The sequence below is a fragment of the Panthera pardus genome, unplaced genomic scaffold (genome assembly GCF_024362965.1).
Source record: "Panthera pardus isolate Hobbes unplaced genomic scaffold, ASM2436296v1 HiC_scaffold_2, whole genome shotgun sequence".
NCBI classification, from domain to species: Eukaryota; Metazoa; Chordata; class Mammalia; order Carnivora; family Felidae; genus Panthera; species Panthera pardus.
The window spans coordinates 121,130,667-121,200,963 of record NW_026526765.1 but is presented as its reverse complement, the minus strand read 5'-3'; the positions used below and the strand labels follow the sequence as shown (position 1 = coordinate 121,200,963).

Genomic DNA, 70,297 nt, shown 5'->3' with positions numbered 1-70,297 from the left:
ATCAACTTAGGGAGCAAAGCATTCTGATTTCTGAAACCCTCCAAAGGCAGCGGGGAAGGCAAATGTCTGAGCAGGTTGTCACTCACTCAGGAGTAATGATGGGAAAATCCATCACAGTAACGTGATTGAGTTTGGTGAATTAGTAAGGATGTTTACACTGTGCGCTGGAAGCCCGAGTGGGGCCGGCTGGGCAGCCGGGGTTTTTGACATGTGTGGCAGCTTCACTCCTAATGAGGTTCTCGACTCACCGCTCACCCTGGCTGGACTCACTGTCGCTGACTTCAAGTTGGTCTGTCTCACTGTTGAGGCAAGTGGCTGAAGGCAGGGATGGGCTCTGGAGTCAGACAGGATGGCCTTTAAGTACTGGCTTTATTATCACCAGCCCTGTGACCTCAGGCAGAGCCCTCCACTTCTCCAAGCCTCAGCTTTCCCATCTGTGAAATCTGTGAGATCATAGCACCTAATTCATAATGCTACTGAAAGGGGAGAAATGAGATGAGCTATCTATTAACTTTTTTGTCCATCTCCCCAAGCTCAGCCTGGTCAGAGAGAAAGGAAAGTTGCTTTGATGTCCTCTCACCTAGACTATTCATTCCCCTGAGAAGCAAGAGGAGTCAAGGAAGATAGAGTCATGTGGGAGGACATAACGTGCTCTTCAAGTCCTGATGCTGCATCCCCACTGCTGTGTGATCTCAAACAAGTCACTTAACCTCTCTGAGCCTTGGTTTCCTCATCTGTAAAATGGAGCTAATAATACCACCTCTGTTACTGAACAGAATTTCTAAAAGTCCCAAGCAGATGTTGTCAGTATGCAAGGGAAGACAAAATATGGGGAGGGAGGGTGAGAACAGGTTGCCCTACCTGGTCACCATGGCTGCCTGATGGAGGAAGGAGATTCAGAGGATAACAGAGATTGGATACGGAGATTGTGAAACCCAGGATAGGAAGCAAAAGGGCCCAACTCAGGGAGCCTTGCTGGGAAGGGCCCCTGGAATTCATGGACCACGCTTGCTGAGAACCCACCGGAAGAAATGACACAGTACTGCAGTATGAAGGACTCAGGTCAGACTGTAAACAGACTTCCAGCCAGTCAGGCAACAACAAGGCCACTCCCTCCTGGGGTCTTTGGCTATGCCTGAGCAAAATCTCCCCGGTGGAGAGGCTAAGCCTGACTGCAGGAAGCAATGCAGAAGGATGGACAGGGCAACCCCAAAGATGCTTCTGCAGGGCCAGAGAAGGAGGCCAGAGTAGTCTGGCAGATCCTCCCCGGGGTTCTCTTTCAAGCCTTGTCCTCTGGAGGCCTTTCAGAACCTATCCTGACCTTGAAGGGAAGTCACTGGGCCTGTTCTGGAGCAGGGGCCACGTCCTCACAGACATGCCCAGGTCAGCATCAGGCCACAACTCTATTATTTAAAAGGATTCCATAAAAGAGCAAACCTCCGGGCCTGGAAGAATGGCCGGGATCCTGACTCTTCCTGCACAGGAAATGCAGCGGCTGTGCCGGAGCCCTGGTTTGACCTGCTGAGGACTCAGAGCCCCTGCAGATTCCCAGCCTGAAGAGGCTCCACTGTGGCTGAGATGATGACACCTGGGCCAGACTGGGCTCCTCCCTTCCACACTGAGCTGAGACCTACCACCAGACCAACTGCTTGTGGACTCTGCAGTGATTTTATTGTGATTTCCTAGTTGTCGCAGTTAGTAGCATTAGTTTGTTAATTACTGTATATTTTGAAAGTAAGAGAAAAGGGAATTCCCACCGGAGATTTGTTCTTGGCTGAAACAATGTGATGTGAGGGAAGGGAGAGTTTGCGCAGGGCGGGAAGGGGGGGTAGTAATGAGCTTGCTCTGCTGGTTTCTGCTCCTCTTGACAGGGCCTGGGGCCAGAGATGGGGCTGCTTGGAGAGGCAGGGGCCCTGGCAGAGCCAAGCCCCTCCCTCCTCTGCAGCACCACTTCTCAGTCCCCAAACCTCTGCAGCAGCCCCCTGCCACCCCCCCCCCCCCAACCCCTGCACTATTATCAGAGTGAGGCATCAGGCCTAAGGGGTTTGGAGCTGCAGGAAGGGCCCTGAGGCTGAAGGAACCAGACCTGAGTGAAATAAGACACTGAGGAAACCGGCCTGTGACAGGGGGCAGTTGATTGAATAGGATGGAGTTTTTCATTAGGAAACGAAGCTGGAATTTGGGGAGAGGCTCTTGCATTTAAATTCAGCAAGAGACTACATCCCTAGAGGGAGAATGGGGGAGTAGCAACTGAGGTTGTGCACAGAGACCTGGCTGGGGAGGCCACAGGGCCTGATTCTCGGCCCTCACTCTGCTGGCCATGTGGGAGTGTGGCAGGCCCTGGCCGCCCAGAGGAAAGGTGCCTTTTGATAATCTGTCCAACAGGAGGGGTTCACTGTGTGCTGTGCGGCCCTGCGTGTTCAAGCTCCCCTCATTCCCCAGAGTCATAGAAAACGGAAGCTGGGATGGGGCCAGGGACCCTGGAGGAGTTGGGGGCAGAGGTTGGAGAGAAGCCGTTAGGGGGAGAGAGAGAGAGAGAGAGAGAGAGAGAGAGAGGAAGGGAGGGAGGGAGGGAGACTGAAGACAGAGAAGGGTGGAGGATGAGAAAGAAGTTCATGCAATCTAGAGGAGGTGATTAAAATCCTGGAAGAAAATGTGATGGAGAGACTTTCTATCTTCCTATTGAGACATTTAACCTAAAAGAAATGAGTTAAATAATTTATACAGAGAACGGGTGAAATTTGCTTTGATCAAATTAAAAAATATGACTCTGGAAATAAAGTGTCCGCCGCGTCCTTTCCAGGCGGCAGAAAGAGCTGCCGAGAAACAAAATGACAAAGACATAAAAATAACTAACCCTAACCCGGCGAATATTAGTACCATATTTTTTGGGAGATTACATGGCGTCACTGTGGGCCACGCAGAGAAATCCTCTCTAAGCACCAACAGGAGAGGTTTTGCTCATTGAGGAAGCCCCATAAAAACAGAAAATGGATAAAATTTTCCTTTGCAAAAACTACCCTACTTCACTCAGGGGTTGGCCCAGAAACCACAAGGGATCAAGTTAAATTTCCCATTCGTGCATTTCAAAAAAGGAAGAAAGCTGCTCACCTCCCCCTCTCCAACTCGGTATTTCTTAAAGCCGATCCCTGTTCCTCTCTCATTTACGCTCTCCACACACACTACTGTAAAGAAGCATCACAGCCTGGGGCACCTGGATGGTTCATTCAGTACAGCATGTGACTCTTGATGTTGGGGTTGTGAGTTCGAGCCCCAAGTTGGATGTAGAGATCACTTAAAATAACAAAGCAATAGAGAGAGGAAGGAAGGAAGGAAGGAAGGAAGGAAGGAAGGAAGGAAGGAAGGAAGGAAGGAAGGAAGAGGAGGGAAGAAGGAAGGAGGAAGGGGCATCATAGTCAAGCTCCAAGACTCCTGAGCAAGGGGTTAGCATGAATACTATTATTGACTTACCAGCTCTGAGCCTCAGTTTGCCACTCTTTAAAATGGGGCCAACACCCTCTGTGCAGCATTGTAGTGAGGATTAAGGGGATGTTAGAGCCTGGTGCACACCGGAGCTGACAGTAAGTGTTAGGGACTATCTCTCCTACCTTGACCTGAAGAAATGTCCAACATGTACAAACAGAGCCTCCAGGAATCCTCCACCTGATCTCTGCCTCTACCTGGAAAGTCCACCATGGGACACTGTTAGTCGAATCCTGGACAGAGAGTTTAGGTTCGGGGACACCAGTCCCTCTGACTTTGGGGTTCCAGTGGACGAAGAAGACACTTTTAGTTCCAAATAGCTGGGGAGAACGTCTCAGGTTAACCCTCCAGGGCTGTAGTCTCCAGCTGAATTTAAACACTTCAGTATCGGGCTCAAATTCTGGCATCACCTCTTAGCTGTGTGATCGTGGCCAAGTTAACTTAATACCTCCAAGTCTGTCTCTTAATCTGCAAAATGGGGATAATTTAGAACGGACCTCGTAGGATTGAATGAGATAAGGGATATATACGGCATGCCTAGTGTGTAGTAAAATTAAGTAAATGATGACAGATCTTATTTTTTACAATGACCTTGGAGAGACATTCAAGATCAGAGTGAGTTTTCTTCCCATGCCCTCAGTTATGGGAGGAGGGAGGAGAATCAAACTGACCTCTGTTTTGGTTACAGCACAAAAAGGGCTGTGGCCAACTTTGGGGCCACCTTTTTTTCCCCTTAATTTATTTTTGAGAGACAGAGAGAGTGGGGGAGGGGCAGAGAGAGGGAGACAGAGGATCTGAAGCAGGCTCCGCCCTGACAGCAGAGAGCCCAATGCGGAGCTCCAAGTTGGGAACCGGCACCTTGAGATCATGACCTGAGCCAAAGTCGGAAGCCTAGCTGACTGAGCCACCCAGGCGCCCCTTTGGGGACACCTAGAATAGGTCTCTGACAGAGAAGGGGAACCAGGATGAAGAGGGAACTCAGCCCACTGGTACATGAGGGCTGGAGGAATGTTCAGCCAGTGAGATTGGGGGTGTCTGGGCACTGGAATGGCAGGCTTCAGATTCCTGAAGGCCTGTCACTTGCCAGAGGGGGATTGAGAGTGAAATGGGCTCTTCCTGAAGGCCCTCTTGAGTACTAGGAGCTTTGCAGCAATAAAAGAGGCTGCCTCCCAAGGAAGTGAGTTCCCTGTCTCTAAGGATAGTGTAAACAGAGCCTGGATGTAATAGAGGGGCAATGAACATCCCTGAGGACCACATTGGATGTCCCCTGTGCAGCTCTCAGGGTGTGTTAAGAGGTCTCAGGATCAGAACCTGCCTAGTCTGTGTTGAGGAGTCTGGCAGGGGGCGGGGGTGGGGGGGGGGGCGGGGTGGGCGTGTCTTGAGGGTTTCTGCCCCATCCTTTTTTTCTGTGCTCCTTCTTTTCCTTCTCTGAGTTCCGTTCCCCTCTCCCCCACCCCCATCTCTCAGAGGACCCCTGAGAAAGAAAACCAAAGACCATATGGGAATACACTCCTTGCATATTGTGGATCCGTTCAACTAAATGGTGTGAAGGTAAAGGAGGGAAAGGCAGGTGATGTATGTGAGAGAGAGAGAGGGAGTAGGAGAGGGAAAGAGGGAGAAGAGAAAGGAAGAGGATGAGACAGAGAAAACAGAGCAATACATAAAGAGAGGGAGAAGCAAGATAAACCAAAAAAGAAAAGTCAGAGAAAAATGCTGAGAGGGAGACAAAAAAAGGGAGACAGAGGAGATGCAGAGAGAGAAGGCAAGACAGAGAGTGGAGGCCGGGCCCCCACCTGCAGCTGAGCTCCTCTCTCCTGGCTATGACGCCTGCTGGTGGCTGGTGGTGGGTGCGTGGGCGGGCCCCGGGCACACGCGTGTGCGCACACGGGCCTGGCCGCTGAGCCACCCTGTGTCAGTGCAAGCGTGTCAGCCCCGGGATGGGGATGAGCCGGCTTTTATCTCCTCCGGCTGCACAGGATTTACAAGCTTTTGAAATGCAGGATTAATAAGAAGAGGCCGGTGTTTTAATCTATAATGGAACAGAAAGTATCATTATTGTTAAATAATGCACAGCCTGTCGTTTATTAAGAATTAATGGCTTATCGAGTGCTCAGGTTGCTGCAGCCGCCTCTGCCCTCCCAGGCCTGGGCTCCTAGCCGCTGGCCTCGCCGCACCTCCCAGAGTCCTACTGGCCACAAGCAGGCTGGAGGGGCAGCAGCCCGTCGACACAGGTCTGGAAGTCTGTATGCTCTCATCCCCAGACCTGGCCTCTCTCAGTGGCCTTCCCTCCCTTGGCTGTAGAGTAAGGGGAGATACGAGGGGCAGAGCCCTTCTCATGCCCTCCGCCTGGATACATCTCTCCCTTCTGAGGAGACATAAAAAAAAGTGTCCTGACCCATTCTACCTCTTCTTCTAGGCCTATGCAAAATTGGTTTCCCACTGTCACCCTGAGTCCTCTGGCAGTGGTGACCATGCAGACACTAGGGAGGCAGTGCCTCTCCTCTGGGCCCTGGAGCAAGGGATCACACATTTCCCAGGAGAAACAGAAGCACCTAGGGAGGCACCCTGGCTCCGGGCACAGGGAACAGCATTTCTGGATAACTTGATCTGTATCAGTTACCTCACAGACATCCTCTCCTTCTAATCTCCATCACCACCCTAGGTAGCATTGCTTTCTCCATTTTATAGATGGAACACTGAGGCTTGGGGAAGTTAAGTACTGAAAGCCACACCACAGATGGCAGAGTCATTTTCATGCCAGACCTCAGATACCAGCTGTGGGCTCCCCCCTTGTCTCGCAATGGGTGACCTCAGGGGTGACACCGAAAGAACCACTGCAGGGTCTGTGTGTCTGTCGCAGGGATGGAGCTGTGATACCAGTGATGCCCCAAGCAGCAGCAAACCCAGCATCTCCACCAGCTGGGAAAGCTGACTCAAGGAGCCAGTGAGTGCCTGGGTCAGGGATGGCAGCCAAGGAGAGCCTGACACCCAACCCGGCATCACAGCCAGACTCCATCCTGGAGCCCCTGTGACTGAGAGCTCCTTGTCCTCCCCTGCTACCCATCTGTATGGTTTGGGTCTCTGGCCCGAAATGCCCATGTCTGGACACCGAAGCTGACCAGGTCTTCACCATATCTGAGGCAATGATCAGAGCTGTGTGACCTTGGGCAAGTCACTCTACCTCTCTGAACCTTTGTCAAATGGTAATTGTGCCTGCCTCAAAGAATTATCCGAAGTAGTAAATGAGAAGCAGTCAGTGTTGATATGGGCAGCTGAGAGTGGCATTGGTACCAGGTCACGGATTCCAGTGCGAAGCACACTCCCAGCACCCACAGCCCACCAGTCCCTACTCCAGCCACTCATTCCACATGCAAGTTGTGAGCGTCAGCTGTGTAACAAGTTTCCACTTGCTGCACACCCACTCTGGCTAGGCTCTGTGTGGGACATAAGTGGTGAGCAAGCCAGAGGCAGTGCTTGTCCCCACACCTCCTGACCCTTCACACTCCATTCTTGGTCACCTAATTGTCAGCTCCCATCCCAGTCTCTGATGGCCACCTGTCATCAGCACCCCCACCTGCACCTTCCACCAGCTCCCCTCTGTCCCCATCCTGGCCTCCTCTCTGTCTTCAGGATCTGCCATACCCCATCCCCAACTCCATCCACCTTCTTCCTTCCTCCCCTGGTCTCATTCCTACCCCTTCCTCATTCTCTTCATCTTTTTCTCCCTTCCAGAGCCCGACTTCCCTCCCGCCTCATCCGCATCTCACCGGATCTCTTTCCTGATTCCCGTTCCAATCTTTCACTGCCATTTATCTCCTTCACCCCACCCCCATCTCTCCCCTTTCCCACCCCCAGCTCCAGGATTCCTCCCATTCCGTTTATGGGGTGCAGGTGTCCTGATGCTGTCAGGGACACTGCCCCCAGAGGCCTATGCAGGATGGTGCACTCCAGGGGCCACCCCCCCCCCCCCCCCCCCCCCCCCCCCCCCCGCCCCAGCCACGGCCAGTGCAGCCCCAGAACCTGCCACGGGTAGAGTTGCCTCCTTCGGCTGGAGTTGGGAGGGTGCTGACTGGGCAGCGGGCCAGCGCCTCGCTCCCCACCCCCACCCTTCCCTCCCTCCTCTGGGCAGGCCACCACGCTGGGACCTCGGCCCACAGCCCGGCTCCTCACGCGGCTCCTGTTTTATTAACCTGCCTGTCGCTGCTCTCGCCACTGAATAGGGCCTGTGGGGGGGGCCGGCAAGGGGGGCCTTGGGCTTTGCTGGGGATCACCATGGAAACAGCAGCCTCGGCCAATCAGTGGGCCGGCAGCGCCGAGTGCAGCAGGCAGCTCAGTCTCCGAAGCCTCGTGCAGCCCGCGGGCTGACTCCTGCCTGACAGGCCCTCGCAGCCCCTGCCGTGGGAGGGGATAAAAGGAGGGCACGACCCGGGTGGATGGGGCACAGGCCGCGGAGTGGTGGGAGTGGGAGGCCAGAGGGTGCAGAGGGCCGGACTCGGTAAAGGGGGGGAGATGAAGAAGGGAATCAGAGGCTGGGGATGGGGAGGAGATTTGCAGGTTTGACACCAGGAGCGTGGGGAAGAGGGCCGAGTCTCTCCCCAGCTGCAGTTCTTGGTACGAACCAGGCTTCTCAGCCTCAGCACTGTGGGCATTTGGGACAAGGCCATTCTTTGCTGTGGGGGCACATCCTGTGCATCACGGGATGTTTAGGAGCATCCCTGGCCTCTACCCATCCCTGGCCTCTACCCATGAGAAGCTAGTGGTACTGTCCTATCACCCGGTCTCCATAACCAGTCTCCAGACAGTGCCAAATGTCCCTTGGGGGGCAAAACCGCCCCCAGCTGAGCTAAGCCTTCCCAGGGCAGTGGTCACTATTCGTGCCACTTGCTTTCTCGGAGCCGGCTTTCTTAACGCGAAGAAGGTAGGAAGAGGAAGAGGCAAATAGTCCAAGTGAGACAGAAAGGAAGAGGAGGAGGGGCAGGAGGAGGGAGCCCAGGGCAGGGCTCCTGGTAGGTGGGAGAGCCTTTGGAAATAGGGATGTAGGAGACAGGTGCCCTGAGGGAGACCCAGGGCTGCCAATTTATTCTGCAAGGATTAAATAAAATAAAGTAAGAACTCTAAATGCCTTCCCTCATCGAGTTTCCTTCTGCCTGGTACACCCTCCCTGGTCTTCCCAGCAAAAGAAATCCTACCCTTCCTTCAGACTCACATTAGGCACCACATCCAAGAAGCCCTCCCTGATTCTCTCACCAGATTGATTTGTCTTTTTTCCAAGACTCCTTGCCACTTGGCCTCTAGCTCCACACTAGCACTCTGCATGGTTCACTTTAATAACTGTAACTGCCTTTACTGAGGGTTTCCCATGGGCCACCTGCTGCACTAAAGGCTTTATGCCCATTTTCTCATTTAGTCCTCCCCACAACTCCATGCGCTAGGCACTGTTATCCACGCCATTTTACAGATGAGGAGGTCAAGGCTCAAGTTCAGTAACTTGTCTGAGGTCACTCAGTTAGAAACAGCAAAGCGAGGACTCAAACGCAGGTTTTCACCACCCCATTGCCAGCATTTTTACTTGCCGCTTACACTGTGTAAGCGGCCGTCCCCACCTTCGCCTTCTGACTCCCTCACAAGGCCCAGCCTAGTGCTGGTGAGTAGTAGGTGCTTGAGAGCTGTTTTAAATTGGTTGGTGGTCTCTGGAAAGGTCTGAGTGGATGGTGGGGCCTCAAGCTTGAGAAGGCTGGGATTGAATTGGCAGCTGCAGGGTGCTGGGTGCCTCCCAAAGGCCCTGAATCAGCTGGGCCAACTCCGTGAAAAGCAACTGCCCTGAGCCTTCGTCTCAGTCACACTGCCTCACTGGGCCACTTTGGGTCTCAGAAGTGACCTGTTCCTATGGATGCTGGGCCATGGCCCCCCCTAGTGGCCAGAGGGTCACAGTGGTGGGTGGTGGGAGTGAGAGCACAGTCGGGAGAGCTCACGCACAGCCCAGGGGCTTCTCTCTAAGTTCTACCCCCCAGGTTTCTGAGGCCCCCTTGGGAAATTGGAGCCAGAGGTCTTAGGGAGCCTCGTCATTGTGGAGCCTGGCCCCTAACCCAGGCCTAGAGGACAAAATACTCCCTCCCTCCTTTCCCTCCAGCCCCATTTGAAGTGAGCAGGTAGTGTTGGCAGAGGACCTACATCACAGCCTCCCCCCCAGTGTAGATTCCACCCCCATCCCTGCCTTATACGCAGCAAGAGAGAGTTTGAGGCTGAGAGGTGTCTGCCAGGGAACATCTCGTGATGCCGCTTCCCTATCAGGTTAGGGTTTTGATCTGGAATCCAGGAGCTGAAGTCCCAGGGGGCTCACATCAGAACTGCTCCCCCACCCCAGACACGCACACATGCCATCAGCCTCCCCTAGGAACCTGCAACACCCGCACCTCAGCTTTGAAGGCTGGGATCCTGACAGGCTGCTGTTCCCATGGCAACCCCATCCCAGGCTGCCCTGCCCAGTGCTTCCTTCCCTCCCCTGCCTTCCCCCACCCCGAACCCATATCACCTTCATTCATAGAACAAGAACTGCTTAACCTGGCAAAGTGGACTGCTTCCTCCCAGCTTCCTCTCCCCCATTCCAGCCTTTTCTCCTCCCGTTCAGTGGAGATGCATGAATCAGAGAGAGAAATGCTGAGAGTGGGGGCGGGCACAGGGCTGGACTAGAGTGGATAGAGGGGTAAGATAGGGATGGGAAGCAGCCAGGGCTCAGTGCCCCCACCCCCATCTTTGCGCCCCCAAAGCTTGGGCCTCTGCACCTCCCACTCCCAGCTCTGTCTCAGCTCATGGACTTATGTCTCTCCTAGCTCTGAATCTGTGACCCTCCGGGGCCCAGACAGCCTCCCTGTTGAGCCCAAGATCCTAGAGCACAGGAAGGCCAGGTCTCACCCTCCAGGCTCAGGTATTTTTTCTCCAGGACCAGCCACACTGTAGCTCGGCCCTGGAACCCAACCCAGGAGCACCAAGGCTGCCCCTGACCCTGTATAAGACACGGTCTTGCAAATGCTAGGAAAGCCGGGGGATTCTAATTTATAGTGTGAGTATGAGAAGAGCTAGAGGGGTCTCCTAGCCCCCGGCCCCAGTTAAACGATGCATGTGCCCTGCCTGGGAGGAGGAAACTTGGCTCTCTGGCATTGACAGGTGCTGTGAGAAAGTCAGGAGAGACCTGCTTCTAGCAGACATCGGTCCCGTCCCTGCAGGAGGTCCAGCGCGTGGTCAGCAACTCTGCTTCAGAATCAACCAGCCTGGGTTTGAATCATAATGCCCTAATTTACTCACTGTGTGATACTTTCCTTCTCTGAGCCTTGATTTCCTTATCTGAAAAGCAGAGATAATAATTATATGCAGGTACAGGGCTGACATCTATGAGCCCTACATCCCTTCCAAATACAGTGCTTTAGATGTGATATCTCATTTAATTCTCAGAACAGCTGAGGTAGATGTCATTATTGCTGGGTCTCTTCTGCAGAAGGAAAACTGAGGCTCAGAGAGGTTAGGGTGAGTCTGCTAGTGCGAGAGCCAGGCTTTTCATCCAGGCAGCATGAGATAATGGATGCAGTAAGTGGAGATATTCTTGTTAGTAAGGTTCTATGACCGAATTTGGGGCTCCATCTCCCTACCCCTTTCAGTCTGAGGGTGCACAGTGTCCTCCAGCAACCAATACTGCATGCCACTGGGATACAGTCTGGAGATCAGGGAGGGACCCGGGCTTGGGGAGGTTGGAGATGTGGTGGATAGAGGAGGGAAACTAGCTTTGGTCCAAGGAATGTCTGAATTGGCAGTGCTGTGAGATCATCTCTGAGCCAACCGCTCAACCTTGGAAACAAGGCAAGAAGGCAGGGTTTCAAGGAGGAAATGACTTATCCAAGGTCACTTGGTAAATCGCCAGTTCTACCCTACCCCCCATCATATGCAGCCTTTGGACAACAGGTCGATATCAGAAGACTTAGAAAGTTAGAAACCCCTGGGAAGGGTGGGGAGGAGTGAAGGGGAAGCAATTTTTTTCTATTTGCCGGGGCTTCCCTAGAACTCAAACCTACTCAACTAAACTTGCAGCTTCCCCACCTCCGTTGTGGCCCACCTTCAGGTTCTCCAGGTTCTTCAGCTTTCTTCCTTCCCTGAGAGGGTCCCCCATTGCTGACTAGCCCACTCCCCCCAAGAACCTCAGAACTCCCAGGGATAAGTATTCCCCCCAACCCCCGCCAGCCCCACCTCCCACCTTGAGTGAATGTGCAGGACAAACAGCATTGTTCCCCATACAATGGACAAAAAGAACTTGGGAATTCACAGAATAGTCCTGAATTTCAGCTTCCTTCCCCTCCAAGCCCTAGAGAGATCCATTGTCTGTAAACTCCACTTAAAATATGCACAACTCCTCCAGCTGCAGAGCCACTTAAGGAGCCACTTAAGATGCACAGGAAGAGCCTCCCCTACCTCTACCCCCTTCCCCTCCTTCCCAGACCCTGTTAGAACAAAGCAGGGAGGAGGGGGGAGAGCAGCCACCAAGAACGAAGCTGGAAACAACACTGCTCCCCACTCTGTGTTGTACACCTTGGTGCCTTGGGCATTTATTTGCCTGGCAATGGGATTGAGGGACCTGACCCACTGGAGACCCCTAATTGCAGTACCTTGGCACATAAGTGAAGACTTCAGAGTCCCTCTCCTCTCCTGTCTGCTTACAGGGGCCTCCAAGGACAGAGATCTCACTACCTCCAAGGCACCTGTTCCACTCCTAAAAATTCTCACTATTATAAGACCTTCCTTAGAAGGATCCCCACCCACCTCCCCATAACCCAGTCCTTTACCTTCTGGCTCCCTATTAATGTCGTCTCCCTCTGGCATGTGACAGGCCTACTGGATTTGAAGGCTGCCATTGCAGCCCCCTGAGGCTTTGTTTCTCCTGGGCTGAGCAACCCTGCGCCCTGCCCCCCAGACCCCGCTAGTCTGTGGTTTTGAGTCCCTTCACCATCCTATTCTCCTCCTCTATGCTGCCTAGTGTGTCACTGAGGACTCTTAAGAGTGGGGCCCAGAGCTGACCCCAGTATCCATAAGTATTTATTTAATAAATATTTATTAAGTGCCTTCCAGGCACCAGGCACTGCGCTACTAGCTGGCGATACAGACAAGATCCCAGCTCTCCCAAGTTTTGTAATTCTGGTGGGGAAGTCAGATACTAATATCAGATAAGCACAAAAATTAATGCATAATTACCAAATGAGATAAGGGATCTGATTAAAGGAACATGGTAATATGAAAACATCTAACAAAGGAGCCTGATTTAGTGTGGAAGGGAGACAGGTGGACCACCCTAGGCTTCCTGACATCTAAAGGATATAAGCTTTAACTAGAGAACAAGGGTAAGGAACAGCATTTAAGGGTGGTGGTGGGGGAACCAACTCTGCAAAGGCACTGTGGCTGGAAGAAGTTTGTCTCATTCAAGGAACTGAAGAAGCCATGGGGGTCCAAACAGGGGGTTTGTAGACCCCAGTGAGGAGTTGGACTCGATTCTGGGAGCAATGGAAAGACACAAATATGTGTATGCAGTAAGAGCTGATTAAAATTTATCTCAAAAACTCATAGATCCCTAGAGTCCTTAAGCAGTTCTTCTAAGCTTCTCCATGTGCTGTTCCCTCTACCAGGGATGCTCTCTTCCTAGGTTTTTCTTTTTTTAATTATTTATTATTTTGAGGGGGTGGGGGAGAGAGAGAGAGAGAGAGAGAGAGCAGGGAAGGGTCAGAGAGCAGGAGAGAAAGCCCAAACAAGCCCTGCACTGTCAGCGTGGAACCCAATGCAGGGCTTGAATTTATGAACCATGAGATCATGACCCGAGCCGAAGAGTTAGACGCTTAACCAACTAAGCCACCCAGGTGCCCCTTCCTCGGTTTTTCTGAGGCAGACTTGTTTTCATCATTCAGGGCTTTGCCCAACCCACACAAGCCTAAAGGGGCTCCTGCTACGTGCCCTGTCACTCTCTATTCCTTTAGCCTGTCTTCTTCTTCTTATTTTTAATGTTTATTTATTTTTGAGAGAGAGACAGAGACAGAGACAGAGACAGAGAGTGAGTGGGGGAAGAGCAGAGAGAGAGGGAGACACAGAATCCGAAGCAGTCTCCAGACTCTGAGCTGTCAGCACAGAGCCAGAGGCAGGACTCTAACACAGGACCATGAGATCATGACCTGAGCCAAAGTCAGACGCTTAACCAACTAAGCTACCAAGGTGCCCCTGTCTTATTATTTTTAATAGCACTTTCACAATCTGAAAGTGACTTTTTTATTTCTTTGCATATTTACTCTTGTTCTCTCCTCTCACTAGAAAGTAAACTCTTCATGGGCAGGAATTTTCTGTCTTAGTGACTTCCACATTATAGCATCTGACATAGTGCTAGCACACAGTAGGACCTCAGTAAATAATAAATGAACAAGTGAACGAATCATTGAATGTACTCCAAGATGAAAGGGCCTGTGTTTACCCACAAATACACATATATAAATGTATAGATATTTAAGGGCAAGTGCATATGTGTCCAAAGTCACACAGAGACATCCTTTGCCTGCCTACATGGGCCACCTCTCAAGGGGCCTCTTAGAAAATTCAGAGTCATGGCCTGTACAGTTCATTGCACTACTTCAGCTAATCAATACCTACACTCTCTGGCTGGATGAGGACCTGTACAAACAGACATGTCTCAGGTCAGCTGTTGGTTAATCAAAGATGAGGGTGGAATTTTAAGTGCCCTGCGGGAGGGGCATTAGAAAAAGACTGACCATGTGGCCTGGAAGCAGTAAAGCACTTCATAGGCTCCATTTCCCGCCTCTTCCTAGGGCCCTAGCCCACTTCCCATTGCCCCCCATGTCCTATTCTATTGGGGGTGGCCAAACCAGGCATTGTATGGGAGCTAGAACAGAGAAAATCGAATTTAGTGGCATTTACAGAGCTTAGGAATTTGACTAGTTAGGCAATTTTTATTTATTTATTTATTTATTTATTTATTTATTTATTTATTATTTAAGTGTTTATTTATATTTGAGAGAGAAAGAAAGAGAGAGACAGTGTGTCAGTGGAGGGGGGGGCGGTGGTCAGAGAAAGACAGAACCAGAATCTGAAGCAGGCTCCAGGCTCTGAGCTGTCAACACAGGGCCCAGAGCAGGGCTCAAACTCATGAGTCATGAGATCATGACCTGAGCCAAAGTTGGACACTTAACCGACTGAAACACCCAGGTTCCCGGCAACTTTTAAGATAAACATTTTTTTATTTACTCAGTACCTACTAAGTGCAAAGCATGGCTAGGGACTACCACACTTATACACAATAGCTAATTCAGGGTAGATTGTGAAAGATAATTGAGGTAGAAATCTTAGAAGCTTTATCTGGGGCGCCTGGCTGGCTCGGTAGAACACATGACTTTTGATCTTGGAGTTGTGAGTTCAGGCCCCATGTTGGGAGTAGAGATTACTTTAAAAAAAGAAAAAGAAAAAGTAGAAGCTTTGTGTTCCCAGGGTACAAGTGAACTAGTGTGGGGTGGGGGGAGCAGGACATGGTTAATTCCCGGGTGGGGAGCTCTGGGATAGCTTATTCGAGTATTATGTAAAATGACAACCACATTGATTGAGCACTTATGATGTGTTAGGCATTTTTTACATGGATTCTCTCACTTAATCTTCACTATAAATGTATGTATGTGATTGTTCTTTTTTATGGGAAGACTAAGTCTCAGGAGGGTTAAACAACTTGCCCAAATTTTCAACAACTTTTAAGTGGCAGAGTGGACGTTCAAGCTCAAGATGAGAGTCCAGAACTCCTACTCTTAACCATAGGGTGGTCACGGCTATGCCTAAAGCAAAGGTAGGACTCAGCTACGGAGGTACAAACAGTCCATTCTAGGAAGAAGACACAGCTTGAGCAAAAGCTGGTAGGCATCGCTGCCAGGTCCGTCTGTTTTTTAAAATCTCTGGTAGCCTGAGATCCTGGGAGATAAAAAAAAAAAAAAAGCCAGATTTTGTTGATTTTTTTTTCTTCTCCCTGCTCTTTAGCGTATTAGCCCTATGATATATTCTTGCCCTAGGTGTGTCTTCCCCTAGTTCCCAAACAGAACTTGAGAGTGGATAAGGAGGTGGCAGGGATGGTCCTTCTGGTGAATTGGTCTTCTCCCTACCCAGGTTGGTGGGGGCCAGTTGGGGACATTCTCTGGGCCAAGCTTCTCCTCTGCCCATCTGCATCCCTGCCTCCTGACTCATTTCATTCCAGCCAATAGATTCATACCATGCAAATGTAATGAATAGGCAAAGAAATGATTGGCTCATTTTCCCCTGATGTAATAATGCCACTATTCAAGTAACCCCTATGTACCCTCCCCCCATCCCATTTCTGGGCATTTGATCATGTTTCTGGCAAGAAATTCCAACTCCTCTATTTCCCCTTTTCTTTTACCATTCCGAGTTAGTGAATCACTTAAAAATGCCCTACTCATTTCCTAAGGAATGGGGTGTGGAGGACCAGAAGCATCCTTAAGCCCAAACCAACACGGTCCTCCTGAGAGGCCCCATATGCCTCTGCTGGCTGTGAGTAGCATCAAATCCAGGACAACAGTGCCCATTTACTAAGAGATTTTGTGAGAATCCATGTCCAAAGGCTTCCTGAAACCAAACCCCAGCATATCGGCTGTTCCTTTCAGCCCCTAATTTAGTAATTCTATTGAGAAAAAGAGATTGTGGGTTTTTTTATTTGGTGTGATTTATTCTTTATCATATAAATAATAATAATTTACAAAGCTCTTCCCCAAACAGAAGAGAATCTGTACATAAAAATAAACAAAAATTAAACTGAGCTGGGCCTGGTGCCCAGAAAACCAGCCAATTCCAAACATAACCAGGGGGGAAAATTCCTCCAGGTCCTGGGAGCTCTGAGGACTTGGCTGGAATTCTGGGTGGAGGCTCTGGTCCGGGAAGCCATTGCCTCCTCTTCCCTTGATCTTGTGCAGGACGATGGCACCCCTGGCAGCCAACACTCATGGAGCGCCAACCAGCAGACTCTTTGGGCTGGGACGTGGGTGGAATTTGGACCCAAAGGCATAATCAATTTTTAAAACTCCTGGGCAGTGTGCTTGCTGCTGGCTCCCAGGGACTGCAAGAGCTATTGTGGCTGGGAAGATGGGGTATTTATTGGCCAACACCCAAAGTAGGTGGAAGCTGCCTATGATTCCATTTTTCCCTGTAGCTCATTAGATGATTGGGTTGGGCAGAAGATCCTCTGATCTTCTTTTCCCTTGGAGCTCCGACCCCCTCCCTGGAGGCTTGTTATTGCTATAGATATTGAAAGATGACAAGCAATCTCCTTGACCATTGATTAATTTCCCTCAACAGACACTCTCTGGCTGTTTGCAACTTCTCTCCCCCACCCCTCTTATTTCCAGAAAGCCTCTATGAACAAGCCTGCCTTTCCACATTTTGGCTTGTACCTTTACTTTAGAGACTATATATGCCTGGAGGAGATTGTAAGCACTCTCTTCCCATCCCAAGGCAGGAGTTATGTCTGCATTGGTCTCCAGGTTCACAGTCATTTGCGATTAAGAATTTTGTAGGTGGCAAAGGTGGTCCTGATAGCATGATAATGTTGAAGGTGATGATGGCAAAAATGATGGGGAAGAGCCAGACAAAAGGGAATGTGATCATGATGCTGAGCATGCCCTTGTGGCCGGGGTGATTGTCTGGCTTAGACTGAAATCAGAAAGTAGAAAATGACAGATTGTGAATGTGGTGGTGATGGCAACAATGATGGTGAAAGCAAGGAACCCAAGAAGAAGAAAGTGAAGGCAAGTGTGTGCAGGTGAGGAGATATAGAATAGAGGGGTTAAGAGCCCAGATTCTGGGGCTAGACTTTCTGGTTTGAAATTCCAGCTCTACCCCTAATTGCTAAGGTTAGTTACTTAACCTCTCTTCCTCCCATCTGTAAAGTGGAGATTGTAATAGTACCTGCCTCATACGGTTGCTGGGGATACATGTAAAGTGCCTGTTCATGGTAAACACTGTGTAAGGACATGTGCTATAAGGTGTAGATGGCAGTTATAGCTACATCTGGAGGAGTGGGGACCAAAAAGCATAGCAAGCAGTGGTGGAAGAATCAGGAAACCTTGGTCGGGCTCTAACCCTTACTCTATGTGACTCCTCCCACCCCCCACCTTAGTTACCTTATGAGTGAAAGGAGAACAGAAGTGAATAATACTCAGATTTCAGAAGTCCCCCTGAGCAATAAAGCTCTGCCTATGTGACGAATACATGGCCCTGTGGGAACATCCAGGCCCAGACAAGACCATGCAGGTCTGTAGGTCCAGGTGTAGATTCATCAGGCATTCTTGTACTAGGGGTCAAACAAAGGAAGATGCTCAGCAGGTTGGACCAGCATCCTACTACAGGTAATGGAAAGGTGAAGGGTGAGCTCCCGCCTAGGGGAGGGGGCCCCAGCTGCCTCTTACTCCAAGGCAGCTACCAGATTCCAAAGTGTAGCCCTGATGGTGTTGTGCTGGAAATCTCATTATACTGTGACCCTTGGCTATGTTGGTCTCTGTTCCTAAGCTGACCTGGCTATGTTGGTCTCTGTTCCTAAGCTGACCTGGCTATGTTGGTCTCTGTTCCTAAGCTGACCACATGTTGGTCTCTGTTCCTAAGCTGTAAGATTTCATAACAGAGCCAGACTTTTCCAATCCTGCCCCTTGTTCACATTATCCATCAGTCTCTTCCTCCCCCTGGGGTTAGAGGACCGAAATGGGAAGCAAAGTTCACTTATGCCCTGTGCCTAATTAAATCTTTACAGACCCCTCTCAAGTGGACCTTGTCTAATAAGGTCACAGCTCTCTTATGTCTTCATAACCAACAGGTGGCTCTCAGAGGCTGCAGGGAGCAGAAGGTTTCCAGCATTCCTGTCCCAGAGGGCCCTCCCCCTTCAGGCTCATTTGCCCCTGAAAGTCAGGGATGGGGCCATGGGGTTGGCCTTCAGTGTCCAAGGAGCCTTCATCAGTCCCTTACCTCTCCTCCTGACAAGGTTCTGTGGGCTTCCCACCATTAAACAATCCTTAAGCAGGGGAAGAGCCCTGGCATGTCCTGGGTTCCAGTCACACCACAGTCTATGGTCTTGGCATGATCTGCCTCCAGGAGCTGAGGGATGCCTGGTGGCGTCTGCCCTCTGACTTACCCCTTGGCTTAGATCCCAATCCATCTCGGCTCTATGTATGCATTTGGCTAATGCTTAGAAGACATAGTTTATATATTAACAATCCACTTATTGAGTTCTTACTACATGCCAGGCTTTATGCTAGATGCTCCACGTGTATCATCTCACTAAATCCTTATTTATAGATGAAGAAACAGATTCAGAGAGGTTAGGTCACTTGTTCAAGATCACACAATTAGAAAGCATCAGAGTCTAGATTCACAGACCTCCCTGATGCCAAAGGCTGTGCTCTTACCCACTAAGCTATGCACCACCCACCTGGATGGACAGGTCCCCCTCCTGACACACAGTGAACAAGTTGTGTGGAGGACAGTGTGAAGAGCCAAGGGATGGCCTGAGATCTACCTGCCCACCCATGATCGTGTCCACCTGAGACTGTCCAGGGAACCTCCCAGGAAAGCTGGAGTAGAGCCCAAGTCTGCCTAGACAGTTCAAGGAAGCTGCCAAGCCTCTGCTGAGTCAGCAGACACCCGTCTACAGGCCCCCACCATGAGCTCACCATGAGAACTCCCACAGTACCTCTCCCCAGCTTCTGGCTCCTCCATCAAAGTGACCCTCTGACTCCTCTCTTCCCTGTACCCTCTCCAACCTCTACAATGTTCCCTGTGGCACCCCTGGTCTCCCTTCCTCCCGAAGCCCCAGGCCTGTATGGTTTGACTGGTCCAGCCTGCAAATCTCCAAGTTGGGCTTCTCTTCAGGGTCACAGCTTCGGGTGCATCTGTGCATCTTGTCTGTACTTCTATAAATCAGATGAAGACCAGAGTCTTCTGGCCACTCCTCTGGACCCCCTCCTCCCTGCTCACCAGCTGCACGATGCAGTCAGGGCGAAGGGGGTGGACTGGCAGAAACCAGCTTCTTTCTGAGGATGGAAAACAGAACTGTAGGAAATTAACAGGCTGAGAAATGTCTGCCTGGCTCTGTGTTTGTTTTGTGCCCTCAGTCTTTCTCTCTGCAGCTCCCTCCTCCTGCCCCTGCCACCTCCATCCTGCTCCCCCCCCCAACCCCCACTACTCAGCGTGGGCGCCTGGGGCTGAAGGTTGTGCAGCTGGGGCTTTACAGGAAGGTGCATCTTGGTGTGTGTGTGTGTGTGTGTGTGTGTGTGTGTGTGTGTGTGTGTGTGTGTGCGTGCGCGCATGCGCTCAATGTATGTGTTTCCATGTGTGTTTAGGGATGGCAGACCTGCCCCTCCTTTCGAGGCAGCTTAGCCAGAAACGCCAGCGGCAGAGACAATTGTGCGGGTGGGGATGCTGAGCACAGAGCCTGTGGAGCCCGTGGGCAGGCAGAGAAGCACCACACAAGAAATTGATTCCATTAAAAAGTAATCTTAAATTTAATAAAAGTTATGATTTGATTATAGCCACAGAACCTACAGGCAAGAGGGAAGGGGGGGATGGATTCCAGTGATGGATAAACAGAAAGAAAAAAAAAACAAGAAGGCAGGGAGGAGGGGAGGAGAGAGAGATGCTTAGGTTTGGATGGATGAGAGGATGGAAAGACCTGGGGGTGGGGAATGAGACCATTTTCTCTCCCTCAGATGGAAGAAAAAAGCCTGTGGCTGGTTTCCAAAGAGGAAGCAGAGTGAGGAGTAAGTGAAGAGATTCAAAGAGCTCTTGGGAATAGGGCAGTTGGAGGAGGCTGGTGCTTGGAGGCAAGGCCAGGAGATGGGGTTATGCAGGAGGGATGTCTCCAAGACCTGGGGATGTAGGCAAGGAACACAAAGCACCAATTTAGCAGTCAGACAGTCAGTACTGGGTTTAAATTCCAGGTCAGCCTCCTCCTAGCAGCACTACTTAACTTTTCAGACCCTCAGTTTCTTCATCTGCTAAATGGACCTATGGAGATAGTGTCTACCTACACACCTTACAAGGTGGTCGTAAAGATGACTGAAACCGTGCACACGCGGTATCGGGCATCTCCTCAGTGCCCAGTAACGTATCCTTTGCTTCCTGTCCCTCCCTCTTCAGGGTCATCACCCCCACACTGCCCCCTCCCATTTATTTGCAGGCATTCATCAAGCCTACTCCTTTAAAAAGAAAAAGTTTATTTATTTATTTATTTAGTAATCTCTACACTCATTGTAGGGCTCGAACTCATGACCCCCAGATCAAGAATTGCATACCGTTTTGACTGAGCCAGCCAGGCACCCTAATCCTATTCCTTTTTAAAAATTCTTTTTGCAGTGGTAGGGCATAAATGGCCCCCATCTCCTATCTCATCATAGGGAGTTTATTCTTTTTTTTTTATTTTTTTTAATGTTTATTTATTTTTGAGACAGAGAGAGACAGAGCATGAACAGGGGAGGGTCAGAGAGAGGGAGACACAGAATCTGAAACAGGCCAGGCTCTGAGCTGTCAGCACAGAGCCCGACGCGGGGCTCGAACTCACGGACTGCGAGATCATGACCTGAGCCGAAGTTGGCTGCTTAACCGACTGAGCCACCCAGGCGCCCCATAGGGAGTTTATTCTTATACTTTGTCCTTTGCCCATCTCTCTAGAACATGAATAAGGGCATGGACAAAGCAGGGAAGCCTCATGTTCTAGAACTTACTTCCATTATGGGCTAAGGGGATCACCTGGAGGACACATCTCCCTGCCAAATCCCTGATACCCGACCCACTCAGCCCAGAATCATGCTTAGGCATAGCGCTGAAACCCTCTGGGCGCTTGGGTGAAGTGTTCCTTGGGTGAGCCTGTGCAAGCCCAGCCCTCAGCTGCCATAATCAGCTCCTGTTATGCACAACATTCAGCTTTTCATGCAAGCTTCCTGTTAGTTCTTCCAAAGAGCCTGGGCCCTGTCTTCAAGCCAGGCAGAGGGAGCCAGGGTCCTGCAGGGTCAGCATCAGCACCCATGAGTGGGGCCTGGGCAACAAGCCAGGACTTCACTGTGAAATGCTAAGTGAGGAGAGAGCCAGAGATCCCAGGTACCCCAGAGTCCAGGAATTGGGAACCAGGAAATACAGTCATGGTAACAAGAGCCTCCAGGGGACACAAGAAATCATTCTTGGGATAATGTGACCAGTTCTGTTCAGTCATCTTCTCCCCTCCCAAGCTGTTTTTAGCGTAGTAGTACCATCTGAATTCTCTCTCACCCTTTGGCATGTTAAAGACACCTGCTGGTTCAAGAGATTGAGGAAGATAGGACTGGTAGTATCAGCTTCTCCATTTTCTGATGAAGAAATTGAGGTCAGAAAGGGCAAGCCATTTCCCCTAAACCACACAGCTTGCAATAGATGGATCTGGAACTGAAACCCAAGGGTTCAGACTCAGATCACAGAGCTTATTCTTACCAGGCCCCCACAGCCTCCCCAACCAAGCCATCACTCATCATGACTACATCTACTGGAGCCCTTGTCACCATTGCTGTCACCAGGCTGCTCAGCTCCACCTCTTTTGCCAAACTCACCCTTTGGTCCCTATTGTAGGAGTCTCTGGGCTTACACACTCATCTTCTTCCAGGAAGAGCAGCTCAGTCTTGGATTCCATGGCCCATGTAGTCTCCAGAAGGAAGGGTCAATGGCCCTGAAGCTTGGGAGAGGGGGCCTCAAGAGAGCAGAGCACAGCAACCTGTAGCTAAGGGACCCTAAGATTACTGGCATCTTTCTGGGACAATGGACACAATCTGGCCATTACCCCCAAAGGATGGCCACCCCCACCTGCTTTCCAGACCCTTCACGGAACTACTTTCTCTTAAACAGAGATGGATGGGTCATGTCCTGGGCAAGGGTCTCCAGCAGGGCAGCCCTGCAGGTTTCCTCGAGCATGCACCTTGGCTCCCCAAGACAGAGATCTCACTCTGCTGCCCGACCTCAATCCTGTCTGCTGTATGTATCCTTGGTCTGTTCTCTGTGCACATAGCATTCCATACTCCCTATGATCAAATCCAGGCAGCCCACTTTTTTTCTTGAGGAAGGTTTTCTTCCTACACCTCTGCAGAGACAGAACTTGGAGGGCAGTGACCAGGGTAAAAGGATCATTTAGTGAAAGTTTCTCCAGCAGATGGCCCCCAGCCTGTGTTCTCAAAAACATATCTTCATGCTTTACTTGGAATGGTTCCTAGCTCCAAGTATTGTCTAGGTGACCTTTAGAAGGAGCCACCATGGAGTCCTGACTTCTGAGTGACATTCACTAATCACCTTCCCCAGCCTTTCCCCAGAGCTGGCCACCCAGGATGAATAAAGTTGGGGGTCTATGCAGGGAAAGGGTGCTAACATTACCCAAGAGCTTACTGTGTGCCAGGCCCATACTAGAGGCTTTACCTAGAGATGCCATCTGATCCTTGCAACAGCTTTGTGAAGCAGCTCTTATGGTCCGCCACTTTGCAGTTAAGGAAACAACAACTCAGATAGGTTAAGTGACTTATCCAAGGTCACACAGGAAGAAGATGACAGGGCCAAGATCTGAACCTGAACATGTCTGATTTGGAAGCCCATCCTCTTTCCACCCCAGGTGGCTTGATCCCTGGATCATCCCCAGGGAGGGCTCCTTCACAGGCAAAAGGTCTCCAGTCCTACTTGGCAGTGTCTTTCACAGTGAAAAACTCATACACACTTTGAGCCAACAATCTCTCTCCTAGGAATGAATCCTCAAGAAACGCTCATATATGTGCACAAGATGTGCATAAGATGTCTTAGGTGTCCACTGCACAAAATGTATTAGATATTTAGATTATATGTGCAACAGACAAAAATTAAAACTAGGGGTACCTGGCTGGCTCTGTCTGAGGAGGGCACAGCTCTTGATCTTGGGGTCATGAGTTTAAGCCCTATGTTGGGTGTAGAGATTAAATAAACTTAAAAATAATTAAAAAAATAAAATATTTTTTAAAATATCCAAAACAACCTAAATGTCCATCAGTAAGGGATTAGATAAATAAGCAGAATTACCATGAAGCTGGAAGAAAGGATGAGGCAGACCTTAACTGGACAGGATGGAAATCTCTCTAAAATAGCAAGTTAGGGGAGGGGAAAGACTGCATTTGAATACCGTGTATGTTCATACACATTGTATTTTATGTATGCATATATATTACATACATGTATTTTGTTTGTGTAGATTTTTTTCTTAAGGCATCAATTGTTTCCCAGTAAGGGGAAGTGGGAAATGGTGGGGAAGTATAAAGAGTTGAATAACTTCTGGGGTGCCTGGGTGGCTCAGTTGGTTAAACATCTGACTCTTGGTTTTCACTCAGGTCTTGATCTCACAGCTCGTGGGATCAAGTCCTGCATCAGGCTCTGTGCTGACAGTGCAGAGGCTGCTTGGGTTTCTCTCTGTCTGTCTCTCTCTCTCTCTCTCTCTCTCTCTCTCTCTCAAAATAAATAAACATTAAAAACGAAGAGAGAGTTAAATAACTCCCAGGCACCAGGAATCAACCCTCCACCCTCTCTGTCTTTTTTAAGGCTATGTCCATCCTTTGACCGCAGAGGGTTCCAAGCACAGACATCCGTGTGCCTGTGACAAGGGAAGAGAGTTTCTTATCTTTGCTGGGCATGACTTCCTCCTGCCATCCCCATCCCCACCTGGCATCTCCTACTAGCAGTGCAGACAAGGCTCCAGGAGATCCTCTCCTTAGGTTATAATCAATAGGTTTTCCATACATCTTGCCACTCCAGGGTAAGGGGGGAAAGTTGGAGTCATCTGGTGATGTGCTGGAGTTGTGCAACTCCATATCCTGCCCCATGTATGAGCCAAGCTTGTGACTTTGTTCCTCTTGTCTCTTGTTCATCACTAAGTTTAATGTTCTGTAAATGAGGTGAAATCTGGGGACATCTGATAAGGAAGGGGTTGGGAAGATGCTGAGTGCATGTGATCAGCAGGGATTGGTTGAATGTTTTCATTTGTCTTTAAATATCTGTCTTGGAATGAAGTTTACATCATAAGAGCTGTTAGCAGGGACATCCGTTGCACCTGGGTGCTGACCGTCAAGATAAACTCCAACCGACCATGACTTCCTCCCCACGCCGTGCAGATCCACACCGCATACACACTGGGGGTCAGATGGACTTCTGTCATTACACAGACAGATACGATAGCTTGTGTACCAGTACAAAAGTTTCCACCCCACCTCAGATTGGCCCACCTGGAGAATCAACTTTGGCTGTGTGTTCTTTCCAATAAATTCTGGTATCCTGCTTCACTGTTGAATGTAGTTTCAGTGATCCTCATGCACTCCCCACCCTCCACACATACACCCCTGCTTTCCCAACAGACTCTGTCCTCATTCCTGCAGGTACTTGTCTCTCCCCCTCTCTCCTTTGTTTCTCTAAGCTGACTTAGAGTCTCTTGGATAAAAATCCAACTCAAACTGGCTTAAGCTTTTTTATGCACATAACTGAAAAGCCCAGCGGTAGACTTCAGGCATAGCTGGATCCAGGCACTTGATCATTTGGCATCTGTCTCTCTCCAATTCTCAGGTCTACTCTCCTTTGTGTTAGATTTACTTTCTGGTAGCTCTTCCCCAAGTGTTTTAAATAGCATCAGGCTTAAACCTACCAGGGTGGCAAACCCCATAGAAAGCACACCTTTTCCAATGGTTTAGTGCTGATCATACTGGATCACCTTTTATTGAATCATGTGGCCCAGGGATGAAAGGCACAGATGGGCCAGCTCCAGTCCTGAGCTGCACCCTGAGATCTCGGCTAGTCGGGGATAAAGTCAGTCCTTCCTAAACCACATGGACAGAGGTGAGGAAGGGATGGTTGCCTAGGGAAAATATGGGTGTGCTTAGCAGCAGAAGGAAGATGGGAAAGTGGGATGGCAAACCAACATGGTGCTGACTTGGAGGAAGGCTTCACTTCACCAGTTCTTAGTTGTCTCTCTTGAAAAACTGGGTGTGGCATCCAGATGGATTCTCTGCTCTTGGACGTCTCACAGCCTGGCTTCCTCTCACAGCCTTGGGCAGGCGACCTGAGTTAGAGCAGCTCCCACATCTTTCAATGTCATTGCCATTCTTACCACTCCTTTCCCCTGTTTCTGCTCCCATTGGAGACTCTGTGGTACAGAGCCAGGCAGGGAGGGAGGTAAGAGAAAGGAAGAGATGGGATGGAAAGGAAGAGAAGGGAAGAGAGGCAGAAGCCCAAGAGCAAACTTACAAAGCTGTGCCAGTGCTGGGCGCCTCGGCCCCCCCCCTCCTCCCTCCCACATCCCCCAGCCTATGAGTGGTATGTCACAGCTTAGCTGTGCCAGCACTCTGGATGGGCTGGGCTCCAAGCCCCCACTGCTTTGTCAGGGTATCATTATCCCTATTCTGCAGCTCTTGTCACCTGGAGGTTCTTTCTTCTCCTCTGGCCCACACACGGAACCTGCACACAGGTGCCTCTGTGTTTGTCTCCTGTCTGACACCTCTTAATTGCCACCACCTTTGGGGCCCTCTCCATGGCTGCACAGCCAGTGCCTTTGCCCCGATGTGTGCTATCCCTGTCCCAAACCCTTTTCCCCTCCTCTTGCCTCTTTCTGACTGGCTTCTCTAGGACTAGAGAGACAGCCAAGACCTCTGCTCCAGGGAGCCTCCTTGTCCTCCCTGGGAGGGCATTGGTGGAGAAGCCAGAGCTCAGGGGAGGCACAACCAGGCTCCTGGGCACATCCACTCAACTGACCACCCGGTAAGAACTGAGCAAGCACCCAGTGTCTCATCTGTGATATCCACAGTCTTCTCCACAGCTTCAGATTAGCTGCTCCTTTACTTGTTATCCTATGCAGAAGACCCACTTTCCCTGGGTCCTCTGTCTTTGTCTAGCTGTGCAACTTTTCCTGGGGTTTTGGAGACAGCAAGGGCCCTGAGTGAGATCTGCCTCCAGTTCACTGTGGAAACCTTGGGCAAGTCTCTTGCCCTCTGGGCTCCTCAGTTGCTCCACAATGAAGAGGTTGAAACTAGATCAGGGAAGTAAATTCTGGCACACATGCCACCATTTCTAATCCAGTGCCCATGGCAGACATTGCTAATCAATAGTAGCACTCTGTTCTCAGGACACACTCTAGGCAGCTGCTACTCATCATTCAGCATTAACTCGTGACTTGAAACTTCTGTGCCACTCTGGGCTGGTTGATCTCTAAGGGCCCTTCCAACATTGACAGTCAAGGATGCTTTTGGCCTGGTTGAATCAATATCACTCCCCTCACTTCCCATTTCTCCCTCCAGCTCATTCTTTTGATCATCCCCATTCCTTTCCCTCTCTCTTCTTGCCTTATTTCTAAGCTCGTGCTGCTGAGTCCATGTAAACCCTAGATGATGTCTAGGTCTCCAAGGTTCTGTTTACTGTCACTCAACTGCAAGCTTCTTGAAAGTTACATTTTCCAGGCAGTCACACTTACATATGTTGGGTGGTTCCGTGGCATTGGCTCTGGGGAGGGAGGCAGTGACAGAGACACCAGAGATAGTCAGAGGAGGAGCAGGAGTGATGTGACCAGAGAGATATTAAGAAAGAGATAAAGGGTGGGCAGACAGAGGGGCTAGAGTTAAATTTATGTATTAAGACCATACTGGTAGAAATCCGGAGGGGCAGTTTGAATGGAATTTATCCTGGACCCCCAAGGTCACAGTGGGAGGGAGGACCAGGTAGGATCTAAAAGAGAAGGTCAAAGGGGGCATGTAAATTAGTTGACAAACATTAAGTGGGCAAAAGGATTCTTTGATTCGAAGGTGCTATTAAGAATTGTGATAGGGGCGACTGGGTTGCTCAGTTGGTTAAGTGTGGGTCTTCGGCTCAGGTCATGATCTCATGGTTTGTAAGTTTGAGCCCCGCATTGGGCTCTGTGCTGACAGGGCAGGCAAAGCTTGCTTGGGATTCTGTCTCTCCCCTTCTCTCTCTCTCTCTCTCTCTCTCTCTCTCTCTCTCTCTCTCTCTCTCTCTCTCTCTTTCTCTGCCCCTCCTCCACATGCTCTGTCTTTCTTTCTCTCAAAATAAATAAATAAACTTAAAAAAAAAGAGTTGTGATAATGATAGGGACTTTTGGTGGGAGCTTCCTGCATATAAAAGCATCCAGTAGTTCTTGATCAGAAGAGTTTGGTACAAGAAGGTGAGTGCTGGCCAGCAGCCAATTAGAGGCTAAAAGCAAAGCCTCACTGAAGTGTCAGGACATGTCTCTTCCATCAGAACTGCTTAGAGCGGTTTCAGAATTTCAGGAAGTCCTGCTCACTTTATCTGAGGAGCATATGAACATGCACAAGGGCCAACCAGCTGGGAGAAGAGTGACCACGAGAAAACCACGTATCTGCGGGCCTGGGTTCAAATCCCATTTCATCTACTTACTTAACTGTGAGATTATGACCTCAGATTTCTCATCGTTAAAATAAGGATAAGCAACATCTAACTCATAGGGTTATCGTAAATGTTAAATAAGAATGTGTGTTGGGATTGGCCAGCTGGCTCAGTCAGAGTGAGCAACTCTTGATCTCAGGGTCATGAGTTCGAGTCTGTAGAGATTACTTAAATAAAGAAATAAATTTAAAAAAAAAAGAATGTGTGTGAAGTACTCAGCACAGTGTCAGGCTTGTGACTGATAATAAACAGTAGCTGGTAAGTTGGTGATGCTAGCCAGCATTATTGTGGTGGGTGATGACCCATCTAAGGGGTCCCAGGAGTGACCGCCTAATCCACTCACTTTATATATACCAGGTGCTGGCCTGTTTACCTGTGTTACCAACTTTACTGGTGTGATTCTCCCGGGCACACCATCTAATTCCCCTATGACAGATATATCTTGTCTAAACCGAAAAGGTTGCAATTCAAAATGCCTGCTCTTGGGTGGGGATTACAAATGGTGTAGGACGAGCTGGACAGCTCCCCTCGGGCCTGAGAGGAAGGGCTGGTTGTTGCCTACCACGCAAAAGCCAGGTGTGGAGAATAGCGCCAGGGTTGGGTGACCGGGCCTGGGAAGGGGCTCCAAGATGCTGGCAAGAGGGACTGCTTCTCAAGTTAGCCTTTGTCTCCTTCACAGTCGTGCTGTGGGCTTCCCCGTCCAGGCTGCCAGCCTGCTCAGCAGCCCCTCCTTCGCGAAAGGAAATGGGAAGGCAAACAGAGTTTGTGCTGCTGCCTGTGAGGTTGCCGCAGGAGTCTGCCTGGCTGGGGTTAGCAAGGGCCAGCCAGGCTGTGGGCCAGCGGTGGGGGTGCTGGGGACCGGGATCCCAGGATGAGGCTGATGGGGCAGCTCCCCAGATCCCCCCAAGCTGACCTCTGCCATTTTGCTGAGGCTTGAACTGAGGTGGTACGAATGGAATGAGCCAGGGCCCGTTGAACCCCGTGTGTTCTGTGCATGTGTCTGCCAACATGCAGAAAGGAGGCCCAGGCCAGGTGGGAAGAAAGCCCAGCCTCCCGGCAGGCTTCTACCCACAGGACGTGAGTGGTGCCCACTTGAGCCTTGACACCACAGTTATTTTGAAGACGCCCCATCAGCAGGGCACTGTGCCCTCAGGCCACGACACAGAGCCAAAGAGGAAAAGCTAGGGAGTCACACAGCCATGGGTTCGGGTCCCAGCTTTGCCATTTACTAGTGTGACCTAAGGCTAGCGCCGGCTCTATGAGCAACCTGTGCCTCAGTTTCCTCGCCTATAAGTCAAGGGTAATAAAAATGGGCTCCTGACAGGATTAAGTGAGAATGATGTGTATGTAGTATTTGGCCCAGGTCTGGCACAGAGCAAGTGCTTGAAAAATATTACTATTATTCTTCTAATTATGACCATTGTTCATGAGGTCCCAAGATGTGTTGCTGAGCAGTTACACACATTCCAGCCCAGGAAGTTCATAAGGCCCAGTGTGGGAGTGGATCTTATCAAATCCAGTGTGATTTGGTCCTCGTCCTTCTGCCACTCTGAGGAAGTGGCCGGGACCAGTCATAGAGGAGCTGAAGTATCCCTGCAGGACACTGCAAAACCCTTTCTCCCCGGGCCACCTGATCATACAGCTGGGAAACAAAGAGATCTCAGATGATGCCCCTCCTTGACCCCTTCAGCCTTTGTCCTGGCCAGGGTCCACGGGGAGGCAGAGGGATAAAGAATACATGTCTCTGACCAGTGCTGCCCACGGTGGCTGTCTGCCTACTCCTGGGAAACTGAGCAGGGACTAGGCCCAAACCTGCTGGAATTTCCCTGGGTTTCAGTCCTGACAGGATGTCAGAGCTGGCCGTGGCAAGAGACAGCCCGCTAGTTCTCCAAGCAGTGAGAAAGCAGGAGGGGAGCCATCACTTACGATTTCAGACAGAGGAGCCCATGAGGGGCCCCCACACCCTCTCTTTTGGGGCCCATCCTCCTCCTCTTGCCTTCTTTCTCTTTAGGAACAGACTGAGTTCCTGTGTTTACCTGAGAGGCAGGGGGTGGGGGCGTTGCTGCGTCTGGGTATTTCTCCATATGTGGGTCCTTTCTCCACCCCGGCGGATGCCTGGGCTGGACTGTATATTTCCGGAGTTGCCTACTTGAATCCCAAGCTTTTATTTTTAGAAGATTACAAATGCGGGGGCTGGGAGGAGGGGCCTGGGGGCCCAGCGCCAGGGTGGGGGAAGAAGTTCAGGGGTCTGAATATAGTGACTGTGGGACAGAAGTGAAGTTAGGCACTAAGGGGAATAAGTGAGATGGTGGGGAAAATGAGGTGAGGAAGTAGGGAGATCCCACTCTACTAGTGCCCTGGAGTGATGATCAGAGTCTTTTCTGGCTGGGCTGGGTGGGGGGGAGAGGGGAGGGGAGGCTTGTGGAGGGGGATGGGTCAAGGGTCACCTCTTAGGCATGTAGCTGGATCCCCAGGGAGGCTGAGAAGCCTGGGAAAGAGACTGAGAAAGTCTCCCTTCCCCCTCCCTGGGCCTTGGGGACTGGGAGAGCAGCTTCCTGCACTGACTACTCCTACTCCTCAGGCCCCCCAGGCTGGGGACTGGCCGGGGACAGCTTAACCCTTCTGGTGCTGGTATCAGGGAAAGCAGAGAGCGACACAGAGGTGCACACATCATCTCACACGGGTGGCCCACACAGGTGCAAGCTTCCTCTTGCTGTCCTGCTCAATACACTCATCCCTGGGTCCTGACCCCACAGCCCCAGATGGCCTGAAGTGGCCAGGATTCAGGAGATTCTCTTCTCCCAGAGCACAGACGGAAATGGGGGTGCCAACCCCAGGGATGGTTGGCACAGCATCTGCTCCTTCCCCGGTGGGTGAACCCAAAGCTTACAGGGTTAGTAAGTCCCCATCCTACAATGAAGGGGAGGCCCTGGGCTGAGAGGAAACTTCAGGTCAAGCCAGGAGACCTGGTGTGCCTGCCTGTTTCTGTATAACCTTGGGTAGTCACTTAACCCTCTGGGGTTCAGATGCAGCCTCTGAAAAACATGAGGAAATTAGACCAGAATGGTCTTTCATTCCCTGGAGTTCCAAGACCAAGGCAGCCCTAAGTTCCCAGACACGGAAGTTCAGGGCCTTCCTCTCCACCTGTTCCATGAAGACAGGAAGCCATTTGCTTTCTTCAGCCCTGAGTAAGCGTGCCCAGCGTGGTGCCTTGCACATACTCCTCCAACTAGCCGTGATAAACAAGTAAATAGATGAATGACCCACCCTTGACTTACAGACTTTTTCCACTGTCTCCTCAAGAGCATTAGACTAAGAGTCAGCAAGACCTGGCCTGGGTTCAAATTCTGACTGTTACTCACCAGCTGTGAGGCTTGGGGGCACAAGCCCTTCCAAGCCTCAAGTGTATTTATCTGGAAAATAGGGGCTAGAAGTAAAACACTTACTTTACAGACTTGTCAGGATTAAATCCAAAGAGCTTTTGTAAACTCTAAAGTGATTATACAAAAGCAAGAAGCACACTGTTATCGGTAATATTGTTGTTAATCCTAGACCTGGTTCAGAGGGATGGTTCAAAGGGATGGTGGTTTTAAGCCTGAAGGATCTTGATAGTCAGGTAGGTGTCTAACCTCTCCAGGTCTCACTTTTCCCATCTGCAAAATGGGGATTATGATCGTGCCTACAGCAGAGGGTTGTTGTGAGTGTCAATGAGAGAGTACATATACATGGTTTGCAGAATCTCTGGCACGTGGCAATCTCCACAAATAGTGGCTGCTATTATTTTCACCTCCCCTGTCCATTAATTCTTCCAGCTTCCTCACCCCCAGCCTCCCACCTGGAGGAAGTGGATCTTTCACCCTTACCTTCTGTTCATGACTGCAGATAGTGGATGAAAACATCTAGCAGAAGAAGCTGCCTTCCTCACAGTCCTTAGAGGGGGCAGAGCAGGAGTGAGTGTTGCTGAGGAGAGGCCAGAAGATGAGGGCAGTGTATGTGTGGAAGGGAGGAATGGGGGTCGGAGACCGTCCCAGCACCCTCCCCAGCAACCCAGGATTGAGGCCGCTCCGCCTGCCAGGCTGGGCGGCAGTGATGTTGGGAGCTGCTTATCAGGTTAGAGCGGAGCCGCTGTCTCTGGCTGTCTCTGCACATTACCCAACCCATCCGTCCCGCTCTCCTGCGCGCCCTGCCTGCCCCCAGCTCTGCCTGCACTAACTAGTTAATTGGATCTTAGCTAACCTGGTTATGGGCCAAGTCAGCCCAGCTCCTCTGCCTCCAGAAGCACAGGTGGGGGCAGGGCAGAGCACTGTGCATGTGTGTATGCAAGCATGTGTGCCTTTGGGTAGCGGCCTGTCTTGGAGCCCTTGTTCTAAGCCTCCCAGGATCCCCTGAGTCCATGGAGACTGGATTTGGGTGCCTGAAGTGAGCCCCGAGCACCCCAATCTGCTGTGAGTGGTTGAGTGGTTGAGGGCACGGGCACTGAATCATGCCACCCTATTCCAAAGCCCAGCTCTGTCGCTGCTAACATAATCTGTTTGACTTCGAGGTGGCTGAGCCCCAGCTTCCTCCTTTGTAAGCTGTATTATAAAATAATAAAATGTACCACCGAGGGTGGTTGCGAAGATGAAGAGAAACAGAACATCCACCTCGGTGCCTGGCACTGAGTAGGCACTCCGTGAATGATAACTGCGATCGCCGTCATCCTCACTGCGAGGCACATGAGTGGGCTCCAGCCACGTCCCCCATCCTGGGGTGGGGTGGGAGGCATCTAAGGGTGGAGGCGGGAGAAGCTTTCATTCACTGTAGCTTGCAGGTGTTTCCTCTGAGGCGAGACTCCAATCTCCTCAATTGTTCCTTATGCAAATGTTATGCTAATGACACATCAGCACACCCCTGGGCCCAGTTTGGGGAAGGTGAAGGGTGGGTTGATTCCCCTCGTTTCACTTCTGCCCAGTTTGTCCCCTTCCAGCCCCCAAGGAGGAGCAACTCTTGGTCCTCTGACAAGCCCAGTCCTCAGGGCAGAGAGAGAGAGAGAGAGAGAGAGAGAGAGAGAGAGAGAGAAAGGGAGAGAGAAAGACCCCGATGGTGAGAGAAACAAAGAAAGGCCCCAGTCTTGGTAGGAGACGGACAGCATCATCATCGCCATAATCATCAACATCAAAAAGGCCTTTGGAAACGTCAGATTCTTCCCCGCCCTGTGCGGGCTACTCTACAATTACTGAGGCCCAGTTTAGGGCCCTGGGGAGCTGGGAGGAGGGGGGTGGTGAGGAGGAGTTTGGAGGAGGGAGGGGGAGAGCTAGGGTTTGCTAAGAGACAAGTGGCCATTCTCTTATTGTCCTTGAGGGCAGGGGCCGCACTTGGCCCCCCCACCAACCCAGCGCCCCAGCTTCTGACAGAGGGTAAGCTCACAAATAAAACAGAAAGACGCAAATAAGGAAGTGATCCTGAGTTGGCCACAGCGGGTTCTTGTCCTGCTCTGCTTTCACTTTCTTACCAGCTGCGTAGATTCACCTCTTTGTCTGGTTTCCCAGGCTATAAAATGGGCATCGACATTCCTGCTTCTCCAGGTTCTTGCAAAAATTAAATGAGATCCCATAGGCCTCAATGAAGATGATCCACTCCGGCAAACAGAGTGATAGCCAAGGCAAAGCCAGTGCCCATCCCCGCTCCGTGGCCCCACATGAGGGTGGTCGAACAAAACTGGTCCCACCTTGCACCTGGCAATGTGACGTGTGATCAGTTTTCTGAACCAAGGTAGATAGTAAAATCAAATGGTGTGTGCCCTCCCCAGCTAGGTGGGTTTGAGATTGGAGTCTCCATTGAACATTTAACCTGCCCTCTGAGTTAATATTGGACAAGATTTACAGTTGAACTGTAGTCTTCTGATGCTGTCCTCTGGATGGTCTAAAAACAGAGATGGGAGGGGATGTACAAGGATGACACTGTAGGCAGCTGCTGCAGCAGCCAGGGGTGCTGACGAAGCCAGTGTGGAACCAGCCTCTTCCCTGTGGGGAAGTCCGGCAGACACTGCTGTCGTTGTGCTGACATGTCCAGGCCTGTAGGCACCTCCACCATGACCCCTCCAGTCCCTGTAGAGAGGAACTTCAGCACTTGGAGTCTACTCGAGGGCAGACCCTGCCCTCAAGACATAATAGGTGCTCAATAAATACAAATTGGATGGACGCGGGCGCGGGAGACGGCCACGAGGACACTGCCAAATAAATCCCAAACTGTGCAAGCAGCAGGCCACTGTAATTAGACCAAGGAGGATAGTCAGTTATTAATATCAGACACGAGGCAGGGTTAACAGCCACTGAGGGTGGCTGTAATGAACAGAGAATCACCTCCTGTGCCCTCAGGGCCTTCCCTCCATGATGGCCTCCTGAAGAGGGCCGAAAAGGGCTGGTCGGCACCAAGTGCCCTTGCTGCCTCAAGATCTTCTGCTTTCCTGGTCCCTCAGATGGTGTTTGTCTTGGTGACCCACAATTAGAGTCCCTGTCTCTCCCATTTCTGCCTCCTTCCTGGAGCCCCCACAGCCTTTTATCTCTCCTCTATTATGATGCCTATCAGTACAGAGCCCAATTAGAGTTCTTTATTCCCAAGACTTATCTCCTCCATGGGATTCTAAACTCCCTGGGGACAGGATTTATCCTGTGCCCATTTCTGTGTCCCAGTGGTGGAAGCCAGCACACTGCCCCTGACCACCACCCTTCTATAAGAAGGAGAAGGAGAGGGGGAGTTACAGAGAGAAGGTAGAGAAGACATGAGGGAGAGGGAGGGCAGGCTAGCTCAATGAGGGAGGGAAAGAGAGGAGAAGCAGGGAGAAGGAAGGAAGAGGGAAATAGCAAGGCAACCATGTCTGTTCTCTGGGTCAGGGGACACAAGCCTAGCCTTGCCTTTGGTGTCCATAGTCTTCTTGGAAAGGTAAGGAGACCCCCTGTCCTCCTGCCCTGTCGCTGGCACTGGTTCACATGTCCCTGGCTTGGACCTGTTCTCTTGGCCCTGCCAGTCCCCGTCCCCTCACTCCCTGGCTCCCCTTGGCAACCTGCCCCTGAGGAGGTGCTCCTGGGTGCCATCCAGCGGGTGGGGGCCGGGCAGGAACCACGCCAAGCCAGGGAGCACGGCCAGGAAGGAGTCGGCAAGGCAGATGCCGCCCCTCTCCTGCTGCCTTGATTAGAGAAATTGAGATGTTAATAATATTCCGAGATGCAAGGTGCTAATTAAAGTTAATTACTGTTTCCTTGTGAAGTAACCTCTCCTCGTGTTTACCAGGAGCAAGGCTGCCAGCCGCTCCCCTGGCTCGTGCCAATCACGATGCCCGCTGCTCGGTGTCCCCACACCCTCACAGGTGCCCTCAGCTGCCCCAACCCAGGCCAGGCGGACACCACAACCCGAGGGTGCCAGGTCCTGCCTCTTGGCATAGCACCGAGCAGCCTTGCCGAGGAGCATGGGAGCACGTGAGCATGAGTGTCCTGTGGAGCCCAGGGATGGGACTTGTGGCCTCAGTGGCTGCTACCCTGATCCTCTGTTCCTCCTGCAGACTCCTGCAGAGTCTCTCCCTGTCTCTCTTCCAGCTCCTGGACCGGGCGCAATTTACTTAACCTCTTAGAATCTCAGTTTTCCTATCTGTAAATGGGGCTAATAATTCCTACCTTGTACAGTTGCTGTGAGGATCACATGAGACACTGCCTATAAAATGCTCACCACAGTCACATAGCTGGAATTTAATAAGCTCTCAATTAAGGTTAACTGTGATTATTGTTGTCTTTGTTAATAATCCTCTCCCTCCCAAATCCCTCTTCTGTGTGGTCTGGCTTTGGGACTGGGGATGGGTCAGTTGAGTATACACAAGTCCTCCACACAACTGGGACAGCCCCCCCACCCCCACCCCCAGGCACACTGCACGCAGGATCCTACACCAACACACCTGGGAAGCACACACACCCCTTGTAGGGTGCCTCCCTCTCCCTGGCCCCAGCACATCCTCTTATGGCGCCATCCCTGGTTTCAGCCTCACCCGGGGAAGTAGAAGAGGGAGGAACCTGACAGGGTTCTCTAAGAAGTAGAGTTCTGCAAAGCCCAAAATGTGTGTGTGTGTGTGTGTGTGTGTGTGTGTGTGTGTGTGTGTGTGTGTACACACGTGCACGTGGACCTCCCTGCCCCCACCCCAACCCCCCATGTGTCTCTGCTCTTGTGTTCCAGGCTGCACAGGGCTTTGGGGGAGAGTCCACCCTCTTGGGATCCAAGTCAGGTTGCCATGACAACCACTGCAGGTGTGCACCTATGATCTCCTCCGCTCCCCCATGACACATAGCGATTCTGGCCAATTCGGTGGGGGGGGGGGGGGTGGAGACACTAGCTCTCTGATGGGAGTCTCTCCGTCCTCACCCAGGCTATCACCACTGTCCCTTGCCTGCCTTCTAGGCTGGAGAGTGGGCCAAGGGACAAGGCAGAGTCCCGTGAAAGAATTCGTTCTTCATCCCCAGCTTCCTGTGGGGCTTAGAGCTAACGAGTGAATATTGCTGTCACCTTTGGTTTGGCAGGATGGAGGCTTCTGAAGGGGCCTCTCTGGGTATACCATAGGTAATCAAAGGGTTAAGACCTCTCTTCTGTTTGCATGCACCGCCCCTACTCAGGAATATCTCAGGCTTTTGCTCTGAGGGAAGCACTGGCCAGCCCCTGCTGGGCCATTTCCTGTTTATGGGCCTGGAAGGGTAAGGGAAGGATAACTGAGGCTGGGCATCTGGGCCAGATTTGGGAGTGAGGGTGGGTCAGTGTCTGAGACACACTGATGGCACCTGAAGGCCCTGGGAAACTGCCATGGCTCAGCCCTTCCTACACTCCACCCACTGTAGCCCCAGACCCAAATTCCAAGCCTAGCCTTGGTGAGAGCAGACCCTATCCTTGGCCCCTATCCAAGCTTAACTTCCTCCTGCCCAAAGCCCCTGCCCCTAGCCCCTCTGGGAGCCTGGATGCCTTCCCCTAGATCTCTTGCCCCCAGGCTCTAGCTCCTCCACCTCCACCGCTGCTCTCTCCTCACACCCACTTCTCCAGTCCACCTCTCATCCCCAGGCCACCTCCTCCTCCCACCTTCCACACCTCCTTCCTGCTCTGTGCTCAATCCTTCTGGCCTTTATCCCTACTCAGCTGTGGCCCACCAGCCCTCTCTCTTGCTCCCTTTTCTTGCTGTTCCTACAGAATCCCCAAATAGATTTCCTCTTCATTTATTCATTCCTTCATTCAGTAAACATTTTGAGTGGTGATAAAGAAGTTAAACAAGATTCTTGCCCCCTGCAAGCTTTTATTCTAGTGGGAAGAGACAGAAATTGAACACATAAACAAATAAATGAAATGACGATAGACTGGGATAAGGTCAAGGAAAAGGACAAAGGGGAGCTATGACAGAGACCACAAGGGCACCTTCTAATCCCCTACTTAGTTATGGAGTCAGAAGGGTCACAGAGAGTGGGGAACAGGGGCCACCTGGAGGCAGAGGTTTGGCAAAGGCGGTCCTCCCAGCTCATCTGTAAGCTGTGCACTCTGAGGCCAGAAGACCTTGTTGCTGTCCACCCACTCCCACCTGCTGTAATGGATACCTTCCTCTTCAGTCAACCTCCTCAGACCTCCCCCCTGCCATCCCCACCCCAGCCCCGCCCCTGCTCCCACCCCACCGGCTCTTTCCAGCTACTGGGCTCCCCTGATAAGGCCGAGGAGGTGAGGGGCAAGAGCATCTGTCCTTGGGGGATCGAAAGGGGAAATTGAATGAGCAAGAAAAGCGTGCCCATGTCAAAATACAGCTTCAAACCTGAACAAACTACTACAGCTGTAAGAAATAAAATATGCATGTGATGAGGGGTTTTGGAGGGATCGTGGCCAGGAAAGGGTTCATCGGGGCAATTTTCTGTAGGCGCAGCACTTTGAGGGTTGGAGCACGTGCAGAGGGCACTGGGCATGTGGAAGAGCTCCAAGCCACATGGAATTGCAAGCATATTCACAAACACAGCTCGGGGACTTTGCCCTTCCCAGTGCTGCAGCCCCATGAAATATTTAGGTTTCTGGACATTGCTCATCCCTTATTGTCCCCCTCAGCAAGTACACTTCCCCTACATCATTTATGGCTGTCCCCTTTCCTCCCTCGGAGTACTGCAGAAAAGGGAAGATCAGATCCCAAACTGGAGGAGGGTCTGTCCTAACCCTGTGGCAAGGGGGCAGGATCCATGCCTAACTTCTCACATAGCCCTCCTGGCACTGCATAGGCAAGGAGGGTGAGTCTAAGAGCTAAGAGGTCATTTTCAGCCTGAAAGACTGAGGAAGCAGAATAAGGAGAGTTTGGAAGATGCAGATGTCCTGGTTCCAGAAGGGAAAGGAAAGGAGTCTGGGAGTGATGAGAAAAGTTGCATTTATTGAGCGCTTACAATTTATTGGACTAAACTGGTTACATGCACCATCGCCTTAAATCCACACAAAAAATTTAGGATTTATTATCCCCATTTCATAGCTAAGAAACTGATGCTCAGAGAGGTTAAGTGACTTGTTCAAGGCAGTCCAGACAGTCCAGCTCCAGAAGCCAAGCTCCACAGACTCCAGCGAGGTCTCTCCTTAGTTGGGGTTGGGAAGGGGGAGGGGGTCAGGGGAGTCATGCCAGGCAGTGTCTGTCCCCTTCCCTCTTACTCCCAGAAGATGAGGCTGCTTCCAGTATAATCCCCTCTCCCTGCTCTCCCTGCCCCTGCTTCAGCCCTAGCCAGAACTCCTAAATACTTCACCTGTTTATTATTCAAATATTGCTGGCCAGAGATTGGAAGACCCTGAGGAAAGGTGAAGAGGAAGGTGAGGAGATAACAATGGAGAGCCAGAGAGAGTAAGAGGTAGAGCCAGAGACAGAGAGAGACACAGGGGCCAAGCAGAAAGCAGGGGTGTTTGAGGGAGCATTGGTGACAGAAGGCCAGGATGTACAGTGACCCACAACCTGGACAGTTAGAGCTCAGCCCATCCACTGGCCGGTGATGGAATTGATGGAAGGTGATAGAAGGAACTCCTACTCCCCACCCCCAGCTCTGTCTCCACCCACCCTTCCACCTTCACACCCGAGCTTCTCCTTCCCCTCCCCCACCATCTTCTCAGGAACAATTCTAATTAGACTAAGTGACTAAGAGGAGGTTTCAGCCTGAGCAGCCAATTAGGCCTGGAAGAAGGGAAGGGAGCCCCCCACCAAGTCTCCCACCCCCACCCAACCCCCTCATCTGTCTTTTACCTGGACCAAGTATTCTTAGCCCAGGACTCCAGACTGTCATTCAAGTTTCCCTGATACTCCTCCTCCCTCACTGCCCACTGTGCCCCATTACCTGTTTCCAGACAGCCCCCAGCCCACTACTTAGTCCCCGTCTTGAGCCCCTCCATCCTCAGGCCTTGAGTCCATTCAAGAGTCTCTGGCGGGGGGGGAGGGGGGTGCAAGGAAAGAGTGGGGTCCTCCTTGGGAGGCTGTCTTTCTGAGTCTCTTTATTTCTGATGCTTCTCCTCTGTCTCTCCCTCTCTCTCTTCTCTTCCTCTGGCACTTATTTCTAACATCCGTGGACCAGGCCTACTGGTTGCCATGGAGACGCAGTGTGCAGCTGGATGGTGAGTGTGTGAGAGGAGCTGTGTGTGCTCTGCAGCACGGGGCAGGGTGGGGGTGCCGGTTGCTGCGTGTGAAACGTACTCATGTGCAAGAAATCTTTCTTCGCGGTTTCTTTCCCTGAAGGGAGACCCAGACCAAGGCGGAGACTCCCAAAAGGCCCCAATGATCCTAAAACACTTGGTGATATTCATCAGGGACACATCCTCCCCCGCAGCCCCTGCAGGGCAGATACTAAATTCTGTTCAGTCCAGACTCTGGACCAGCAGATTCTGGAGGGGCCCCAACCTGCCCCTCCTGTCTGAGGAGAGGATTGGGAACCCTGGGAAAGGAGCAGGAGTGGGCAGAGGACTTTCCTGTACAGAACAGCTGGAGTACAGATTAAGCTGTGCAGATGGACCTACTGATGAGGCCAGCAACCCCCCAACATCACTCCAGGGGCTGCGGGTGGGGAGGAAGTTGGCCCAGCAAGCTGGAAAATCCCCTCCATTTCTATGCATCTTACCCTGTATTTGTCCAGCCGGTTGGGAGAGGTAAGAGACCTAGTTTCCTGCCCTCAGGAAGCTTAGCATCTTAGAGGCATCAGGCTAACCCCTTTATTGTCTCCCACCCCAGGGCCTTGGCAGCTGCCCTTTCCTTCGCCTGGAATGCTGTGTTCTGAGCTCTACATCTCCAGGTTTCCTCAGATAAGCTACTCAGGCCACAGTGAGTAAGGCAGCCCCTTCCTTTCCCCCACCTCCAGTTATCCTCCTTCATGTCCTACTGTTTGTTTCCTTCACGGCACTTTAACACAATCTGTAATTATCTCATTTGTTTGTTTGTTTATTGTCTGTCTTCTCTACTGGAATGGAAGTTCCAAGAGACAGTAGGGATCATGCCTGTCTAATTCAGTGCTGTAATGCCAGCACCTGGCACCGGGCCTACCACATAGTAGGTGCTAAAGATGTGTTCAGTAAAAGAATGGACAAATTCTTTCACTGAAGTGCCACAAGAATCCTCGGTGATGGTGAGCATTATTATTCCCATTTTACAGATGAAGAAATGAAGGCTCAGTCACCTGCCCAAGGTCATACCACTAGGAAGCAGTACAGCCAGATTTCTAATGTAAGTCTCTGATTCCAGATGTGAGGGAAGGAGGTAGGGACCATCTTTCCTAACCTTCAGTGCACCTGGCTCCTGTTCCTGTTTGTCTGTGGGTGTCTCTACTCCCATCCCAGGCATCCCCACAGAAACCTGTGCAGAAAAGCGAGAAGGACAGTTAAAACCTGTAAAGAATGTGAATTTGGGGCACCCGGGTGACTCAGTTGGTTAAGCGTCTGACTTCGGCTCAGGTCATGATCTCATGGTTCGTGGGTTCGAGCCCCAGACAGACTTTGTGCTGACACCTCAGAGCCTGGAGTCTGTTTTGGATTGTGTGTCTCCCTCTCTCTGCCCTTGCCCTGCTCTCTCTCAAAAATAAACAAACAAACAAACAAACAGAACAAAAGAATGTGAATCTGACCTTTTTTTCCAGGATCTCTCAATGGCTCCTCTTTCCCTCCTTAAGTTGACCAGCAGGGCCTTCTAATTCTGCACCACCACAATCCCCCCTTCCTTTTCAACTTTACCTGCCCTCCTCAGTTACCTTCCCCTCCTCCTACCCCAGGTCCTTTCACACACAACTCCCTCAGCCAGATCTGTCCAGCTGGGACACCACCCCTTCCAGGAAGCCTTCTGGACTCTACTGGAGGAGACACCTCCTTTAGCATTCCAGCCTAAATTTACAGCTTAGGGCAGGGCTGAACACATGCTGTGGTTATTATTTACCTGTTTGCCTTTCCCATAGAGACCGTGTGTCATTCTCGGGGTGTCCCAGTACCCTATGCTGGGCTGGCACAAGGGACAGGGGAAATGTTTACAGAATAAGTGAACAATCAGCAGCAGGATTCTAATATCCGTGTCTCTTGACCCCTGACATCTTTTCCAGGGTTAGACCTTAACAGGAGCTCCTTACCCTCAACGTGGGGCTGAGTCAGGGGTGGGGATGTTGTGAGGTCCTCCTGTTGATTCACTGCTTCCTTTGATCAAGTGAAGCCTCAAGGTTAGGGCTGGTCACTCTGGCCAGGTAGAGGGAGGGTTTGTGATTCTGTAACTGGAGGATTGGTGGGGGGCCTGCGGGTTGCTCACTGAGCTGGAGAGCTGACCTGATCCCTTGTGAATTCAGAGGCTGCCAAAGGGGCCTCAGCCCTTCCAGGCCTCCTCCCACCCCAGGCTCTGGAGCCCCTGGTCCAAGCCTGATCTTGATGGTGTCTTCTTCATCCCCCCACTCCAGCCCGTCCCGTCCCTCACAGAAGATCCAGCCACTGGTCACTGAATGTAGTAAGGGGACCTGGGGTGGGCGCCAGACCCTGCGAAGCCTGCGTATGGGAACGGATGCAGGGGCGCCTGCGACCTCCGCTGTACCCGCAGTCGATCCGGGTTTACACGGAGGCTCATCCAGGATTAGTCCCTGCGCTCGGCTAATCCCAGCCTCCCAGCCGCTGAACCGACCCCGGGGTCGAGGAGCCAAGCCCATTCTGCGCGGGCGGGAGGATGGGGCTCGCAGGCGGAGCGGAAGCGCAGGCGGGCGGGGGTGGGGGGGGGGGGAGGGGGAAGAAGGGAGGATCACCCCGGGAGGCGGGGCCGGGAAACCGGCTGATCCGGTCTCTGTTCTTCGACCTCTCCGGAGCCAGTGTTTACCCGGGAGCCGGACGGAGGAGGCCGGGGCCGCTCGGGCCCGGAAGCGGGGGGAGGGGAGCGCAGTCGGAGACTGGGGTGAGACTTTTTCAGGTCCCCTAAATCGACCTCCAACCCTGGTTCCTGAGTGTGGGACGCAGCGACAGACAGATATCTCTCACCCCTTCTTCCATTCAGATCTGTAATTCATACTTGTTGCCAAATGAAAGGGGAATGGAAAAGGATACATGCCCCGTGGAAGAAGGCAGCACAGCGTGACCTTCCCCAGCGCCCCCCCGCCCCCCCATCCCTAGCCCGCACCTTAGCTCGCGGCGGGGCTGGGATTGCCTGGAGCGGGTTGGGCCAGCGGATTGGTTGGGGGAGGGGCCACTTTGACAAGCACAGAGTAGATGTCTGTCCTCAATCTGCGTCCTTTTGGCCCCCATTCCAGAGTGGCACCGATTGATCTCAATGGGTCTCCGTCCCTCCTTTCGGCCGCGTCTCCTGGCCCCCTCAAAGGCCTCTAACCCAGTCTTAGCCCCCAGTCTTCCCGGGACGCAGGCCTGAGGGCCCGGAAGAAGCGAGGTGGGGTCCGGTTTTCACACTTTTATTGTAAAGCTCGGGAATAATTACACGGGTCTTCCATTGACAGCTCAGCAAACAAACCGGAAACGAACCGAACCGGAGAGGGTAGGGGCGGTGCCTGCGCATGCTCGCGGCGGGGGAGGGGGGGGGGGTCAGAGAAAGAGAAAGACAGAAAGAGACAGAAATCATTACAAATCAACGGGATTGTGCTCGCAGCGCCAGGGATGGGAGGCGAGTGAGGGCGGGGCGGGGGCCCTTCCCGGGAGGAGCGAGGCGGTGGGAAGTGGCACGAACCAAGAGAAACACGACCCCAGTGTGGGCACCCGATGAGCCCAAAACCCCCCTCCCCGAACCCCACCCCCCAACACACGAGAGAGACACGGCCCCCCTCCCCACTCAGATAACCCGAGGAGACACAGTCTCCCTCTCCCCACGGGCAGACACACCCGCCCGGGAACCCCATGGGCGAGACACAGTCCCCCCTCCCAGAGAAGTCCCGCATGGAGACGCCCCCTAAGAGACTTTCTCATGGCCAACAAAAGCCCTCCAACACCAGGAGACAGCCCACACCCAGGGAAGAAATGGCTCCAGAGGCCGGGTCCTCAGGAGAGAGAGGTATCCCAGAGCCTCCAGGAGAAAAGACAGCTCAGAGCTGCCCAGTCTCTTCCCAAAGTGCTGCAGGTCAGAGACACCCCCCAGAGGAGAGATACAGGGAGGGCCGGAAACATCCCTTCCCAGACATGCTGCAGAGATAGCCCCCTTCCCTGGGAAGAGAGATGGCCCAAGACTGACATGCCTTAAGTACTCCCAGGAACCCTGGGAGGAAAACAGGCTCCCCAGAGAGCCTGGGTAGGGGGGAGACATGCTCCCATGGTCCCCAGAGGGAATACATGTCCCTCCAGAGACTCCCAAAGGGAGAGATAGGGCCTAGGGAGCCCCCAGAGGTGAGAGATGCCCCAGAGACCCTCCCCCAGGGATGTGAGACACGCTTCAGGGACCCCAGGAGAGGTCCCATATACCCTCCCCCTACCAAGAGACATGCTCTGAAGTAGGGGGTTGGGGACCAACTAGGTCCCCTCTAGGAAGACACTGACTGGGTCAGGCTGGGTTTGAGGGGGTCTCCTCTGGCCAAATGTCGCCTATTTGTACATAAAACTGTACGCGACACAAGGCATTGGGGAAGGGTTTCACAGACCTAGGACCAATGGGGGTGATCCCCAGTGCTGTCACCCATCCCCTGCCCACCTTTGGTTTCACCTCTCGAGTGCCCAGGCGGTGAAAGACTCAGCACCCTGACCCCAACCAGGGGGCCAGGACTCTGCCTTGGCCTGTGGGAAGGGCTCCCCCTCTGTGCTTCTCAGCCCTCCCAGCCATCTGGGCTACCCCCTTCCTTCTGGCTTTTCCATTGTGCAAAATGCTCCTCTGCCCTTCCACTCAGTGCTCAGGGGTCTCCAAGACCAGGGCAAGGTGCCCAGGCCACCAGGGGCTTCCAGGGGAGTCCACTGACTCCAGGAATGCCTCCTGTCTGGACCACCTTCTCCACCAAGCAAATGGGCCTCATACAATCTTCTTGCCAGAATCCTGACCTCCAGGACCCAGGACAGCCCTTGAGGCTACTGCCCCACCAGCTGGGCACCTCATGTTACCAACTCCACCACTATTGCACCTGCCCTGTTTGTGCAGGGGAAGGGAGCTGTCTCTTTAATAAGCCCCCAGCCCACTTCTGGGCCTCCCCCAGGGAAAGGAGCCTTTGGCCAACCCCCAGACCTGGTTGCTGCCACCCCAGCCCACTCTACCCTCTTCCCTCAATAGAAGGGCTGTGTATGCTGAGGCCACCAGCCTAACAATGCTCTCCTTCCCAGCACTGTTACCCCAAGCCAAGTTAGGGGCAAGGAGCAGAGAATAGGGTGATTCTTCAGGCCCCTGGCTTTTCTAAGGTGGAGATGGGGTCTCTGGGGTTACAGGAGTCAAGACCCCAGCAGCACAGCTCCCAAAGGCACCAGACGACCCAGCAGCCTGTAACCACCCCCTCCCACCCTTGGGCTGCCCCCCAAGCTTAGACTAAGTCAAGCAAAGGCCATACCCTGAGTCTCCAGCCTCCCAGCCTGGGCCCCTGGGGAGCTGGAGAGGTATGGGCCAAGGCAGTGGGGGTTTCTGGAAGGGAGAGGGACTGAGGCTTTGAGATGGCCACAGTGGGAGATGGGGGCTCTGCAGGATGCCCCTCACACCCTGGCCCCCTGAGGTGCAGAAAGGAATCCCACCTCATCATGGCTGACTGGGCTTCTCTGCCCCCCAATCTCCCCACCCCCTCCCCCATGGGACCCCTGACCCTGGCAAAGGGAAGCCCAACTGGAAGAAGGGGGCCTGGAGCCCAGGGTGCCCTGAGGCAGCCCTTCCCACCCCCTGAGATCAAGGCAATGGTGGTTTTACAGGCTGACGGGTCAGTCATGGCAGGGGCTGGGGGTTGGGGGGCAGGGAGGGGGCAGGGTGCAGGTTCCCCCTGCTGGGGGCAGCGACCAGCCACCCCTTGAGCAAACCTTCCTGCTCCCAACTCACCCAACCAGGCCAGAGGCACAGTCATCCCACCCCTGTCCAGCTGCCCCCCACAGCCTCAGGGCCCCTCTGTGATGCTCAACTGGATGTGGGGGGGCCAGCCTGAGCAGGGATCCCCCCCCCAGGGCACAGCGCAACAGTTCCAAAAAAATAGAGATTTGTATTTTTAAAAAAAATTAAATAAAAGCCCAGCTCTGCTGATAGGCGAATGTTACCCCCATTCCCACCCCCACCCACCCACTGTTTCCCTGGCCTGCACCCCCATCCCACTACGGCCCCAGGGGTATTTACAACATGGAACAGTAGAGGCCTGGGGTGGGGGGCACTGCGGCAGGGAGGAGGGGGCACAGGGCAGCCCCCCCTCCGAGGGGTCCCCCAAGACAACACAACATCAACAAGAAAAGTTGCAAATCAGGCAGAAATGGGGACATCATTCCAAGGTCCTTATATACAGACACTGCATGACCAGTAGGGAAGGGGGGTGCCCAGATGGGATCAGGCATGGGCATGTGGCAGGCAGGTGGGCCAGCCCAGGAGCAGTATAGGAAGACAAGGCCTCCGCCCCACTCCCACCCCCATCCCCACCCCACCTTTGGTAACAAAAGCCCTTCAGGGAGCCCCTGGGGGTCAAGAGTTTCCTCTGGGAGTTCCCAGGGAGAGGGGCTCCCCAGTTCAGCCCTGAAGCAGGGCCGGAATGGGGACATCCTGTCTCCACCCTAGTCGGCCATGCGAGAAACAATGAGTTAAAAGTGTGTTGCCCACCCTTGACTCCACCATCTGCCCGAAGTGAGGGGGTACTCCCTGGAAGTTGAGAGAAGGGAGCCTAGACATTGTAGAGGAGCCCTCTTGGGCACCAGCTGGGGGGAGCCCCATAAAGGGGAAGAAGGGCTCCCAGGGGCTGGGGGATGAAGTGAGGAGGAAGGACCTGGACCCTGCATGGGGGAAGGGCCTGCGTGGTCATGAGACCAGTACTCACCCCCACATAGGGCCCTGGCCAGGAAGTCCACGCTGGAGGGGTCAGGAGCAGGGCCCTGGAATGGGCCCATCTGGGAGCTGGCCGGTGGCTGGGGGAGGGGCATGGCCACAGGCCAGAAGGGGGCTCACAGGTAGATCTCACGCTTGGCTGTCTGGGCAGATGCCGGTGTGGCTGCAGGTGGGAAGTCCGAGGTCTGGGTCAGGGGGATTTCCTCCAAGGTGGCCGAGTCCTTGCAGGAATCATGGCTACTGTGGGAGAAGGCACTGTAGGAGGGCAGGAGGCGCACGGGGGCCGTTTTGGTGTTCCGGTCTTCCGGGGGGCTGGGGCTGCCGGCGCCCACAGGCTCCTGCCCTCCTCGGTCCTGGTAAGGCACGAAGGTGGAGAGTTTGAGGGCGCTGCTCTTGGTCCGGCGGCTGGGAGACGACTGGCCAGGCATCCAGCACGTGTCGGAGTGGCCAAACTCGCTGCACTCCTGGGTACATGTGCCTGTCATGGCGACATCAGGCAAAGGGCGCAGGTCTGCAGGAGACAGTGGGGAGGACAGTCTTCAGGCAAAGAAACCTCACAAAGCTCCACTCCGTGGCTTCCCACAGGTGCCCACACCCTGCCTCAGAACAGGGTGCGCGCCCTCTTTGCCCACTGAGTTCACAGGTACACACACCTGCAAATAGACACACACCCTCCCACCATCCACCGCATGCTCTTCTCTCTCTCTTTCTCATACAATCTATCCTTAAATAGATGCGTTCCTCCATCCTCAGCCACCCCCCAGCTCTCCTATCAACACGCCCACCAAATCTGCCCTCAGACAGGTGCATAAACACAGAACCCATCTACACACCCCATCATCTGTCTATCTCCAGACCGGCTTAAACGAGCAAATCTACCCTTAGGAGTGTGAAACCCCCATCCTCATTTAAAGGCACAATATCTCTGTCTGTCTGTCTGTCTGTCTGTCTGTCTGTCTCTCTCTCTCTCACACACACACACACACACACACACACACACACACACACACCCCTATCCTCAGATAGGCATGGACACACAGATCTACACTGGGCATCTGAATCCTCAGACGAATGTGGGCACATACCTTCTGAACCCCCTCAAACTCACCATGCTCCCAGCTGTCCTGGAACCCCACCCTTCCACAGCATAGCAAGGCCCTTCTTTAAAGCCAGGGAGAGGGGATGAGCTTCTGTGTGGACAGTTCACATAGAAGCACACACCCAGGTACTCACAAGCACACTCATGCAACCCCTCCCCACCTCACTCCAGCCCCCTATGCCAACCACCACCCCTGGCCTAGCTCCGGCTCCCTGCCCAGAACACCCACGGAAACAGGAGTTGGCCGCCTGACATCAGTAGCCGGTGTGGTTGCTGGGCAGCGGGGGTCTCCATGGGAACGGCTGGGCCATGAGCACTTCCTGTCACAGTTGCCCCTGTCCCGCCCTTGCTCAGGGACGGTACCAGGCGGTGACCCTCCCTCAGGGACATGACTGAGCAGCACTGCCTGGGGCAGGGGCTCCCTTGGTACCACCCACCCTGGCTTGGCCTCCTGCCAGTGCAAGGTGAGGAGGGGACAGCTCTGTTGTTAACCCTCAAAGCACCAAGGCTCTTCCTCTCAGGGCAGAGTTGGGAGACCCAACTTGGCACAGAGCAGAGCATGGGCACTGGGTGGGCGGAGCTGGGTGCTGGGCCAAGTCCCACAGACCCCAGACCCCAGAGCAGCTCCCACATACCTGGCACTCCGCCTCAGGGCCTGCTCCGGCCAGCCGGCTCTGCGCGGGCACAAAAAGGACGAGATGGGCATGAGATAGAGCATGGAGGGGCATAGTGGGATGGAGGGCCCTCTGAGACCTAGGGCCTGGGATGTCAGACAAGTGCCCTGTTCCTGAGAGCTGGGGAGTGGAACTTTTCATCGTTTTTGGGGGGGTAGTTTGGACGGAGGGAGGGGGCAAGACCCAAAGACAGCTATAAGGTGGAGAGTCTTTCAGTCCTAAGGGGAAGCTTATTCAGTCTCCCCCTCCACAAGCTACCATGGATGCCTTCAGACACACACACATGCAATACGCACTACACAGACACACGCATTTTGACAGCACACCCACCATCTATCCCCACACTGACCTCTGCTCTGGCCCAGACATCCCTTCTGCCATCACCCTTCAAACCCCTCCCAGACAAGCCTTTCCCCTCCCCACACCTCCCCGCTCCCTTTCCTCAGCTAAACCCTCTCCGGCTCCTCCTCTCAGGGGATCATCATACCCTTTTCTGAGCTCCTCATAGCATCCAGGGTCCCCTCCTCTTTCTCAAGGCCCTCTGACCCCATTAATGGACCCTCATTACCTCGAGGTTCCCCCAAGTTTCCCTCACCACCACCTGAGCCCTCTGGCCACCGTTCTCCTGGTCCCTGTTCCCAGGAAGTCAGTATAATGTGGTACTGAATGCAAGGTCTTAGGAGTCAGAGAAGCCTGGGTTTGAATCCCTCCCAGCTCTGTCACTTCCTGCGTATTACTTTGGGCAAGTGACTCAACCTCTCTGAGCTCACCGTTACTCCATTATAAAGAGAACAATAAAGTTCTCAGATCAGAGAGAAGTTGTGAAGATTAAATGGGTATATGGCTGAAAGCACTCAGCACCGCGATTACTGCTGAACACACAGCAGGAGCTCAATAAATGGAAGGTATGTTTAAACTCCGGTCACCATTCTCAGCTCCTGCCCACTCCCAGGGCGCCCTGACCGTGCTGGTGCTCCTCACCGTTCTCAGGGTGCTCCATCTCTCCTATGCTGCCATCGGGCGTCGTGCGCTCGTAGTGGTCCTCGGGCAGGGCCAGGGGGCCGAGTCGGGGTCCCGAGGACGACTTGCTGGACGGCGTCTCAGACTCCTCCAGGCCACTGTCATAGTAACTGTGCTGGGACGGGTCCTGCAGCTCCTGGGCCTGACTGGTGGCGGAGAATGTGACGCGGCGGTGAGGTAACTGCGGGGACAAGGAGTGTCACTAGTGGCAGGCAGGCTGGCCCCAGGGGGCCCACCACCACCACGAACCCCAGCCCCTGCCAGGCCTGCCCCAGAGCTTCCGGTCCCCCAGGCCTCAGCAGCACCCGAGAGGAGGCCCAGCCCCCCTAGCAACAGCAGAGCCCCCAAGAAAGCACAGATGCCAGTCGAGGACTTCCCCTTAATTCTAGGACAGCTCCCAGGATAGCCAAGGCCACACTGAAAGTCCCAACACAGCATAGGCCCCGGTGTTGTTAGAGCCCCCAGGCCACCACAATAAGCCTAATCCAGTACAACCACTCACCGCCGCACAGCTTCCCAGTATTGCCACAGCCGTTAATTCTAGAACAGCCCACACCAGAATAGCACAATACCAGCCAACTCCCCTAATTCCAGCATAGCCTTCAAACACGAGCAAGCTTCCGATTTCTAGAACAGCTTCCTTAAAGCAGTATGAACTCTTTATTCCAAAACAGCTCACCGATACCAGAACAGTTCCCTAATTTCCAAATAGCATCCCCGAACTTCAGCTCCTCACCTGTCTCTTTGCTCTGTAACTTCCCATTGCCTCCATCCAAATGAGATCGCAAGGTCTTTCTGATCCTCTGTTCCTACCCCTGCTGTGTGATGCTGCCGGCTGCCTCAGGACTCCCTCCTGCGTCCCCTCCCACTCAAGCCCCTTGTCCCCACTTCATCCCCCTCTAGAGAGGCCTGGGAATGGAAAAAGGTGGGAGGGAAGAAGGAAGGGGAGCCTGATAACAAACCAGGGCCCCTTGGGGGTGGGGAAGCAGAACAATGGAAACTCCTCCATCCTCCAGATCAGGAAAACAGTATTAACTGTAGAGGGTAGGGCCCAGGAGGACCTGGGCATAGGGGGATGGGCCTGGCATCCATCAGGAATTAGGACGGCGGGCCTCAGATGGATTCTCCTTCTAGGAAGTGGGAAGGAGCTTCTGGGAGGGGTTGTGGCTTGGTGGAGCCTGGACTTAGAAGCTTGGACTGGGGGTTGGGATAGGGGCAGTGGAACCGTGACAGGCGGCTCCAGGCAGCCCTGTCTGCCTGCCACAGGTTAATGATCATCCCAGGAACCTGGCAACCTCAGCTTGGCACTTGGCACCACCAACCAGTCACCCAAACACCCACCTGGGACTGCCACTGATTTTCCTGCCAACTAGAAATCAGGAGTTGTGGAGGGTGTAGACCCAGGGTCCCTGGAAGCCAGGGGTGGGAGTAGCTCAGGCCAGGGCTCTCCTTGGGCTGAGTCTCTAGGCTCCCTCCAATCCTCTAAGATTTCGCTGGTGCTTTGTCTTTATTCTAAAGCCCTCAATAGGAACTTATCAACAAGGCCAGAGGAAGGGGTCCTGAGTTTGCAGACCCACCCTCCTGATACCATAACAATCTCCATCCCATCCAAGGCAGTTGGGGTGGTGACGGGAGCTGTCAGGACAAGGAGCCCTGAAGCTTTTGGGAAGGCAGCCCAGAACTACCTTCCCATCTTGGCTCCCACCTCGTCTTCAGGAATAGGCAACCCTTCTTGGGATCCATGTTGTTATCCAAAACACCGAATGGTCTGGGTGATGACAGACGAGGTCCCCAAAATGGACCTGGACATTTGGGGCTGGGATGTTGTAAAGGAGCATCGTCCACCTGGTGTTGAAGTGAACAGTCTCCAGGAGGGGGTCTGTGAGGCACAGGGACATCTGGTTGTCAGGTGCTTCTTCTTCCAGTTTTCTCCAAGATGACAGCCAGTAACTCTCCCTCCCCAAAGAACCTATACATTTGGTAATCCAAAGCTTCAGACTTGCCTACTAGGCATGCCCCTTGGTCTCTTTTGCCTTGGATTTTTTTTCTGTAAAACGAAGGGTTGGATCATACTCAACCCTAAACATTCCCTGTAATTCTTATCACTATCAAATCTTAAAAAGCCTAGATCCCAAATCTCTCTGACTCCAGTCCTGAAGTTCTAGACATTTGCTGGATATTTCCCATTGGCCGTCCCTACTGGTCCTTCAGATTCAACAAATCTGAAACCAAATTCTTCTTTTTCTTTCACCAGCTTATGCATGGGCAGCAACTTCATCACTGTCCTATCACCCAGACACAGAAGGAAAATGTTTACCTGGGAATCCTGGTAGGTGTCCTACTCATTCCCCCTCCCTACCCTATATCCAGTCATCCTGTGAGCCCTACAGGTTGTTTCTCCCTAAGTTTAGCCAAATCCATCCATTCATTGTCCCCACTGCCACCATTTTAGTCCAGACCTTAGAGTTTCAGTCTTGTACCTTCACCTTTACCCCCTTTATATCCACCATACGTTCCACTGGACTTTCTAAAACTCAGTTCATCCAAAACTCATGAGCTTTTTCAGGGGCTCCCATTTCCTGTTCAGGAACTTCTGGCATGGCATCTGTGTCACCTACAACCTACAGTTCTTCCCATCTCCTCTCTCAGCTCTCTTCTATAGCCTTCATGCCAACCAGAATATTCCCCTTCCTGCCCTCTCCCTGTCCCCAAGTTGGCCATGCTCACTGCTGCCTCAGGAGCTGGTTCCCTTGGTTGAACCTCCTGCCCAGCTCCTGCTCATCACTGAAGAGCTGGCTCAAGTTTGACATTTTCCTTCCAGGAGCCCACTCCCTTGTCCTCTGCAGGTGTTATACTGCATTCCTCAAAGAAAGGGAGGGGGCACTATGGTCAAATAAATTGGGAAAACCCAGAGTTATACAAAGTGTAACAGGCTCCCCCCAATTCTCACAGGATTGGCAGAGCCTTTAATAGGTTAATGTGATAGTGCATCTCTTACTCCCCAAACTAACTTAATCACAGGACCCCTTTTGTATAGTATTATGGATAAGAGCAGACTCTGGAAGTCAGATTTCCTGATGCTTTCCGTTTGAATTCTGACTCCATCGCTAACTAGTTTTCACTTCTGGAAAATGAGCATCATAATGACTTATGTCACAAAGACTTATGAGCACTGAATGAGCTAATTCACATAAAGTGCTGAGTAGGGTACATTGTACCTAGTATAAGGTAAAAAAAAAAAAAAAAAGGAAGCATCTAGTTGCAGAAGTTATAGTGGAACAACTTGGAAAAAGCTTTACTATGTCCCACTCGACATTTAAGATTCTCAGTTGCCTCATCTTTTCCCTTGCATGTGTCATACAAATACGACCATTTCCCTTCAGGGTCTAGTACTATGCTGACCACACAGTAGGAACTTGGCCTAGGTGTTTCAGTGGCAACCATGGTGTTGTGGTTTGGTTGTGTCTGAATGTTGGGAGATGTGCAATGTGGCTCCATGGATGTGTTGGGTTGCAGCTGAGTAAGGGATAATCCCTCAGCTGTTGGGAAATAAAAAGAGATGAAGAAGCTAAAGGGAAAAGAGAAAGATGCACCTGGCAGCAGCAAGCATGGGAACAAAAGAGAAAGAATGGTTGGTCAGGAGTTGCTGGAGGTCCCCCTAGAGATGCTTATTTGTCCAAGTGAAATGACATGAAACTAGATTTCACTTGCCCATGCCCCACTCCTCCAAAGGCCCCAGGAGTTTTTACTTTGGGGGTACGCCCAGGGCATTGGGGAGTTTGTGGACAGAATCAGGGTAGAGAGCTGGCGCCTTGAACCTCCTGGGAGTGTCTCAAGGCTCTTCAGTCACCATGGAGACGCGTCGCCTCTGGCCTCAGAGACTCTCCCAGGACCTGAGGCCCCTCACCCAGGCTTTAGCCCCTGTTCCCCTTGGGCACAGCCAGAGACAGGGCAGACCCAGGAGAGCAAGAAGTGAGAGATGGAGAGAGAGAGAGTGAGTGAGAGCCAGCAGCCCAGGGGTGGCCAGAGCAAGGAGCTGAAGGAAGGGAAGGGAGGAGAGGTAGGATTAGGATACCTCAGCCTCAGTCAGAAGGGAGCACCCTAAGAGTGGGGATACAGAGCAGGCCAAATCCAAAGAACCTCAGGATTCCCTCCCGTCTCCCTGGGCCCTCCCTCCCAGTAGCCCAGGCTGGCGATCATGGTGAGGACATGCAGGGCAGGGCCCAGTAATTGTTGGGAATTGAGTGCTATTGGGATGAAACAGCTGGGAAAGGGACTTGGGGAGACCGTGCCCTGGAGGAAGGTGGCTGGTATAATCAAGGGCAGGCAGTACTCCTCGCTGTACTCCTCCCTCACCCGGTGCTCTGGCCTGAGCTCTGTCAGGGACTGCTCAATGTGAGCAGATTGGAAGGGTCAACTCTCAGCCAATGGACAAAGGGCAGGACTTGGGTGCATTTCACTTGGGTGCAGCTGCCCTTTCTTGGCGCAGGACGTCATTCCTAGGGAGAAGGCTTTACAAACATGGGATGAGGGGACACGCTGTCAGACGTGGGGGTAGATGGGATGACAGTAAATTAAGATAGGATTGGGGTTGAACACAGGTCTAGGAAGTGGGAAGGGGCAAAGAGAAGGGATGGGGAAATTGGGGAAACCTAAGGACAAAGGGCTGTTTCCAGTCTCTCTCACTCCTTCTCTCAGTTCCGGGAAAATAAGAAACCAAAACTCCAAAAATAGAGAACTTTATTGTCAGAGGTAAGTGTTTGGGTCTGGGGAAGGGGAGCTGGGGCCCAGCCACAGGAGCCTGGGGTGGGGAGGAGGCTGACACAGCACACCTAGAAGGCACAAATAGGGAGGCCCCCTTCCCTGACAGAGTCCCTACTCAGTTACCCCCTAGGACCCCTGGTCTCCCTGTTTCCCTTCTAGAGAAGCACCAATGGCAGGTCTCAGCTAGAGACCCAGGTTTGGAATAGACTTCTTCACTTCCCTCCCACACCTTCTGCCCTCAAACCCCTCTGCTCACCCACCCATCAGCCCCCACCAGCTAGACCAGGTGGGGTCTAGTGTCTCGGGATTTGACAATCACAGGCTTCTCCCAGTGGGGCGGGGGCAAGGAGGAGGATGCCACAGAGCACACCCTCCCTCAATTTTCACTAAGCCTAATGCTCTGAGCCTGGGTGAGGCAGCAGTGTCATTACCAAGGCCCCAGCATCCCCAGATCTTTGGTCCCACCTCCCACCACTGGCTCGGGTCGGCCCCTACGGGCTGGTGAGCACACAGGTCTGATACACCTGCTCTGTCACTCCCATACCTCAGTCCAGATGGCCCCATGATAGGGGTGGGGTAGGGGCCGGGGTGTGCTGAGCCGCAAGGGCTGGCCTACCTGCTTGCTGGGGTATTTGGGGGGGTTGGTGCGGTAGCTGTAGTCGGAGTACTGCTCAGAGCCTGTGGACGTGGTGTCACCTGTGCCCACGAATGTGTTTGCAGGTGGCAGGTCCTGCACCACCTGGTGCTTCTTGGAGGCCGAGGGTGACTGGGGCTGCAGCTGGATGGAAGGCAGTGGGGAGTTAGAGCGGTAGTGGCGGCCCAGGTCAGGGCTGCCCGGTGGATAGTTGAGGGGCAGGTGGATGCGGGGGCTGTCCCCAGGGGCGTCGCTCATCAGGTTGAACTTGAGGGATTTCTGCAGCCCGGCCTCGTCCTCATCTTCCACTGGCTTCACAGGCTTTGGGGACTTGCTCTTCTTGCCCTTGCTTTTGTTTCCCTTGGAGGCTTTGCTGCTGGGCTTGGGGGCATACAGGTCCTTGGTCTCCTTCTTTCCGGCCTGGTAGCCACTCTTGGCTTCCCGCTGCCGGCAGTAGCGCACAAGCACTGCCAGGGCAATGAGCAAGGCCACAGCCACAACACCAGCCACCACACCAAAGAGGATGTTGCCACGCTGCTTGGAGCGCTCGTATTCCGGGTCCCCAGCAATGTCGATGTCCAATGGCGTGTCCAGGCTGTGGCCCAGCAGGGTCTCTAGCAGGGTGCGGTTGGCCAGGGTCTCGTTGACATAAAGGTGGACCAAGGCTGTGCCATAGCGTGGGGGCTTGCCACGGTCACTGACCTTTACCACTAGGCGGTGCAGCCCGTGGTGGCGCCGCTCAATCTCCTTCTCGAGGGTGATGGCACCTGAATGTGACCCGATCTGGAAGAGTCCGTAAGGGTTGCCACCAGCAATGCTATAGGTCAACTCAGCATTGACACCAGAGTCAATGTCCTCAGCTGTCACCTGGCTGACCGTCTCACCAAGACGTGTCTGGGGGGTCAACAGCCGGTGGGAGGTGTTGGAAGGGGCAGTGATAAAAGGCGCATTGTCATTCTCGTCCAGCACGTTGATGGTGACACCAACATAAGCTGAGCGAGGTGGGACACCGCCATCCACCGCCTTCAGCTGGAATGTATAGGTGCTTTGCTGTTCCCGATCAAAGCTCAGGCTGGAGAGAATGGTGCCCGTGCCATTCTGAATAACAAAGTCACCATTGTCCTGCTCCACTGTGAGCTGTACCCGGGCATTCTCCCCCTTATCCCCATCAATGACGGTCACCATGCCCACTGGACTCAGTGCCGGCATGTTCTCCATCACTGAGAAGTTGTAGCCACTCAGCATAAACTTGGGGTCATTGTCATTGCAGTCCAGCACGTTGACGAGGACGGTGGCTGTGCCCTGCAGGCTCGGGCTGCCCCGGTCGGCTGCCACCACCTTTAACTCATAACTGTCCCGCTGTTCCCGATCAAGGGATGTCTTCACCCGGATCTCTCCAGTCTCAGGTGAGATGGTGAAGAGGCCCTTGGCGGCTGGCTCAGGCTCCAGAGAGTAAACCAGCTCAGCATTAGAGCCCGAGTCAGCATCACTGGCAGTGACTTCGGTGACCACTTCACCTGGCTTGTTGTTTTCTGGGAAGGCAACCTCAGTGACGCTCTGGGTGAAGACAGGTGCATTGTCATTGACATCTACCACCTGTACCTTGAGGGAGTTGGTACTAGAGAGTGGGGGATTGCCAGAGTCCACGGCCACAATCTCTATGGTGTAGTCCTTGACCTTCTCGTAGTCGAGCGGGGTGGTGGTCTGCAGGAAGTACTTCTTTTTGCTGTCACTTCCAGTCTCACTGGCCTGGCGTAGCTGGAAGGGCACGTCACCTGCCACCACACAGGTGACAGCTGCATTCTCTCCCTCATCTCGGTCAGATACCTGTACCAGGGCTACAGCTGTCTCCTCTGCCACATCTTCTGAGATGTTCGCCATCCCGTCTTGATGGGTCACCAACCCTATGCCCCGGATCTCAATGGTGGGGGCATTGTCGTTCATGTCCTTCACAGTCACCACCACTTGGGCGCGGGCACTCTTGGGGTTGGTGCCTCGGTCCTTGGCGAGCACTGAGAAGCGCAGGGTACTTACATCTTCACGATCCACGGGGCCCTGCACAGTAATAAGTCCAGTGTTCCTGTCCAGTCGCAGAAGACGCTTCACCACTTCAGGCGCCTGGTGGAATGTGTAGTCAATCTCCGCATTGGCACCTTGGTCCGAGTCATTGGCTTTCACCTTCAGGGCAGGGGAGAAGAGGAAAACAGGAATGAGTTAGTCTGGGGATAGCAAAGTCAGGGACACGTGTGCTGCCTTTCCAATGAGCACAGCAGATAGAATTCATTGAACGTGGCACCATTTCCAAAAGCAGCACCTATACTGCCCTTTTCCCAACCCTGACATTGTGGCAGGTATCACTGATCTATTTCCCGGAGGAGCACAGACGCAGCCTGCAAATCCTCAGCAGCGCTACAAGCAACTAGTAGAGATGGGATGGGGCATAATTCAACTCTGCTTACCATTCCTGTTCCAGTGTGCCCAAATATGGGGATGAGGATCCAGCTAGCAACTGGGGCAGCCCTTCCAGCCAGTTAAACTGGCCTTCAACCCTTCTAGAGAGCTGGAAAGGTGTGAGTAGTGGAAATGGCATGTATGCATGACATATGTGTATAACATGCACGCATGCACACACATGTGTTACAAGACTGGGGTTGTTATCGTGTGAGAAGGTACGTGTTTGTGCGCTTGTGTATTTGCACACGAGTAGAGCCCCACATGCCCCACCTGGAGGCCACAGGTGAGGGGATTTCTTTTGAAAGGAGCCAGGTGGGGATATGGGTCAGAGTGAGCCTGCCAGGCCACTGCTCTCTCAAACCGGGGAAACCTGTTTCAGCAGCTTCTTCCCTCCTGCCTGGCCCTGGCTAGGCACCAACTTGAGGAATCTGGGCGGCCGAGCTGCTGCGGCCGACAGGGAGGGGTTGGTGCAGGCCACAGAGCTTGCTGGCAGCGGGCTGGGATCCCAGCACCAAACAATGAACTGTCTGTCCCTTTGCAGTGGGCACGCCCTCCCACGCCAATCCCGACGCATACTTGGCCCAACTCTACAAATATGGGTGGTGATGGGGCAACAGGAACCTGGTGGGAATGGCTATGAGGTACCACTGGTCAGGGAGAAACAGAGGGTTCGAATTACGTCACAGACAGACAGAATGTGATGGCAGTAGGATGTGGGTGTTGGGGATAAACAGACAGGTATAACTTGGCAGAGTCTCTGAGAAGCACAGCGGACGAGGCCTGGGTTCAAATCCCAGCTCCACCACTTTCCAACTAACTATGTGACCTTGGGCCAATTACTCAACCTCCTCAAGCCTCAGTCTACAAAATGTATAAAATGGGGATAATAATAGAACCTATCTCACGGGGTTGTGGTGAGAATTAAGTGAGATAATACTTCTAAAACTGCCTAACACTGCCTGGCACGTGGCAAAAGCTCCCTAAATAGCATCTATCCCTCTTTTTTGTTTTGTTTTGCTTTGTTTTAGAGAGAGAGAGCATGAACTGGGGAGAGGGACAGAAGAAGAGAAAGAAAAAGAGAAAAAGAGAGAGAGAGAGTTGTAAGCAGGCTCCATGCCCAATGCAAAGTCCAACGCAGGGCTCAATCCCATGACCCTGGGATTATGACCTGAGCCGAATTCAAGAGTCAAATGCTTAACCGACTGAGCCACCCACGCACCCCAACATTCATCCCTCTTTTTGTCCATCCACCTGTCTATCTCAGAAAATTTGTGCTAACACAGTGCTGGACACCACATCTGATGGGCCCTCAAACCACTGCTAGTCTCCTCTCCTTCTGGCTGGGAACCAGCACTCTTTCAACAGTGGAGACACCTGGGCAGGGCTTCCTAGCTACCCTGGTATTTGCTAACCCCTGTGAGAGCCAACCTGTTTCTTCTCGCCAACCGCCCTGTCCCCGGTCTATCTGTCCCCTACCTTTTCATTATGATTTCCACCTCTCCCTGTCTCCAGACTGGTCACCCTGCTTCTTATCTACCTGTCTTGCCATCTTACCTCCCTTTGTCTGGATGACTCTTCACTCCTGTCTCTGTTTCCCTCCCCGCCTTTTTGAGTTCTTCCTGCCTCTTTCCCACTGCTTGTCCTTTCCCATCCTCTCTTTTCTGCCCTTCCTCTAGCCCCATCTCTGCCCTGCTCTCTTGCTTCAGCCCACTGGAAGGGGATCTAAGCTGTTACATGCATAGGCTTTGAAGCCAGACTGCTGGATGGGGTCAGGGTGGGATGTGAACACATCAGCTGGGTGAGATCAGGTGAGTTTCCAAATCTCTATGGGCTCGGTTTCCCATCAGTGAAATGGGGATAATGCTTACCTTGTACTGTAAGGATTAAATGACATAATACACATAATGTGTTCGGAACACTGCCTGGCACCCAGGCTGTTATTATTCACCATCTCTGATGGTCTGTCTCCCTATTCTTCCTCAGTCTCTCTTCTACACGTTCAAGTCCACCAGCCTCTTAAAAAAAAAAGGACAGGACTGAAACTCCTTCCCATGCCCTGCTTCAGTTTAAGGATACAGAATGAAGGGTTTCCCAGGATGGTAACGGTATACAGGGCAGGCTGTGCCCTCCTCAGCTCCCTCACTTCAAAGACAGACAGCTTCAGCCCAGGGGGAAGGAGAAAGGAGCTGGGGCTGGCAGGAGGCCAGGGCTGAGATGACAGCAGGAGATACGCCCACCTGTCTGCAGGGACGCTTTCTTTGCTCCCTCCCAGGCCCTGGCTCCACCAAGCTGCCCAAGCCCCTGGGGCAGTTCCCATGGAGAGGGGTGCTGAGAACTTCAGTAGAAGCAACCGACCCCCCATTGTACCAAGCATCCCATACTCAAGAGCACCCTGTACCAGGGAAGGAAGCTGGTGTACAGACAGACATCTGACTGCAGTTTTCTAGAACTGTGAGGACTCACTTGGCTAAAATAATCTCATTCGACTGTCAGGGAGAGGCAAAGTAAGGCTCTGTCCTCTAGTTTCAGGAGAATCTCATGTGGCTAAAGGGCCATTGGTTGGGAAGATATTCTCATCTCTGGAGAGACTGTTCTTGTTCTAACTTGGCTCACTCAGCTGGGGAGGAGAATATCTTTTGACTTGGGAGGGGATTTCACTTCTCAGAGGTTTCTCCAACTTGAGTCGGCCTTGGGAATGGGTGGGGGGGGGGATTGTTGTTCATATGCTATCTGTGCTATGCTATGTCACTCTAAGTAGTTTGATAGAGGAAAACCATATCACCTGCTGGGGTAGGGTGGGGCTTATAGGAAGATCTCACTGGGGCTGGGGAAAAAAGCTCTTACCACAGTACCCTGGCAGTTTCCCCTTAAGTAAAGGGAACATTCATCAGGCTGGGTTGGGCTCCCATTTCTAAAGGTGGGAACCCTAACAGTTAGATGGAGGGGCCTCTCACCTGGATGACTGAGTGGCCTATGGGGCTGTTCTCAGACAGCTCAGCCTCATAGGAGGGCCGCTCGAACTTGGGGGCGTTGTCATTGGTGTCAAGCACAGTGACTCGAAGCAGGGCACTGCTGGCACGTGGGGGGCTGCCACCATCCTGCACCTTGATGGTGAGGTCATAGGAATCCCAGCGCTCCCGGTCCAGGTTGCCCATCACGATGAGCTGTGGCTGCTTCCCCTCCTGGTCCTCTGCCACCTGAAGCCCAAATAGCTCCTGGGCCTCGGGCCCGGCCTGCAGCTCATAGGACGCCACACCGTTGGGGCCAGCATCACGGTCAGAAGCCACCGGGATGGGGAAGAGTGAGCCGATGTTGGTGTTCTCAGGGATGGGTAACGTGATGACTGGCGAGGCGAAGTTGGGCGTGTTGTCATTGATGTCCTGTACCTCTATCTGGCCCTCTAACAGCCGGGGACTGCCATTCTGCACGAGGTCTGTAATAGACACCTCAAACTCCAGGATGCAGGGCTCACCGGGGAGCTGGTTCTGGCATTCACGGAGCCCCTCGCGGTCGATAGAGGTCTCCGTGGTGAAGATGTCTCCCGTCTTGCCATCCACCCGCAGGTACGGGGAGCCTACCTCTAGTTTGTACAGGTGGCCCATATCTGGAAAACCGTAGTCAGCTGCGAGGCTCCCAATGAGGGTGTTGGGTGGCTGTTCCTCCAGCACCTTGTACACCACCCGAGTGGCATGGCCTGGGGACGCGGCCAGCAGAAGCAGCAGTGTCAGTAACAAGGGAGGCAGCAGCAACCGTTGCCCCCCAGGGCCTGGGCTAGGCCTCAGGGGCCCCATCCTGGCAGGCTCTAGAATCAGGAGGGCTGCAAGGGGAAGAGGCAAAACAGGAGGTCAGCTGGGAGGAGGAACCCAAGCCAGCCCCTGACTCTCCCTCTGCCTCCTATACACTAGCCCATGAGGAGAGCTCAGCTCCAGCCCAGAACCCTGATTCCAAAACCCGGAACCCTGAGTTTCACCCACAGCTGGGTGTAGCAGCAGTGTCTGCCCCAGCTGGAGGAGCAGGTAAGGGGCCTGGAACAAGTCTAGAGCAGCTCCCGCCCATGGAACGCCCTGACCCTCCTGACACTCCCTCCTCCCTGCTCTCTATTCTGTGCTTTGCCCAACACCTCCTTCTCACCAGCATCCTGCCTTAGTCACCCATGGTAATTACCCTGATACTGAGATACAGAGAGACAGCAAGTGGAAGGGGAAGGCCTTAAGCAACCCCCCACATACATGGTAGGAAAGAGACACGGGCACCCCTTACATTCCCCAGACCCCATAAGGAGGGCCACTCAGGATGGCTGGAGAGAGTAGGAAGGACCTCTCATTTCTCTCCCTTCTGAGATGCCAGTCAATATATGTGTATGAGATGTGACATGTCAAATGCCTTTTTTTTTTAATGTTTATTTACTTAGAGAGAGGGAGAGAGAGAGAGAGAGAGAGAGAGCGCGCAAGCAGGGTAGGGGCAGAGGGGGAGACACGGAATCCGAAGCAGGCTCCACACTGTCAGCAAAGCCCCATTCCAGGCTCGATCCCACAAACCGTGAGATCATGACCTGAGCCAGAGTCGGACGCTCAACTGACTGAGCCACCAAGGCACCCTCAAATGATTCATTTCTGACAATAATCACCTACAGTGCCCAATGCTTTCACCCGCATGGGGGGGGGGCAGTTGAAACTAGGCACCTATCAAGGCTTGGAGATGGCTGGAGTTGAAGAGAAGGAGTTAGCCACCCACCTCCCCTCAGACACATGCTGCGCTGGCCAGTTCCCAGGACTCCAGCTCCTCCCTCCCTCCCCTACTTCCACTGCGGGCAGACTAGACACCGACAGGTGTGTGGAAGAACAGTGTAGAGGTTAACACTGGGGTCAGGACTGTGGTCAGGGCTGACTAGCCCTGGAAGTGGCATCGGGAGCTGCCCTGGCCTGTCTTTAGCAACTGCGAGCCCAGCAGGTCTAACTGGGACAGAACTGCCAACCACACCACCAGCCTCTCCCTGACCACTCCCCTCCAGGCCCTATGTAGAGTCTCTCAGTAAACATCTGGCTCCTATTTGACCCCTCTCCTCACAGACATCTGGCCCCTATTTCATACCTTGCCCCTCCCCCCTTAACTGGTCCAGTCGCATCTCAGACATGCTTCTCCATGCCAGCCCCCAGGTCCTTCCAATTGGAGCCCCTGTGTGTCACAGCCAACCACAAGCTGCACTCCCATCACCCCAATTACTCACTTCTGCCCATCTCTTCCAGCTTTGAGGCTATGCGTTTGCAGACCCCAGCCAGACCTACTACTGTCCCAGTCTTGACCCCTTCTTCCTCTAGGAGGCCATGGCCATGGCCAGCTCCTCTATTAATAAATCCAAAGTCAAGCATTTCCTGCAGAGGACTCAGGGTCACTCTCCTTTTCCCACCTCCCCATTTGCACCTGAAGTACCTGCCTCCCACCTGGAAATCCTACCCAGCCTTGTCTTAGGTGGCACCTATCCCACCAAAGGCAGACTCTGGTCCCCCAAGAAGCCTTCCCAGGCCTCTCCAGCCCATGGTGACCTCTCCTTTCTCCAACTCACAGCCATTATTGTCTGCTCCAATCCTGTGGCAATGAATCACTGAGCTCTCTGGGACACCGCCCTCCTGCCTGTGTTGTTCAACCCCAGTACTGTGCACCTATTCCTGCGTTCTCTGGCTCTCCAGGCAAACGCCAAACTTCCTGAAAGTAGGGCCAGGCTCCCTACATTCATCTCCCTGCCCCAACCCACGCACCTTCACAATGCTGGGCACCATGCATTCAACAAATGTTTATTGTGACTTAAAATGTGCCAGGCTCTGTCCCAGGCACTGGAACACAACAGCATACAAGATAGACTCAGTCTGCTACCGTGGAGCTCACAACAGTTCTACCTCAATGACTATTTGTCAATCTTGTTTGGTTGTAATCATTTGGCACATGTAAGGCTGCGGGATGAAGAAGACATCAGACAGTCTGAGGTGAACCCTAACTGCCCATTTCCTGGCTGCTGAGCAGGAGGAAATGATTTAGAGCTTCAGTTTCCTTATCTGTAAAATGGGAATAATACTACCTATTGTCTAGGGAGTTTGAAATTTTGTGGGCTAAATGCCTAGCACACAGTAAATAGTCAACAAATGCTCCCTCAAAGCACCTACAATTGTAGTTATGTGGCTCTTTGGGAAGTAATTTGTCAAATGTCTTTCCTACAAGACTGAGCATACAGCAGGAGAGGCTCTGCTTTGTTTGCTCCTACCTCCTCAGGACGCTGCTCTGGACCCAGGACACAGCAGGCACTCAGAAAGAGGCCTAGGGTGACTATTTTAGCTCCCAGGCTTAGCCTATCCTGGCACTTTCTGGGTGGTTACTGCTTATTTCCTTACCCAATTCCCTTACTCCATTGAGAACCTACCAGGGTCAAATTTAATCCCTCTCTGTTTAGGTCCACAGTAGACTCTTAGCAAATGTTCACTGAACGCAGATTCCCTACACAAGTCAAACACTTGACTTCCTTCACATAGCCTTCCCGAACCACACCAGCTCCCACCGTCACTCCTTGGCAGTAAGGTGCTCAGAATGTGTGAGGCTGCTATCAGATTAGTGTGTGTGCTTGTTCTGAGTTGCAATCTTAATCTCTGTAAAGGAAGGAGGAATTTATCTAATGCCCCATGTGGAACCATCCTCCCATCACTTCCCCTCTACCTGAATGGACCTAGCACAAGGCTCATCTTACTTTCAAGCTCCAACCCAATCACACCTCCAATGGACTCTCACCAAAGAACCTCACTCCCTGCTGGGTATCTGACCCTCTGTCCTCCCATGGGGGTGGGAGGGGAACAGCACACACACACACACACACACACACACACACACACACACGATGGAATCCTCTTGCACACCAATTCTATGCATAAATCTTGGGAGGGTGGGGGTTATATGGGAATTACCCAAAACCTGACACAGAGGAGAAATAAGGCAGTGACTGCTTGCCTCCACTCACTCTCTTCAGAACAGGGATTCTTAACCTTTTTAGATCATAGCCCCCTTTATGAATTTTATGAAACCACGGTGCATATTTTTCCAAGAAAAAATGAATGCTCACACATTTTGGCTATAAATTCAGAGGTCTGTGGTCTGACAGAGTCAGGGTGATTTTGATTTGTAGCGGCTCCAATAGCTACAGGCTAAGCCCTTCCTTCCCCCTCTCAGGGTCACAATACACAGTTCTAACCCCTCAGGCGTCCCAGGCAGCTCAAACACAGTAACCACCCCCTACCCCGCCACACACACACACATTTTTTTCTCTCTCACTCATTCACACTGTCACCCTTATGAGATCCCTTACCTCCATCCAGCAGAAGAGTCAGGAAAGGACTGTGGTATACAACTTCTGAGTTGGAAAGAGAGCCACAGAGGAATATCCAAGGCCAGGAAGGTATGGGGAAGAAGGTGTTTTTAGGAAGTAGGAATTTAGGGGAACATAGGTTTGGGGGTGTGGCTACACACAGTGAGGGCCAGAGTTGAAGAAGCTTTAAGGCCCATGAAGTGCCTGGAAAGTTGCTTTAAAATGATGCCCCCACCCCAGGAATTCTGATTCTAGGGGGAGGGACCTAGAGAACCCCCCACCCCAGACAGCAGGGTACAATATCAGGAAACACTAGGTCCCTGGAGTTAAGAAAGAAGTGCAAATTCTACAGTCGCCTTTACCATCATCATCACTGTCATCACTATCATTATCATCCCAGTTAACACTCCCTGAGATTTTACTCCATTTGCATACATTATCTCATCTAATCCTCCCCACCCTCTGAAACGGGTACTTTATTATTACCCAGCTCCCCATGGTACAGATGATAAAATTGAGGCTCAGAAAGAATAAGGAACTGTCTCAGGTCACAAAAGTAGTAAGTGAAGAGTCAGGATGTGGGAAATAAGAATGTCTCTTCAAGGCCCAGAGTCTGGGGGGGAAAGAAAATCAACAAAGGTCACAGAGGCTAGAATGTGTTTGCTATGTAGCATCTCCTCCCTCCCTCCCTCTCCCCACTCCGGGCTACCAACTTGCCTGGAAAGAAAGAGAGGGCTTGGGGTTCAAGGACTGAACCCCAAGCCTCCCAGGCCTCCCCCCCCCCACCCGACCACAGGGCACATGCCATCCTAGGGATGCAGGAGTCAGAGGAACCAGGACCAGCAGTGAGGCAGCCCTAACCCTGGCCCCCAGCATCCCTGAACTTTGCTCAGGTGGTTGGTTATTGGGAGTCATTAGTCCCAGGCGGCAGCTTTTGAAGTGATTAGCATCTTATCTGCCCTTGCCCAGGCACTGGCTGCCTTCCTGGCAAGGGTGTCCCCACCTCTGCCCCGTGACATAGGCACCCTGAGAAGCAGAGTTGCAGCATACACAGTGATTCATTCTTCTCAGGCCTGAGGAGTGCAATAAGGTATGAGGGGGCAGAGTCCAGGGAAGGCCAAGGAAAACGCCATCTGTGTCAACATCTGGGGAGGGAGGAGAATAGCAGTGAAGGTTCACCTGGAACCTTCAGTTTCAGTCCACCTCAGGGACCATGGTCCACTTTCTGATGAATGCTAAAACACTTAGAGGCAGCCGTCACTGGGACCAGGTCAGCTCTGACCCCCACCCTTCTTACCCTTGCACTGTTACACAACAGCCACTACCACCAGGGGCAAAAAAAAAAAAAAAAAAAAAAAAACCAAAAAAAAACAACAAACAAACAAAAACCACAAAGGACAAAGCCAACCTCTGGGAGAGTAGGGTAAACAAGCAGGGCTGTGTGGGGTGGAGCTGTTCAGAGACTTCCCACAGTGAACAAGTGCACAGCCCTCAGCTCCTCTCCCTTCTCTTTCACAACCCTCTATTAGCCTCTGCAGGGCTTCCAGGCACCTGCATTCTTGAGTCAGATTGTTGGGCTCAAACCCTTGCTCCACCACTTACTTCCTAGCTATATGACCTTGGCCAGGTGACTTCACCTTTCTGAACCTACTTCCATATTGTGGAATGGAAATAATAAATTCTGCCCCTTGGAAGGTATCTGGGAGAATTAAATGAGATCTGTGGCATTGAGATCTATTACGTTGTAAAGGACTGATATATATACATACATATAGCATTTTATTTCCAGCATCAGGCACACAGTAGGTGCTCACTGGTTCAGTAAATAAATGCACCCATCCCCTGCCAGTTGAGCAGACCTATGAAGACAAGGTTGGTGTGTATCTTACCACTGTATTGCATCCTCACCACCCACCATGGGCCCTGGTGGATAGCAGGTGCTCAATACATCGTTGAAAGAATCTCACTCTGCAGCACCAGCTATCCTTGCTCAAGGTAGGGGTAGCCCTCACCCCATATCAGAAGAGCCTTCTCCATCTCCTCCCCATCCCCCTCCCGACCCCCCCACCCCCACCCCCGCCCCCGCAGGCCTTCTCCTGGTGCTTCCACCCCTCTCCTCCCAGCAGTAAGCTCACTATTTCTATCTAGCCCAGATCCCCTGACCGAGTAGCCACAGCAGCATCAGCCCCTCTGCTAGGAAGATACCAGACCAGCAAGACACCCTCTTCCAGATGAAGTCACTTACTGAATTGGGTCGGAGGAGAGAGGGGAAACACGCTGCTAGAACTGCAACCAGATCTGCTCCTCTACTACACTACCCCTAGGCCATCCCTGGAGGCCCTTCTCATCCCTCTCCCCCATTCCACCCCACGCCCTGGGCTACTTGTAATTACAGATTTCAATCCTCCTAGACCTCTACGTCAAGAAACTAGCCCCCACCTCTAGGCTGTCACAAACACCTTCGGGGCGACCTCTTTCCTGGCAGCTACGGGAAGTTGGCCCAGAGCAGGTAATGGAAGGCCCCTAGCGTCTTCCGGCAAGGTGTCCTGGACTCCATCGCCGGGGCAACCCCCTGTCTACACCTCCGTGGTCAGCGGGCGCTCCCCGCACACACCCAGAGCGTGGGCATCTCCTCCCAGAGGACGCAGTCGTGTGGTGGTGGGGAACGGCTGTTCCTCCACCATCCTCGGACTCAGGCGGCCCCACCCCCATCCCAGCGACGCAGGGCCTCCGGGAGCTCAAGGCGAGGCGGGGGAGGGGGGAGCGGTGAGAACGTGCCTCGGCTAGCGGGCCCCTTGCGCCCCCGGCCCCAGCGGCCGCCGCGGGGAATCCCTCCTCCTCCGCGTCTCGGCCCTCTGCCTAGGGTCCCCCAGCAAGCGGGCGCCGGCGGGAGCCGAGCAGCGGGCGCCGGGAGGGGGCGGGGAGCGAGCCGGCGCCGGAATCACAAAGCGTGGCGGGCCAAGCCGGGTGGGGACATTCTCCAGAAAAGGACCCTCTCAAGGCTAGCAGAAAGGGGTCTTTGCCCCGCACTCAATCCTCACAGACCTCAACGCCTCACCGAATACTTCCAGCTAGAAGAAACAGTCGTCAATCACTGCTGGGGAAACTGAGGCCAGAAGTCTGGCTCCCGAGGGTAGCTGAGTCCGTCTCGCCTACCAGTTTTGCTCCAGCGCGTGCAGCGATCTCCCTTCGGGCCGCAGGGCCTTGCCCGCGCACACGACTCTGGCCTGTAGCCGGCACCCGGAGGAGGGGGCGTCCAGGTGTGAGAGGGACACAGGTGTGCGGGACCCAGGTGTGCTGGGGACCCAGGTGGCTCGCAGAACGCAGCTAAAAGGCCCGAAGAGGGTCGCAAATACCGCCGCAGGCTTGCACCCTCTGCAAAGGGACCTGGGGCCCTGAAGCCCAAGGGAGCCGGGGTGGCGCGGCCTGCCAGTCCAGCCTGTTCCGGGAATACCCGGCCAGGGCTGGCCGCGGAGTGGGGGTGGGGGAGACGCAGGCAGGGAAGCCGGTCCAGCCAGCCCCCAGGGTTCCCGCTGTGCTGATATTTACAATAACAATGTCGTGATTAAGATGAAGGGGCGCTGGGGGCTCGCCGGACCGCCCAGCGGCTTTCCAGGACGGAATCTGGCCTCGGAGGGAGAGGGACTGAGTGTGTATTTGTGTGTATGGGCTGCAGGTGTAATGTGACACTGTTGGTGTAAGGTGTGTGTGACACCCAGTGTTAAGATGTGTGAAGCAGTAGATTCTGTGTTTGTGCCCGTGAGGCGCCGCTGTAGGTTCTACTTTCTGTGTTAGGGTGTGTGCCGTCAAGGCGTGTGCTGAGACACTAGGCTTGTGTGTTTATGTGGGTGCAGTTGAGGGGGGCAAGCGAGACGTGTGTTGTGTTATCTATGTTCTGGCCAAGGAGTGCGTAACATATTTTATGGTAGGGTGTGTTCCTTAAAGGAATATGTATGTGAGAGGCTAGGTTTTGAGTGTTCATTTGGCGAACTGTGGCTGTGACACTCGTACATGAGGGCACGGGATTGTGTTTGTGTGTCCATGTCGCCGAATGTCACACCCGGTTATGTTCTGTCGCTCTGTTGTGGCCAAGGGTTGTGTGTCCGTGCTGCCGAGCGTGCAGACGCTGAAGCGGATTATGTGCTAGTGACGGTGCCCCAGTGGGCGCTGGTGTGCGGGAGGTATGTCTGTGTGCACATATGTACGGATGTATGTATGCGTGTACATATGTCCGTGGTCTGGCCCTCTGGTTGCCCGCGGGGAGCTTGAAGCACCTAAGTGATCCGAGCTGGTCGCCCAACAAGTGTGTGTGTGCGTTGTGTATTAGGGTCCTTGCTTGCTTCGTCCTCGGGGAGCCCCCCCCCTCAAACTGGGGGCTGCGCGCTTCCCCCAACCACCTCCGTTCGGCGCGCTCCTAGAGTCGCCTTATTCCCCGCGGGTCCAAACGCGCAGGGGTGCGGGACGCCGAGGCAAAGGTCCGGTTCAGCACCCCCTCTTCTCGCTCCGCTCCTCGCCGCGGACTTTGGAGGCCAGGGTGCCCCGGCCGTAACCCCCAGCCCAAGCTCCCAGCCGCCCCCACCTCAGCCCCAGCGCGCTGAGCACAGCCTGGGCCCCCGTGGCCTCGCTCCGCTGAGCGCCCCTCCCTCAGCTCCCGCCGGCTATGGCCGCTCCTGGCCGGGAGCCGCCGCTGCCTCCACCGCCACCGGATCCTTACCCGCCTCGGGGCACCGCCGGCCGCCGGCCCTGCTGTCCATGAGCCGCCACCGGCCCCGGCCCGGGCTGCGGCTCGGCACGGCTCGGGCTGGCGCTGCGGTTCAGGCTCCGGCTCCGGCTGGCTCTGGGCACAGCAGCCCCGGCGGCTTCGTGTCCGCGCCGCGCTCCCGCTCCCCGAGTGTGTGAGGCGGCGGCGGCGGCGGCGGCGGCGGCGGAGCCAGCAGCGAGCGGAGCGCACAGCCCGGCCCGCCCCCTCCCTCCCCCTCCCTCCTGGCCCGCCCGCCCGCCTCCCGCCCGCCTCCCCGCCCTCAGCCCCCCCCCCCCCCCCCGGCCGGGAGGTGGAGCTCGGGACCGCTCTGGTCCCTCCGGGAGGGGACCCCGAGCACTGCTCCCCAAAGCCACGACTCCCCTTCGCTATCTCCCCACTACCCCGGGCCCGGATACACAGGCAGTACCCCTCCCTGGCTCTTCACCTTGCACTTATCCCACTAGAGCCCCCATCTGGGACCCCTCCTGAATTCCCTTCCTAACCTCACTCAAACACCTGTCCCCTACCCTGCCTCTTGGGAAGTTGGGGCAGGGGAAATGTCTCCCCCAGTGCCTTCTTCCCTGGAGGGCATCCGTTCCTCCAGATCCACCTTCTTCCCGACCAGACCCCCAGATCACCCCGCGTGGCCCTCCCTTCCCATTGCGCTCTGGGGAAGTCCACCCCTCCCCCTCTGGCCGAAGCCGCAGAGCGGTCAGCCTCTAAGGCCGCAGCAAGCCGTGGGGGTGGGGCTATGGAGGGGACCTTAGGAGGGGGAGGGTAATGTGACCCGGGGGCTCCTCTAGAATGAGGATGGGGGATATATACAAGAGTGAGAATGAGGTGAAGCGCCGGAGCTTGGGCTCTTCGAGGGTCCCCCTATCACCTGCCCTCAGGGCGGGATGGAATTGTGGCCCCACATATTTACCAGTGACATACACACATTCAGACTCACACGGGTCTCTGCCCCACAAGGCCGCTCAGTGTCACGGCCTGTGTTACACGCCCTCGCAGTGCCACACGCTCCCTGTCACACTCACACTCACCGAGTCACACACGGTGTCACACGCCGTGTCTTACACACTCCTATTCTGGTTTCTCCCTCTCAGCTCTGGCTCTCTGGCGCCATCTAGAGGTCTCTGAGAGCTTGGGAACTCCCTT

The 70,297-nt window shown here is 53.2% G+C and overlaps 1 protein-coding gene across 4 annotated transcripts; it reads right to left on the bottom strand.

Annotated features, from left to right (window-relative positions):
• Window positions 1–38,363: 38,363 nt before the first annotated feature.
• PCDH1 (protocadherin 1) lies at window positions 38,364–69,325 on the bottom strand. Of its 4 annotated transcripts, none has more exons than XM_053907403.1 (6): window positions 69,113–69,324; window positions 60,008–60,870; window positions 54,582–56,777; window positions 49,163–49,382; window positions 39,324–46,919; window positions 38,364–38,579 (listed from the first exon to the last, which is right to left on the bottom strand). In XM_053907403.1, the coding sequence occupies exons 1-5, from the start codon at window positions 69,150–69,152 to the stop codon at window positions 46,525–46,527; spliced, it is 3,714 nt and encodes a 1,237-aa protein (XP_053763378.1). In that variant the 5' UTR covers window positions 69,153–69,324; the 3' UTR covers window positions 38,364–38,579; window positions 39,324–46,524. The 4 variants fall into 4 exon arrangements, with proteins under 4 accessions (XP_053763378.1, XP_053763379.1, XP_019280068.1 ...); XM_053907404.1 differs by lacking the exon at window positions 69,113–69,324 and adding an exon at window positions 64,399–64,614; XM_019424523.2 differs by lacking the exon at window positions 38,364–38,579 and adding an exon at window positions 48,143–48,181 and having other exon boundaries at window positions 46,807–46,919; window positions 69,113–69,325.
• Between the last annotated feature and the right edge of the window lie 972 nt (window positions 69,326–70,297).

Coding starts and splice junctions, on each gene's coding strand:
- PCDH1 (XM_053907403.1), bottom strand. CDS start 69,152: ATGGACAGCAGGGCCGGCGGCCGGCGGTGCCCCGAGGCGG. Junction 60,871..69,112: donor CCGGCGGTGCCCCGAGGCGG/GTAAGGATCCGG, acceptor TTCCCCTTGCAG/CCCTCCTGATTCTAGAGCCT. Junction 56,778..60,007: donor TAGGCCACTCAGTCATCCAG/GTGAGAGGCCCC, acceptor CCTGCCCTGAAG/GTGAAAGCCAATGACTCGGA.